The sequence below is a fragment of the Olea europaea genome, unplaced genomic scaffold (genome assembly GCF_002742605.1).
Source record: "Olea europaea var. sylvestris unplaced genomic scaffold, O_europaea_v1 scaffold312, whole genome shotgun sequence".
NCBI classification, from domain to species: Eukaryota; Viridiplantae; Streptophyta; class Magnoliopsida; order Lamiales; family Oleaceae; genus Olea; species Olea europaea.
The window spans coordinates 312,704-384,792 of NW_019249964.1; the positions used below are offsets into that span (position 1 = coordinate 312,704).

The 72,089-nt window shown below is 33.1% G+C and overlaps 2 protein-coding genes and 1 long non-coding RNA gene across 14 annotated transcripts; all 3 read right to left on the reverse strand.

Annotated features, from left to right (window-relative positions):
* Positions 1 to 818: 818 nt before the first annotated feature.
* Positions 819 to 3,933, reverse strand: LOC111385309 (probable E3 ubiquitin-protein ligase RNF144A-A). The gene is made up of 2 exons (XM_023009690.1): positions 2,972 to 3,933; positions 819 to 1,107 (listed from the first exon to the last, which is right to left on the reverse strand). Exons 1-2 carry the CDS (start codon positions 3,760 to 3,762, stop codon positions 1,038 to 1,040), a joined length of 861 nt encoding a protein of 286 aa, XP_022865458.1. The 5' UTR covers positions 3,763 to 3,933; the 3' UTR covers positions 819 to 1,037.
* A 1,131-nt stretch (positions 3,934 to 5,064) lies between these two features.
* LOC111385305 lies at positions 5,065 to 18,826 on the reverse strand. 10 transcript variants are annotated; one of them, XR_002701041.1, is made up of 7 exons: positions 18,700 to 18,826; positions 14,744 to 18,449; positions 14,572 to 14,649; positions 8,238 to 10,586; positions 7,602 to 7,682; positions 7,002 to 7,177; positions 5,065 to 5,317 (listed from the first exon to the last, which is right to left on the reverse strand). It is a non-coding gene; the product is annotated as an uncharacterized LOC111385305 (long non-coding RNA). The 10 variants fall into 10 exon arrangements; XR_002701044.1 differs by lacking the exon at positions 14,744 to 18,449 and having other exon boundaries at positions 8,238 to 9,158; positions 10,499 to 10,586; positions 18,639 to 18,826; XR_002701043.1 differs by lacking the exon at positions 14,744 to 18,449 and having other exon boundaries at positions 8,238 to 8,505; positions 8,708 to 10,586; positions 18,639 to 18,826.
* A 31,087-nt stretch (positions 18,827 to 49,913) lies between these two features.
* LOC111385307 (4-coumarate--CoA ligase 1-like) lies at positions 49,914 to 59,121 on the reverse strand. 3 transcript variants are annotated; one of them, XM_023009687.1, is made up of 6 exons: positions 58,570 to 59,121; positions 56,882 to 57,361; positions 54,908 to 55,106; positions 51,445 to 51,658; positions 50,377 to 50,479; positions 49,914 to 50,191 (listed from the first exon to the last, which is right to left on the reverse strand). In XM_023009687.1, the coding sequence occupies exons 1-6, from the start codon at positions 59,083 to 59,085 to the stop codon at positions 50,072 to 50,074; spliced, it is 1,632 nt and encodes a 543-aa protein (XP_022865455.1). In that variant the 5' UTR covers positions 59,086 to 59,121; the 3' UTR covers positions 49,914 to 50,071. The 3 variants fall into 3 exon arrangements, 1 of the variants encoding a protein (XP_022865455.1); XR_002701045.1 differs by having other exon boundaries at positions 50,101 to 50,191; positions 51,596 to 51,658; XR_002701046.1 differs by lacking the exon at positions 51,445 to 51,658 and having other exon boundaries at positions 50,101 to 50,191.
* Between the last annotated feature and the right edge of the window lie 12,968 nt (positions 59,122 to 72,089).

Below are 72,089 nucleotides of genomic sequence, written 5' to 3' on the forward strand. Positions count from 1 at the left end.
GTTCTAGCACCACTAGTGCTAAATAGTAGATAGCATTATTCTTACTTAAACTATTAGTATTATATGGAATATTTTAGTAATTGACATCTATAAATATTAAGTAAAAAAAATAAATAAATTAATGAATGTTGGGAAAATTAAAATACAGAGCAAAAGAAATAAAAAATAATATTTGAAGTGTATAAAATATTATACTCTTTAAATTTAAACATGCTATCCATTATGATCAAGATGCTCTTTCAAAATAATGCGTATTGAAGATGCTCTAAGGGACTTTTAATATTCCATCTTGGTCACTAATTACCTACTCCTTCATATCGAGAATTTGTTTGGAAAATATACTTCCTCCGTCCCATAAAAATATATTTTACCTTCTATTTTTATTTGATCTAAATTATAAGTTACCTTCCTTGTTGAGAACATAGTAAATTTCTTAATTTCTAATATTTATCAACAAATATGAATAATTAATATAGGGGCATATTAGAAAAAATATAAATAAAATATATAATTTCAACTATATTAATTAAGCTTTTTTAAATTTGTGTGAGAACGGAAGCAAATCCATTAGCGTGGGATGGAGAGAATAATTTATAAATGAATTATAAATTCAGTCAATGTGAAATATTAATTTTAACCGTTTATTTATAACCACAACTTATTATTCACACAATTCGTAGATCTCACTACCATTTTCATTATAAACCATTTATTAATTTACGAAACAGAGCCTTCTTTTTCTTCAGACTTGTAATCATTGGGAAAGGAAAAGAGAGCTACAAATTAAGTGAAATCACAAACAAAAGGAAACAACATTCTAAGTATATATATAAAAGCATAGTATTAATAAAGGAACGCCATAATATTTTTAGTTTTTTAGTTTGGACCCGATAAAACAAAAGATTTAGAATATACAGCAGTGTTCATCACTCAATGCTACTCAATATCAATTGTGAACTTGATATGGAATTGAAACTGGTAACTGAATGTGAACGCTATGATTATTCAAGTGCAACCATCTTGATTCTTGATTGTCATTATGGTCTGCAACCACTGTGATTAGAACTCCATGATGCTCCACATCCATAGCAGAATTCGAATTTACATCTGTGGCATCACCAAAAGAAATGCAGCAATTAATAAGGCTTTGTTTGTAATAAAGAATTCAAGAAACAGAGTCGATGAGAAAGGGTTCATGTAATTGATTCTTGGGACGTAGTCTACGCTTGGGCTGGGACTCGATTGCGCTAATCTCATTCATGACCTTAAGTGTAAGACTAAGACCTATATGCAAAAACTAGACTTGGGCTTCCAGACCGTCTAGGTAGCGTGGTTTTGGATCCCAAACCTTAAGAAGTGGAGGTTCTCGGTCCCAACTTATTTAAATTTATGAATATAGTTTTGACTTGCGTCTCACATTTGGCTTAGAAAAGTGTGCACAATGGTTGGAAACATTTTCATTTTGAAAAAATGTGCAGCAAACACAGGCTAAGTCTCATGACTCATCCGAATTGAGCGTCCACTTTTGACAGTTTTCATCACGTGCAAACTTGAATTCATAGACTCAAATCACTTAGGGGTTGAGAACCTTTCTTTTGAAGGTTGAAAATCCAAAACCGCACTATCTGAAAGCTTAGGGAGCCCAAACTCAATTTCCCAACCTAGAAAAACCTACATATCTCATCAGCCTGATTGTTACCCAACAGGATACACATAGGAGATTATGTTTCAAAATTTTAAGCACCAAACATCAATGCTATTAATCTATATTCAACACACCATGCCTGATCCCCTTGGAAAAATCAGTTATCAATAAAGAATATGGAGACATATTAGTCCGACTCCAGTCACTGCGACTCCCTTCATGCGGAGACACCCTGTATTCTATTACGTCTTACAACATTTTGTCATGAAATATCGCATGTTTCACGTTAACTAAAGCTGGATATAAAGTGGTTTGATGTTTAGCTTTCCAGGTTTAAGTCCCATGAAAGTCTCATCGATTTTAGCATCCACTTTTGACAGTTTTCATCATGTGCAAACTTGAATTCATAGACTTAAATCAATTAGGGGTTGAGAACCTTTCTTTTGAAGGTTGAAAATCCAAAGCTGCACTAACTGAAAGCTTAGGGAGCCCAAACTCAATTTCCCAACCTAGTAAAACCTACATACCTCATCAGTCTGATTGTTACCAAACAGGATAACATGGGATTCATGTTTCAAAATTTTAAGTACCAAACATCAATGCTATTAATCTATATTCAATACACCATACTTGATCCCCATGGAAAATCAGATATCAATAAAGAATATGGAGACCTATTGGTCCGACTGTAGTCACAGCGACTCCCTTCACGTGGTGACAACCTGTATTCTATTACGTCTTTTAACATTTTGTTATAAAAGATCGCATGTGATTTTCACGTTACCTAAAGCTGGATATAAAGTGGTTTGATGTTTAGCTTTCCAGGTTTAAGTCCCATGAAAGTTTCATCGATTTTAGCATCCACTTTTGACAGTTTTCATCATGTGCAAACTTGAATTCATAGACTTAAATCAATTAGGGTTGAGAACCTTTCTTTTGAAGGTTTAAAATCCAAAGCTGCACTAACTGAAAGCTTAGGGAGCCCAAACTCAATTTCCCAACCTAGTAAAACCTACATACCTCATCAGCCTGATTGTTACCAAACAGGATAACATAGGAGAATATGTTTTAAAATTTTAAGTACCAAACATCAATGCTATTAATCTATATTCAACACACCATACTTGATCCCCATGGAAAATCAGATATCAATAAAGAATATGGAGACCTATTGGTCCGACTCTAGTCACTGCGACTCCCTTCACGTGGAGACACCCTGTATTCTATTACGTCTTTTAACATTTTGTTATGAAATATCGACATCTAGACTAAAATTACCCGCAGATTCTGTAATCGATCTTAGATAGAAATATAAAATTTACTAACCTGCAACTGATATGCAAGCAGCCCTCATTTCTTTCGACGAAGAATTTACACTTAGGACATCTCTGCCAGTTTTTCTGCTTAGCAAGTTCATAGACCATCAAATCTTCCCTTCCTCTTTCATGCTCATTCATCCTCTGAAACTCTTCACATTCAACTCCCGAATGCCATGACACATTGCACTGTGCACAGAACAATCTCCAGCAAAAAGGACAAATTGATTCCCTTATAACCTCATCGGTATCCTTAACCAGCATAGCTGAACAATCTTTGTACGGACAATAAAATTTCTGCGAAGGAGGAATGAGTGACTCACAAAGGACATCCTCCCATGTTGTAATAGCATACTTAGATATGATCTCCCTAGAAGAATCTATGTTGAGAGTGGCTCTACAGTCCAATTCCGGGCACTTTACGACCGCGGTTTCTTGGACTTTTATTGCCACATGTTCGGAAATGCATTCGGCACAAAACTGATGATTGCAGCCCGGAATTGTGAACATCTCATCACTTTCTTTACTTCCTATGCATATTTTGCAGAATCGTCTCGATGATTCACCAACAACTGTTTCGGAAATCGGATCAGTTCTCGGGTTCTGAGAACTGATTATTGAGGCCATGATGGATTCTTGGAGCTGCAATTCTTCAGCATATAAAGAATCTGAAACTGGAAGAATCATTTCTTCGACTTCGCTTTCTAAGTTGAATAGCAAAGAGAAGTAAAAATCGTCGCAGGAAAGATCAAATGATTCATTAAAAACATCAGACACTAGTTCCTTTGATTCTTTTGCCATTTTGAAGAATCCTTACAACAGTAGAAATGAGAATTGTGATACAAATGAAGGGATTCCTTCGTTTTGGCTATTTTTTTCGATCTTTTTCTATGTTATAATATAAAAATCCGCCAAGAACTGTACTTCTTTCTTAGCTCAGAAGGAGACTTCTCTTATTGGAGTTTTGGTCTTCGGTCTTCTTGACTTTCCCTACTTTCACTAAGAAATAATGAGGACGAGGCTTAGTTCATTAATATTAATAAATTGCGTAATTATTAAAAATATACAATTACTGTCTCAGATTCGACTTTTTTAAACAAAAGTTGGTACATTTTTTCTTGAAAGTAATGATTGAATGGTAAAAGTTTACCACTTTTCTTGTTACTAGTCTTTGAAACTATTTTAAAGGTAATGTTAGAAACTATTTTAAAGGTAATGTTAGAGTATTAAATGCGTTGAATTTTTGTAGAATTCTCAACTGAAGGTTTGCTATAGCTACATTGAAATGAGATTTTTCTTATTGAGCATGCAGAGAGATTTATTAAATTATATGATTTAAAAACACAGAAAATCTTTTCCCATGTGGAGTAAGGACAATCAAATTACTTACATAGTTCAAGTTGAATTATTAGCATTATATTTAAGGTTAATTAGTTTGATCATAATCCTTTTAACTCAAGTTAGATCAAAAGCACTATCAATTAAGCTAATATATGGAGATCAATCCTAAATCAATTGAGAAACGTTAAAAAGATGAATTATTCATCAAAGTTATATAATAGGTTGATGAAATATTTCTTCAATCGGTATAAAATTGGAAGGATAATCATAATAGAAAAAGGATTACACTCTTCATCTCTCATTTCATGATGATATTCTTGCTAGAACTCCACATACTTGTTAAGGAGAAAATTCATTCATTTCCACGCACATATATAAATTTAAAAGTATATACCCATATACAAAACAAGAAACGAACTACAATAAAATAAAAGAGAAGAGAACAATGCGAAAACCTCTCATTCGAAAATATAATTTACTGGGACTTAATTTATAACAATCCAATAGCAGAAACTGATGATGGTTGGAGAAATTAATTTTATGAAAATAAGGGGAGTTCTCATACTCTTCTTGAAAATTACACTACATAATAAATAGCATTAAATCAACCAGTAAGCAATTTACCTCCCCATTTTACAAGGTCCAATTGGAAAGTTTCTGCAATGCACTTCTGACACAATGTTTTCACCCTATGAATGTACCTTAACTCGTATATTTCAACTTCAACAAGCTATAAGCAATAACCCCGAAAAATTCAATATATGAGCTGGTGAATTTTATTGGTAAATGGTAAGAAAAAAAAAGACCAATACACTGGTCAAGATCATATATTTATATATATGTTTGTGTAGAAAATAACTATCTTACACAACATTCAGCTAAATTTCAAATGACACAATGTAATAAAAGGGAATACTCATTTCTTGACTAATATCTTGCGCCTGGGGTACTCTTTACCACCGCCACTTAACTTCAAAGGCTTGGCACTATCTGCATTCTCAATATCAGCCTTTTCCTAAATATGTCAATTAAAAACACATAATGATCAGAATCATAAGAAAAGAAGTACAAAAATTGAGAAGACCGTGTCTCTCTATTTTTTCAATATGTAACTTGTAGAAATAAATTGGTGCACTCAAAAATTTTCTTAGTTGCAAATTACATTTTCCCCAGCCACACACATCAATTCAAAACAAAGTTCAAAACTAAGTTATGTGTGTAAATGCATAGTTTGACGACTTAGATTTAATAATTTAACTTCTCAAATCTATAATGCTGATAGAAAAAATTGAAGAGAAAGAACAGAAAGGCAAGTTACTAAGCACTCCTTATAACCACTCTCTTCTCATTGAAGCTAGTTTCTCTAAGGAATACCTCCAAAGTCAGCTGCCACACTCTCTATTCCTTTTTGTGTTCTTGTTCCTCTCCTATAGGAGATACTTCTTCTCATTTTCTCTAATCAACTTTTTCTTTTTATTAACCGTAAACCTTTGTGAAACAAGGTAAGTGTACACCTAAATTGATGAATTTCATTCGATATCTTCTTGACGAGCTTTACTGTGTACATAAATCCATCAATGACTACCTATCGTTACTTACCATTCCTTCTTCATGTCCACCAAAAGTCTAAAGACTTCAATTTCATTACAATTAAGATTCTTGATTTTGTGAAGCCATACAAAATCTAATAAGAAATCAAAAGGCCACGTGATCTATAAATCAAAAGAACTTTGCTTGAAGTTTTATCTCTGCTCATGTTCATTATCATTTGGTTATGAAATATAAGGACAAGGCCTACATCACCTTGGTAGTTGGAGATACTCATGTCATACATTTTTTCTCATTAGCAAACCACTTAACGGATCTAATACACTAACCTACATTAGATTCTACATTTACCCTTTCCTCATTTCCATTAGTTTCTTATTAAGTACTTAGAAGTTAAACTTTCTGTCCAAAATTTTTTAGCATTTTCGAAACCCCCTATATAAGAATTTAAACATCATATCACCTAAACTTCTAAGCCGAAAAACTATTAATGAATCTAATTCTACCTAAGATTTGTTCTTTAAAGGCATTTCGAAGAAGTGAAGGAGGACTTCAACCAAAATCCAAGAAAGAGATTTCACTGTTATGACTCTCTTTTCCATTCGTCCCTTATCCATCTGTGTACGAGTGTGTGCATTTGTATGACTATGTTAATATCCTTTTTGTAGTGGAGGCATCAATATCATTAATCATTTGATGGTAGAAGTGATCCTTTTTTCTGGATTTGATAGTATGTAAACCAAAAAGATAAGAAGACTGAAGTTTTACCGAGTTACTAACAGTCATATTGCCATTTTTAATCCCCTGGGAACACAAGACCATAGCTGGACAGAGTGTTGTGTTAAATATTAAATTCTAGCCAAAGTTTAAATAGGCAAGGCTTCGTTGAGTTTGTAAGACAGCATCTTCATATCCTGAAATATATTATATCATTACTAATTAATTGGAATCTACTCTATTAGACTTTTAAGAATAGAGGCAGAGAATAAGAAGAGATGATAAAAAAAATTCATCACTTCTTCTCAATCACTAAAAGCAAGAAATTGACTACAAAATTATTTTAAGCAACTGTGAGACCTACGGAAGCATTGCAAAATTCAATCAGACTAATATTTAGTGCATTTCAAACCAAGTTGTTTTGAAGATCAGACCTGCTCAAATGAAATATTTTGCAACAACAAAAGATCCAACTGCTTGAATCCCCAGTTTACGAGGTGATCATATTATTCCAATGTTACTATCCAACCATGTGTAGCAAGGTCAAAGAAAAGCAATACTGTCAAAGGTTCCATTAAAATAGAATAATGTCTTTCACTCCTCGTGAGACCTGCACAAATAATCTTATTTCTCTATAATCAGTTAAGGATAAATAAAAACAAGAATTAACCATACATGACAACAACACAAGAGTGGGACTCAATCCATTAATGCATAATGATTCATCTAAGTATCTGGCCCAAACTTTAGCATTCAAATAACCTTTATTAAGCCATTTTCCAATAATCTGAGCTTTTAGTGAAGATTCAAAGATAATATTTTCTTTATATTTCTTCTGAAAAAACACAAAAGAATAAAAAGAAAGGTCAGGAACAATTGTGGCTGTGTCTTAAATGCTTGCGAAACTACTTTTCCCTCTATATCAGAAGTAAAAATAAGAGTACTGCCAACAATGGGGAAAGATCAACAAGGAAAAAACTAATCATGCACTACAATAAGAGGTAAAAAAACTCTTATAATTTCAATGATCTCACCTTGAATTGCAAATTACTTATAATTGCATCAGTTATAAGCTCCGAATTGCGTCACAAATCAAGTACCAGAGCAATAAGTGCCTGAAGGTCAATATCAACAGTGATGTGATCACATCTCTAGAAGTAAAAAATAATTAAAAAAAAAACATATCTCAATTCTCAAGTGTCCATAGATTTATGTGTATGTGTGTATATCTACACCATGAATTTGTATATATGTAAACCAATCTGGTTCTCAAATACCTCGTAGACAGATGAGATTATGAAATACACAAATTTTTGTGTCAAATTTCTTTGCATTGAAACTTTTTTTGTGGAGTCAATCTCCTGAAAATTGGTAAGTTGAGGGAATCCTATGTAATATATATAAAATGAAAGTTCTTTCTACGAATGATAGTGATACACAGTATAGCAACAGATAAACCTAAAACCAAGCAATTTGATACATTACTTCCCCTTTGAATTGTAAAACAAAATTTCCAGTAAACACTAGTAGTAATCATAATTTTCAAATTACCAGACATCAGATATTACAAAAGAAACATGGTAAGTGTGAAGGAGAAATAAGATCATATATATACAAATAAACTAAATTAAAGAAACAAATTCTATAAAATAAAAAGGATTCTAACTCACCGTTGCAAGCTATAATCAAAAGGTAGAGGATGAATAAGAGGTAGAGTAGAGAGTACTCCATTAGTATTGCAGTTGTGATATTTTTGCATAACCCATCCATTATCACACCCTACAAGACCAATCGAGGCCAATGCCTCACTATCTCACAAAAAATTGAACAAATCTTCTTGTCTGATTTTGAATTCTCAATAGTGACTACATTTGTATATATGTTTATGATAGAGCGGATAACGTCATTGAAGTTTGAGTAGCACATATGGGTGTAGAGCTGCCCAAAACATGAATAAAAACACTGCTTAAAATTGTACCAAAAAATAGAAAGATAAAAATTAATAGCATACTATGGTTGGAACCTCTGAAGGCAAAGACATAAATATGATGATAAAAATTAATGTTAGAATTAGAAAAAAAAAGATATGAGAGACAAAGAAAGTATGGAAATGGAAAGTCGTAAAGAAGAGAATTCCAACCATTTCAATAGTTTTATTTGTCACTCTTGGAAATGATTTTTGCCTAAATAAAATGACAGAAATTAATGTCTGAATTAGAAAAATAAAGATATGACAGATGAAGAAAGTATGGAAATGAAAAGTTGTAAAGAATGGATTTACAACAATTTCAACAGCTTTATTCGTTACTCTTAGAAAGGATTTTCTTGAAGCTTGAGCTTGTTCATTAGTAGAGAAAAATGCTTGGGAAGATAAAGGTCATGGTAAGAGGAAGAGTTTTATTATATACAAATAAACCTACAAATATATAAAACCATGCTTGATACTTGCTCGTTTATTTGTATATAATAGGTGTTATATAGTTCATGAAGCAAAAACTATTCTTCATTACAAATTTACAGCTATAGATTAGAACCTCTATTTCCATGTCACCTGTAAAGCTAGGCAACAACCATTAACTTGTGGTTTTGACCTGAATTCATAATAAACATGGTTGAAACATTCAAAAAATTGAACAATCAAAAGAAAAAAAAATATCACTTTGAAGCTCATGCTTCTTACAAACAACTGAACAACCAAAAGCAAATAAATTTCGCCTTGAAGTTCACATCTCTTATAACATGCTTTTCTCCAAATAATTTCTAGATATCCCTACATTCAATAAGCACATCTAACTCATCCTGAAGTTCCTTTCCCACATTCAAGTTATCTTTTTCGCGTGAACCTTGGAGAAGAAATAGATAGATATATAGTTTCGTGAACTTACTGTGATAAATTTGAATAAAAGTACTATAAGATCAATTACACAGATATATAACTTCATGAACTCACTAAAATTATGTGAATAGAAGTAAGCTCATTCAAATTGAAGCTTTAATAATTGCCATCGAAACACGAGCCAATTCTGTAGATTACTCATTGAACTAGAAGATATGAAGAATCAAGTTTGAAAAATTTATATATTTACAAACATAATCAAGAACGATAGATAAGTGAAATAAACCATGAAAGATTTATCACCACAGGAAATCATCAAGAACAAACTCATAAATTCAAAAGAAATAAAAAAGAACCAATTGGATTTCCAACTATAACCATATCTAAAAATAAAACAACAATCCCCTTCAAAAACTACAAAGACAACAATTTATCATTTGATTTTGTAATCTCTTTTGATGAATAAATACAAATTTCAGGAATAATATAAATGAGTATGCAAGTACACAACCCAAAAAATAATCTAGAAGCAAATGAATTAACAAGAAACATATCATACAACAAATCATCATGTAAAGTCATGTTTTGTTCAAGCTCAACAAACCAAAAAAATAAGTCAATTAATAAGTCAAACAATTTTTAAGTTCAAAAATGAAAGTGGGTGTGAAATTCATTCTACATTCATCTTTGAGAAATATCAAAACAATCTACACAGTGTTTCTTATGTGTTATTAATCATGTCTGTAAATTTTTCAATGAAAGAAGTTGTACGCTTCTCTAGTTAGTAATTCATATTGAATGTCTAGGCATGAAATCTAGATCCGTGACATATTATTAAAAATCATCGGACCATGTGTGTTGAATTTGCTATTGGAGCCTTAGTATTTTCTACGTGACCATTTTTTCTTCACTGACCCTTTCTTTTGCTTGTATGAATCACATAAGAGAACAATATGCTCAAATATACATGAAATTTTACTAATAGTTTAGGCATCATGTTAATTTTGAACTTACATATCTGAGAACAAAGCATGGGAGTCTATAATACATCGATGACATTTACGAATTTAAACTACATGGAATGAGTGATTTCACCTTTTTCTTTATACTGTCTCTATCGTAGGAGCCAATTTCAATGCCACTAGTACATCTCATACTAAAGAGCAAGTTCAACCAGTTAATACTACAATGATGAAAAAGTATAAGATAAGTTATAATAGAATAATAAAAGAAGTAAATATTAATCATAGGGTTACATATGTAAAAAGAAAATGAGATGGGATGGAATAGAAATAAAAACTAAAACCTTTATTATAAGTATGGTGAATACAACAAGAAGAACATATTGAAGACAATTTTTCAAATTTTGGAAAAGCAAATTTTCATTTTATATTTGTATAGCATCAAGATTTATAGGTGAGTGCAGTGTATGAAAGAAATGCAAAAGTAATCTATGGAGTTATGAGATAGTCAGAGAAAATAGAGGTTTTTCTAGTGACCCAAAATATAGAACGATTAAATTATTAACGCAATACGATTTCCCGAAGCACAAAACATACAATTAATCTTAAATAAGCGATGAATACAAAATAAATGAACAACCATTTATTATTTGAAGAAATGGCACAAAGATCAGATATGGATCTATATTCTTATTCTTCTTAATCAATGCTCAATTCACAAGAAAAATTCTGCATAAGTGAAGAAAATAAAATAACAAGGTATAAAAGAACAAAGTAAGTAGTATATAGGATTACACATGCTTAAGAAGAAGTGGAATAACATTTTATGTCAAACTGTTGAAGAAATCTCCCTGTAGACTCCGTTGTGATCTATCTGATGCTTAATGAAAACTATAGTACGTAAAAATCTCATCTAAAATTTATTCAAGTAAAATTCTGGGCATATAGTCAACATATTCGTTTGTAGACGCAAGATTGGATCAATTTTCCATAGCAAGTAAATACATTTTCATAATATTCAATTTAATGTTATGAAAAAAGACTAAGATATGTCAAAAGAATAGTAGTAAGAAAAGGTGTATTCCTACGGATGTATAAAAGAAAAAAATTATTTATAGACAACATTTTTAGTATGTAGGGTGTAAATTTTTAGTGCTCGACGATTTAAGTAGAATTTTTAAAGATTTTCTTGTTTTAACTCTTGATAATGCTACATAAAGTTGTCCATGACAGAAAACTGGTTCAGGAAGATACAAACCAACAAAATCAAGTGTTTGACCTTGTGCTTTGTTTATCGTCATTGCAAAACATGGCCTAATTAGAAATCGCGTTCTTTTAAATGGAATTGAGGTTTGATCACTTCTCAAAGATATAAAAGGGATTCCGATAAGAAAACATATTTTCCACAGTATTCACTAGTTGTAATTTCTGCAAGAATTACATTCTTCTCAAATTTTCGACAACTAAGATATGTCTCATTCAGAAGAATTGATATTACGCAATAAGATTATAGGACAATTTAACTTAAGCTTCAATTTATGGGGTGGAATATCGTTTGGGGTCAAACTATTCAAGAAATATTCCTACAAGGTTTGTTCTTATTTGTCAATTGCTTCATCAAAACTATATTATGTGTAAATTTTACCTGGAATCTAGTCTAATAAAATTCTGTTAATATGATCGACACATTTATTTGGAGGCGTAAGAATAACTCGATTTGCCATCTTATGCAAATTATCATCATATGCTTCTATATTTGGGAAGACATGATTCATTAAAGTTTTTAAAGACGTAATTTCATCCTTGAATGGTATAATTATGCGGTTTGGAAATGTAATGCAGCTACAAGTATGTTCTTGCTCTATTTCGTTTCCAATTCTGAGCAAGCAGAGAATGTTGGATCTATCTTTGCCCTCATGTTTTCAACCAACGGTAGATGTGAATACAAAGGCCATAGGTCAGAGAAGACCAAGCTAGCCTTCATTATGTCTTTTTTTTCCCTCTTGGCACTACCGTTAGAGCTTGTCGAAAATCTCCTCCGAGAACTACTATTTTCCCACCAAAAGGTAAGTTACAATCAGTAATATCTCTGAGCATTCTATCTATAGCACAACGATTCACCATAGGTGCTTCATCCCAAAGTATTAATTTTGACATTTTCAACAAAGTTCCCAAAGCTGATTGCTTGCTAACAAAGCAGCTAACTTCGCCTACTATTTCCAAAGGAATTTTAAATCTTGAATGAGTTGTTTGACTCCAGGTAAAAGAGATGTAGATACTCCAGAAGATGCAGTTGCCAAAGCAATTAAATTTTGGGACCTCACACTAGTTAGGAGAGCTTTATATAAAAAAATCTTCCCTGTTCCTCCAGGACCATCTATGAAGAATACCCCCACTTGATTTTGAATTTACATTTCCCATAATTGAATCATATGCAAATTGTTGTTCATTATTCAAGCTTGTTGCACAAGTATGGCCTCCTTCAATATCCAAATTTGTTGTTTCCTCTGCAACCATTCTTCTCTACCTTTCATTCTCATCTATACCTATACTGAATGGCACCATTTCATAGTCATTTATGTCTTTACCAAATGATTCTAAAATAAAACTGATGTCTTCTAAAGCTTGTAGTTCAGCAAATTCTGGAGCTATATCTTTATGTACGTAATCATCAATCATATAATCATTGAATTTATCCCACAACAACTTTGGACGATCAGGGTTGCAAAGCATAAGAAGTGTAGTAAAGAGACGTCTTAAAGAAATATGCATTTCATAAACAATAGCTTCAGATAGACACTCTACAAACCATGTAAAATTATAGCTTCTCTGTATGTACTAACAGTATCCCCATTTAAAGTGCGTAAATCATGGAATGATATTGGATCTCGAATATGATTGAGAAGAATGCGGAGGAAATATCGCTCTCCTTCAGATGGATTTGCTGTGACAATTTGTCCGATAACAAATTGTTTCTTTCTAAGAGTCTAAATCTTAGTTGAATTCCAAACAAAATTTGTTGGAAAATCTCGATACAAAACTGTATGTGCAAATTCATTTGCTTCATTCATTCGAAAAAATTTTGTTAACATTGTCCTTCTCGTATTTTCATTCTCGTGACAGTAGATAAATCATCTTGATCATCATATCATACTTGATGATGATTTTCAATATAAAGCTGTAAAGAATAAACAGTTAAATAAATCTCTGCCAAATTGAACGAAAAAATCCTCCACATAGGTTCAGGTGGAGATATCCATCTAACAGATTGATAAGCTGAAATTTCATCAATTTCTTTCTCTTTCATTTGCATCAACCGAAAAATTAATACGATTATGCTCTTTGTACACATATTTGTACAAATTTTTTACAGTTTTAATAGAAGAACATACTTCAACATTAATGTGACAATCAAATTTTGCACTTAAATAAGGATTGTATGGTACAACCCATCGGTTGTCTAACATTTGACCTCTAACTTTTATAGAAATACCATTATCACGATGTTTATACAACGGATATGAGTTATCACCAAAGATAGTAGTATTACAATAATCTTTAGGGTATTTATTTTTGCAACATTTATTCGCTTCCATACATGCATTTTTTTGATTAAGGTCTCTACAAGAGCTATGCATATTATGTTTGAAAATAACATAATAAAGATAAGGGTATTTGTTTTCATCAGGAATTTCGCAAGATACTATCTTATCAACATGTGCAACAGAAGAAATTTTGTGCCCATAGTTAAAAATCAACATCAAATGTGCATGAAAGAGCGCTCTTTTTTTAAATTCAATCACATATATGTGTGAAACAACAAGACCTAAGATATTTTTCTTGAATAAATCATTTTTCAATTCTTCCAATTTTGCTCTAAATATACGTGCAATGGCCAATTTGGAATACATATCATAGTCAAGAATATATCCGGTTTTCCATAACGTTGTACAATTGACATTGCATCCATATATTTCCTTAGCATATCTCTAGGCCCACATGTAAAGGATTGTGGCAAAATAAATTTTCATCTAATTTTGTAACCCCTTGTTTCTCCATTTTCAATGCTATCTACAATACCTTAGTAAAGTTTAGCACGAATTTGCTTTTAGTTGTTACGAAAATAGTCTAACCGGGCAGTTTCAATCTACATATCTACAACGTATTGTTGAAACAATCTACCAGCGTAAAGCAAAATAGACTTACCGAAAGGCCTAATTTGCAATTTTTATGAATAATATTCTCGACAGGAAATGTGAGACCGTTTCTTTGTTCCGTTAAGCACTGCATGGCGAAAAGGAAAACGAAATTGAGCATTCATTTAAAACATCCAAATTGTAAAAGTTAGAAGAATGTATAAGAAGCTATATTTGCAAACTTTGATTTTCTTTTTCAATAAATTTAGCTGCAGAGGTAACTGTTCTTGGAAATTCAATGAATTCAAGCTCAAAGTACATGCTTCTACATTTCCAAATGCCTTCATGCCAACTAGACTCCCTATATGAAAAAAGTAAAGGCTACTGTAAAGGATCATAACAACCATAATAATAATGAACATGCGAATCACCAGAATGACCATATATGGCAATGTCACGAACATGAACATTGGCATTTTCGTCATTTTCGACCCATACAACAGCTATTTGAGATACTATAGGAGTGTTGAAGACTCTTTGATCAAGTCCAGGATCGCATCTTATGTGTATACGATGATTGTACAAGTTAGACATATCCCTTAAATACTTAAAGAATCTACTATATGAATTTACTTTCAGGATTTCAATTAATACAATCAAAGTAGATTCAACAAAGTTTTCTGAAATTCTCATACGATTTTGAAGTTCATTAGCTATGTCATAAAAGTATAATTGGATATAAGAAGGCGTATTGTTCTATGGCATAAGTTCATTGACATAATAATATACTTGCCCTTGAACCCTAAATGTATAAATACCTTTGTATGCTTTAAAATGGTCTTTGTCGTACTTTACACTAAATGAAGTGAAAGTAAAATGGTTATTATATCCTCTTGCGATTTTTTTGAATTCCATAGAGTTAAGTTCTTTGGAAGTAAATAAGTTGTATAATTCAGTTGGTGAATCAAGCATAAAAAGTTGAACTTTTCCATCGGAGTAGCAGAAGCCTTTACTTTCTTTGTAAACTTTTCATGCACCACAATATTTACAGTAGATGCAAGTTGGTAATATATATGCACTCATTGGTATGTTAGTAGAGTCAAACTATCTTGTAATCTAGAATTGGAAATATTAGGCATTTCTTGGTTTGAAGTAGAAGCCTCATCATCATGATGTATTATAGAATGTTGCACTAATGCAACACTGGTATCATTATTTCTAGATGACGGAGTATTAGTTATCCTCTTGCGAAGATCATTGCAGCCAATTCAAAGTTTATTTTGCCGATCCCTTTGCCTTTGATTTCGTTGTTGGCGATGAAAAATTGTTTCAAAGTTAAGAGAACCAGTCTCTTTATTAGCACAAGTTTTCAAAATGTCCATGAGAACAATAACTTATCGAATGGTTGGAGCTCGAGGTGAACAACAGGAACTAAAAGAATTTAAGAAAAGTATTAGCATATCTGTTAAATCATCTGAACATTCGAATTAAATTTTCCAATAAAAAAAGTTGGCTGTAAAAAATATTTGAAGACAAATTGACCTATTTATAATATGTAAAAACAATAATGAACATAACATAAATTGCAGTTTTGAACACATGGAGACTATAAATATCCTAATAGAAACAAGAAGACACTATTCAGACATTGATCAGAAGAACACATATGTGGAAATTTTTTGACAATTGGAGAAAGAGCAGAATGTAGAAGAATATTGAAGATAGTAGAAGAATTCAAGCGGACAAATGATAGAAGTAAAAGAAAGAAGCTAATGGAACATCCATATTTATGCCAATGTACAAAAATATCGAAGAACCATATTGTTTATGAATGTAGAAGTGTGTGCATGAGTTTCCTTTAGTCGTGGGCATAATTTCTCTTAGTTCTTTATATTCTCTTTGTGCTTTACGTGTTTGTCCATGTGAAAAGATATCATCATATCCAAATAAAAACTTGCATATTCGAAGGTATGAAATAAGGCTTTCTTATCGACTTCCAATCACCAGATACTTGAATTCATTATCATCAAGTCAGCGTGAAACTTAGAAAGAGGAATCCTAAGTGATTTACAGAATGAATTTGAAAATCCGAAGAAGAAAATGAACACCCATGTTCACCAAGGGATATTATTTGACACTTCTCCACAATTCTAATTAACAATGTGTATATGCACAAACTAAGTAAAGAGCATTCTGCATCTATGGACTAGGAGGTGACACTTTATACACGTATAAAAGGAAATCTGGCCAACATATAACCAGTTAAAAAAAAATTTATTTATCCATCTTTCATTAGCCTAAAATTCCACAATCTACTGCACATTACAACTTCTTAGTTCCCTAGTGTAGGACTGAATTCCAGATCCTATTGAACACGCCATCTATCAAAATAATGCACATTTATGTCCTGCATGCAATTTTAAATTAATGAAGTGAGTGTTTTTTTCCATATTTGATGGCTATTTCTAGCTTGAATACAAACATGCTTGAATAAGGACCATACATCTATTTCTCAGTACATTTTCATTCAACTAAGTTGATGAAATCTTTACAAATAATCTATGTTTGTGTTTACAGTGAATTTGTTGGTAGCTTGTTACTTACGAAATGATTTATTTGTTATCTCCCATTTGTATCAATAGAATTCATCATTTTTCTCAAAGGATTAGAACAATCCCTCAGTCGAAGATGATCCTCTGCCTACCTTTCTACATATTAGTTAAGCAATCTTCCTCATCTCTTTCTTATCTAAGTTCAAGCTGTAGATTAGCCTATGCATATTCTTCAAATATCATTCTTACTTCTCCATTTTGAATGAATCAAATCAAGCAAAAATTACTATTTTCTTGCATGCACATTCACCGAGTTAAACTAACATCCACTTGAATTTCCAAAGATAAAGATACATGAATTTATATTTGAGAAAACTTAAATTATAATTTAAATTAACCAAATATATTTTTTTATTCATACATTTTATTCTATAATTACTAACTGCTTATTATCCACCCATTAAAAATATATTCACAGCATTGGAACATTTGAATGAAGTTCACCACGTGCCATGTACTCAATTTGTGACCCTCTTTTCTTTATATTTCTTTCTTCAATTGAGATTATGTTTTATGTAGTTTGTCTTGATTCAATCCATCTTGAAGCAAGTCTACAAACAGGTCGGACTAATAACAAAGCTTCATGGTTCCACCTCTCATTATCGAGGCATAGCTTTACATACTATTAAATTAAAGCCGTGCCAAAATAAAATTATGATTAAAAGGGAATTCAAACTCGACTAAAAATAAACAAGTTATTGTACGTTATTAATAATTAAGAAAATGTACTCAAATCACATGAAATCAAAATAAATACTATTTTGGGAACCAGCTCACATGACAAGGGACCTCATGTTGTAAGATCGAAAAATAATTATTTGGTATATCAAAATGATTTATTTGATATATCTTTTTTTAGGGAAAAAATTCTTGTGAAATCTTTTATTAGATGCAGAGGTTGTTTTTATGTAAGTGAAGATTACATAGATGTTGGTTGTCCAAATTGGAAAAATTTTGTTCGCTCAAATTTTGAACAACAAAATCAACTACATAATCAATATCGCTACCTTTATTACTACAGGCCCATAAACTTTGAACCAGAAACTAAGGGTGACTTAAACGGACAACAACATGAATAGGAATAATCTTAAAAATCTGTCACCAAAACACCCTCATTTTTACCTAGACAAACAAAGCCTTCTAATTTGAAAACTATAAAATAGAAATCCATAGACTCTAGTAGAAGAAGAAGAATCACTACACCAAAAATATTAAATTCCACGACCTGAGAACCCGAATCATAAGAAACTCGACCCAGGAACAGTAATCTCGGCTGCTTTAGGAATGTTTGAAACGATGCAATAAAGTTGAAGGGGAAAAAAATGTCTTGAAATTCCTGCTTAATAAATCAAATAAAAAGCAATAAGGTTGAAGGAATTGGAAGAAAAAAGACACAAGAATGAAGTTTTTTGGATTATATCTCAAGATTCTCGGCTTTTCTGTACTAAAATTTTTTGAAAAGAAGAACCATAAGCTGAAGGAAAAGTTTAAATCGACATACTTCATGATTCGAGTGTATAAATACCAGAACATGTAGAAAAATGTACAAACGCCGTTGCAAATTAGCAAATGACAGCAACACGTACAAAAGCCACTGCAAAATTGCAACAGGATGAAGACACGGAGCTATAATCGTCGATTGAATTTGCCAAGGGTTTTGTTTCGCCTTTTTCTCTATAGTAGAGAGAGAAATATAAGTTCGTATGAAAGAAGTTTTTGCAACACAGTGATCACAGTAGATTCTGGAGATATTTTGTATCCAAAGATCATTATTGTTATCCATACATAAAGACCATTAAGCCCTTATTTTTGGAATTAATAAAATAGGATTGGAGGGTCAAACGGAAAATTCACCAAAACTTCTCAAATGAATAGTGCAGTATGTATTATCTCTTTTAAGAGAGTAAAGATAATCTCAATTTAAGACCTTGTTTGATTTCAATTTTGGATGAAATAATACATTTTGAATAGCAGATTGATGGAGAATGTGTGGTTAAAAATTAAAGAAAAGTTAAGAATTTGTGTGTAATATTATTTGGTTAAAAATGATTTTTGAAAAAATAATTTTTTAGAAGAATGAGAATCAAACATGGGCTAAATGTCCGAATAAATCCTTTAGAGAAATTATTTATTTTTTCTAAGAGCATCTCCAAAATACTTTTCAACATAAGATACTTTTTATTTTAAAGAGTTAACTTTTCAAATCATGTTCCAAGGAATTCTTTAAATTAACATTTTAATTTAGAGAGTAGGTCTCTATAATTAAGCCCTTGTTTGATTCTCATTCTTTGAAAAAAAAATACATTCTTAAATAGTATTTTGACAATATTTTAACTATACATTATTCAAATATAAAATATTACATGTAAATTTAAAACTTTTTATTAATTTTTTAACCACACATTTCCATCAATACACTATTCAAAAATTCATTCTTATCAAAAGAATGAGACTCAAATAAGGGCCAAATGTATTTAAAGTATTTCAATTTTCAATATAGAAAAATAATATAATAATTTAGAGAAAAGTTGGTTTAAATAAAAGATAAAGAAAATAATAAATATTTTTTGAAAATAGTAAAGTTAAGTGTTAAATATAAAGAGTTTATTAGAGTACTTCAAAATTTTTACTCTCTATATTTATAGATGCCCTCTAAAATATGGAATATGCTATTTAAAAATTGAGTCTTTTGAAGATACTCTAATACAATATTTTGATTGTTCTAAATTTTCAAGTTTAGTTACGACTCTTTATATTCCATTTTCAACTTTTCCTCTTAATATTGTCAAAATTTGCATGTCCATCCAATGGAAACTGTTAACCTCGAAAAATGCACCTCCAACATGGACAATAGATTTCAAGACCTCTTACGTCTAGATAAGCTGTATTCCTGCACACTAGGATAAATCGTTAGACATACGTGGCTTTCTTGGGTGGATGGAGCCAACCGCGTGCACTCTGATAGTCAAGTCAGTTTATGGAAAGAAATATATTGAGTGTGGGAAAGCTTTTAACGTGAACCTTCAATATAGAATAAAGGGGATCTGTATTGGGAGTCAAATAAAGAATCATAGAGAGCAAAGTTATAGTATTAAAGTCTAAACTTGCATTACCTTTGAAATGACACCAAGTGTGAGTTTTTATTGTAGAAGATGGTGAGTAAGAGCCATTGGATAAAGAGACACGTGGCCTTATCTTGGTGGCTAGGATCTCTTGTCATAGGCATTAATCAATCAGACTTAGGCTTAAGTGCATTTAATGTTATGACCATTTGCAATTCTAGGCCTGACATGTAAGACTAGACTTGACTTGCTGATTGAGTTGAGCCATCTATGCAATAAGTTGTCACATCACCCACTTGTTACAAGATCTTGTATGAAGATCTTTCCTAAGATGCCTTTACCTTCCTCGCCTCATTCATGGGGCTCGGCTCTCCACTGGTTCGACCAATAGGGGTCGGCCAGGAAGGTCAACCCATGGTGGCTCAGCCGTGGGGGCTCATCCACGGGGGCTTGGCCATGGGAGCTCTACAAATTGCTACATGTGTAGAATGATGTAGAGTGCGGGCCTAAGTTCTCTTGCTGTGCAGTTGTTATTTGATAATGTTTAGAGTCTCATTGGAAGAGATGTAACAATAGTCCCCCAAGTTTTTGTATGAATATTTATATAATACGTGAACTTGAAAGTTAGGAAAAAGAAAAATATCGTGGAATACCATATAGTCCCTGAAATCCAAGTATGGATATTAATATGATGTGTGGACTTGAAAATTAGGAGAAAGAAAAAGATTGTGGTATTAGGCTTGTTGTACTTAGTGGAAGCCGTGATGAGATTTCAAGAAAAAGAGGCGATGCCACATGGAGAGGGGAGCCTATTATACTTAGTGGAAGTCGTGATAAGGCTTCAAGGAAAAGAGGCGATACCACGTGGAGAGGCGAGCCTGTTATATTTAGTGGAAACTGTGATGAGGCTTCAAGAAGAAGAGGTGATGTCATGTGGAAAGGCAAGCCTGTTATACTCAGTGAAAGCCGTGATGAGGCTTCAAGAAGAAGAGATAATGCCATGTGGAAAGGCGAGCCTGAGGCGATTCCATGTGGAGAGGCAAGCCTTGTTATACTTAGTGGAAGCCATGACTTGGCTTCAAGAAGAAGAGACGATGCCATTTGGAAAGGCGAGCCTAAGGTGATGCCATGTGGAGAGGGAAGCCTGTTATATAAAGTAAAAGCTGTGATGAGGCTTCAAGAAGAAGAGGCAATGCCATGTGGAGAGACGAACTTATTATACTTAGTGAAAGTCGTGATGAGGCTTCAAGAAGAAGAAGAAGGTGCTCTGAATGTCAACAACTTGTGCTAAGGTGATGTAGAGGGGCGATGCTCTGCATGTTAGCATCTTGTGCTAAGTTGATGCAGAGGCGGTCGTTGATAAGGTTGAATTGAACTTGGAAAAGGCCCTTTGTATAAGGCATAACGTATCAGAAAGAGGCGACCATTGATAAGGCCAAATTAAACTTAGCCAAGGCCTCTTTTAGAAGGAAAAGGCCATCTGAAAGAGCGAGACCATCGATAAGGCCAAAATAAACTTGGCTGAGGCCCTTTGTATAAGGAAGAGCCTATCGAAAAGAGGTGGCAGTTGATAAGATCAAAATAAACTTGGCCAAGGCCTCTTGTAGAAGGAAGAGACGGTTGTTTGATAAGGCCAAAATGAACTTGGACAAGGCCTCTTGTAGAAGGAAGAAGTGGCCGTTGATAAGGCCAAATTGAACTTGGCCGAGGCCTCTGTATAAGGAAGAGCCTATCGAAAAGAGGCGATCGTTGATAAGGCCGAAATGAACTTGGTCGAGGCATCTTGTAGAAGAAAGATAGGCCATTTGATAAAGTCGAAATGAACTTGGCCGAGGCCTCTTGTAGAAGGAAGATGCCATTTGGGAAGATACGGTCGTTGATAAGGCCGAATTAAACTTGCCCGAGGCCCTTGTATAAGGAAGAGCCTATCAAAAAGAGGGGGTCATTGATAAAGTCGAATTGAACTTGGTTGAGGCCTCTTGTAGAAGGAAGAGGCCATCCAAAAGAGGCAGTCGTTGATAAGGTCGAAATGAACTTGTCCGAGGCCCTTTGTATAATGAAGAGCCTATCGAAAAAAGACGGTTGTTAATAAAGTCGAATTGAACTTGGCCGAGGCATCTTGTAGAGGAAAGAGGCCATTTGACTGTTGATAAGGTTGAAATGAACTTGGTCAAGGCCCTTGTATATAGAATAGTCTATCGAAAAGAGGTGGCCGTTGATAAGTTCGAAATGAACTTGGCCGAGGTCTTTTGTAGAAGGAAGAACTGATCGAAAAGAGGCGATCGTTGATAAGGCCAAAATGAACTTGACTTAGGCCTCTTATAAAAGGAAGAGGTAGCCGTTTGATAAGGTCGAAATGAACTTAGCCGAGGCCTCTTGTAGAAGGAAGAGGCTATCTGGGAAGAGGCGACTGTTGATAAGGTCGAATTGAACTTGGCCTAGACCCTTGCACAAGGAAGAGCCTATCAGAAAGAGACGACCGTTGATAAAGATGAATTGAACTTGGCCGAGGCCTCCTGTAGAAGAAAGATGCCATCCAGAAGAGGCAACCGTTGATAAGGCCGAAATGGACTTGGCCGAAGCCCTTTGTATAAGGAAGAGCCTATCGGAAAGAGATGACCATTGATAAGGCTGAAATAAACTTGGCCAAGGCCTCTTGTAGATGGAAGAGCCAATCAGAAAGTGGTGGCTATTGATAGGCTAAAATGAACTTGGCCGAGGCCCTTCGTATAAGAAAGAGCCTATAAAAAAGAGGCAGTCGTTGATAAAGCTGAAATGAACTTGACCGAGTCCTTTTGTAAAAGGAAGAGGTGGTCGTTTGATGAGGTAAAAATGAACTTGGCCGAGGCCTTTTGTAGAAGGAAAAGGCCATCCAGGAAGAGCGGCCGTTGATGAGGCTCAAATGAACTTGGTCGAGGCCTCTTGTAGAAGGAAGAGGCCATCTGGAAGGGACGGCCATTGATAAGGCCGAATTGAACTTGGCTGAGGCCTTTGTATAAGGAAGAGCCTATCTAAAAGAGGCGGCCATTGATAAGGCCAAAATGAACTTGGCTGAGGCCTCTTGTAGAAGGAAGAGACAGCCATTTGATAAAGCCGAATTGAACTTGGCTGAGGCCCTTGTATAAGAAAGAGCCTATCAAAAAGAGGTGACCTTGATAAGGTTGAATTGAACTTGGCTAAGGCCTCTTGTAGAAGGAAGAGGCAGTTGTTGATAAGGCCGAATTGAACTTGGCCAAGGCCCTTGTATAAGGAAGAGCCTATCTGAAAGAAGCGGCCTTTGATAAGGTCGATTGAACTTAACAGAGGCCTCTTGTAGAAGGAAGAGGCCATCCAAAAGAGGTGGCCGTTGATAAGGCCGAAATGAACTTGGCGAAGCCCTTTTTATAATGAAGAGCCTATAGAAAAGTAGTGGTCGTTGATAATGTCGAAATGAACTTGGCCAAGGCTTCTGGTAGAAAGAAGAGGCGACCGTTTGATAATGTCGAAATGAACTTGGCCAAGGCCTCTTGTAGAAGGAAGAGGCCATCCCGAAAAGGGTGGCCGTTGATAAGGCCGAATTGAACTTGGGCGAGGCCCTTGTATAAGGAAGAGCCTATCGGAAAGAGGCGGCTGTTGATAAGGCCGAGTTAAACTTGGTCGAGACCTCTTTGTATAAGGAAAAGGCACTGATACATAGTCAAGATCGTGGTGGAGGCACTGATGCGTAGCCGAGATGAGGCCTTGGATTATGGGGTCCAATATCATACAATTAAGGCCTATCAATTCATCAAGTATGACCCTTTTCTCAGGGATCCTCCCTTCATAACCTCTTCCTTGGGGGCCTTCCTTTTGCAGGGGGTTATTTTATTCATGACATCTTCAAAAGCCACCTCTTTTTGGGGTCTTAATTTTCTGAATGATGCTTTAACTCATAGGTGAAACTAAAAATTATCTTGAAGTCCCTCAATAATTTCATGACTAATTCTCATTTTTGTTCGCTTTTAGTCCCCCCATTTTTTTTGCATTGTTCCCCTTCTATTTGGGGACTTTTACTTATCACATGCGATAGGCACTTATGCATAGGATAGAAAGAGGCATTGCATGGCGGAAGCATGTTGAATAGGCCAATATGAAGCCTCTACACTTGAAGAAAGCATGGTTGTGGTGTTGGAGTATTACTACAAGGAGGAAGCTTTTGAAAATGGATGAAGCATTTTGTGTAGAGGTGAAGTTTCATGTTTCAGGGATGAGGCCTCTTAATTCTTCAAACTTATCCCCTTCTTCAGGGTTCTTCCCCTAGCCTCTTCTTTAGAGGCCTCCTATTTTTTTAGGGGATTATTCGATTAATTACTCCGCTTCAGGGGGCATGAGCTCTTCCACTTTTGGCTTTCTTTTTTGTAGGCTCCCTTTACAAAGGTCATGCGTATTCCATTACATTTGTAGGAGGAATTGCTGCATGTGACTTTTGTCCATGGGACTTCTTCTTCAGGGACCTCTTTTGATCTCATTGGATGTCTATCTTTATTATTAGCACTCATTATGGATGGATGTCTATTTTATTAATAGAAGGGGTCTTTTGAATAGATTTCGACCTCAGAATACTGATTTTTTAAGGGGTTTGAACACCCAAAATGTTGAGTTGAACTTTAAATCTTCTCTCTTTTGGGGCTTCCACTTGCCCTTTATTCAAGAAGAAAACCTTTTTCAAGAGGGAAGTTTAGGCACTCTTTGTATGCCTTTTCCATGGAATGTTCGTGGTTAGTGCCGGTCCCCACAGTCGTCACCAATATGTTGATCTCAAAAAATGTAACTCCAACATGGCCAACAGACCCCAATACCTCTCACATTCAAATAAGTCATATTTTCATACACTAGGAAAAATCGTTACACATACGTGGCCTTCTCTGACGGGGGTGGAACCAGCCGTGTGCACTCCGACGGTCAAGTCAGTTTTTGGGAAGAAATATATTGAGTGTGTGAGAGCTTTTAACATGAGCCTCTAGTATAGAATAAAGGGGTCGATATTGGGAGTCAAATAAAGAATCGTAGATAGCAAAGTTATAGTATCAAAGTCTAAACTTGCATTACCTTTAGAATGACACCAAGTATGAGCTTTTATAGTAGAAGAGGGTGAGTAAAAGCCATTGTATGAAGAGACATTTGGCCTCATCTTGGCGGCTAGGGTCTCTTGTCATAGGCATCAATCAGTCGGATTTAGGCTCAAGTGCATTTAATGTTATGACCATTTGCAGTCGTAGACCTGACATGTAAGACTAGACTTGCTGATTGAGTTGAGCTGCCTATAAAGTGAGTTGTCACATCATTCACTTGTTACAAGATCTTATATGAAGATCTTCCCTAAGATGTCTCTACCTTTCTTGCCTCATTCATGGGACTCGGCTCTCCATTAAGGTTCGGCCAATGGGGTTGACCATGGGGGTTTGGCCATGGTGGCTCAACCGTTGGGGTTCATCCACGGGGGCTCTGCCAAATTGCTACGTGTATAGAATGATGTGGAGTGTGGGCCTAAGTTCTCTTGCTGTGCAGTTGCCATTTGGCAAAGCTTAGAACCTCATTGGGAGAGATGTAATAGAAACATTGTAGAATTAGATAATATTAATTATTTTCCTCATATTCTTCAGCACTATCTAGAGGATGGAATTTCTATTTTACACGAGAGAAACACACTTGCCTAGCAAAGTACACCCAACAAACATAACAATCCTCACCACCCAACCAACAAATTTCCAAATTTCCCTAAGGAATTTTAATGGAATTTTTTTTTTTTAGAAAATTGTAGGAACAAAGTTGAGCAGGTCGCGAGAGCCGAAGTCAATCCACAGTGCAACCATTTAACGAGTAAACTAACACATCAGTCCAACCATTTAATGAGCAAACGACCCATCAAATTTAACATTACTAGAGTACCTGGTTTAACATGGATTGTGTCGGCCTACTTGCGACTTGCACCGATTTCGTGGCAAAATAATCGATTAAAATTAAAAAGTTAAAAAAGAATTTAAATTATAGAGTCTTCTGGAAAATGAACTGTGGCAGACCTCTCACTTTTATGCTCGAGATAATATAATAATGCTATTTATCTCTTTGTATGATGTGAATAAAATGTATGGACATAAGACTCACTTTATCGACCTTTATCTTGCATGAAAATTTTTTCAACAGCATGATTTTCATATTCTTTTGAATAATGCAAATGAGTCATGCACACTGATAGTATAATTAAGATCTTCTTCCACGAGTAGTTGATCTTCTTATTTGTCATATGTACATATTCTAACTTAATGTATGCATTACAAAAGGGCTAAGACACCTTGTTCTTGAAATAGCATATATGCCCAATTATAGCCTTTTGTCAGCAAGAAATTATGTGTAGGAAATAACCATCGTAAGCACACATTGTTTGCTTGTGTGCTCATATAGTATATTTTGCTGTTATAAAATAACATTTTATAATAAATAAATTTGTTTTTATTTATTGTATTTAATATTGAGAATGAGAATAAAGTGTTTATGATCACTTGTGATGATATAAGTTGCGTCCTTGTATGTAAAAACACAGTGTGACACAATTTATATTTTAATCATAAATGATTTGTTCAAGGATTGTCACCTTTGTACCGGGAAGTTTTAGTATTGATTGATTCCCTATTCGAATTTGTGATTTGTCCATATAACATAACATAAATGGTTAAAAGTGTTGGTAGTACCAACACTTGAAGTGTATTTAATAGATCATATGTTGAGTTTAATTTTGTAGGATGATTGAGCGAAGAATTAAATTTCACTTGATCGTTGGATATTTCATCAAATCCTTTAACATGATTTTGTATATATTTTCATGAGTTTATTGATTATTTGAACTTCCAATGAGCATGATCAATTTGATTGATCAAATATCTTGGTAAATTAGGTGCTCAAGAATGAGCACAATCTTAATAATGCTCTCATTTGAATGAAGTCCAATGGGATCCAAAGTGATAGTGTCTTTGTCCATAGTGTCAATTATCGGGTTGATTGAAAGTTCGATTGCTTATTTAGAGGATCTCATCAGATAATTATCCCTGATTGTTTATATCTGCAACATGACCGCACCTTTAGGGTAATGCGTCGGTGTCGCAGCTAACCGAATAGCGTTAGAGAAAACATAAATTTGTGTTGAGAACTATCACATTGAAAAATAGGAAAAGTGACTATTTATGCGATCAACTTCATGGGAGGCTAAAAAAGCTATCTTGTTGAATCAAATGGATAAAGAAATTGATTTTCTAGGCTCTAACGATTAGGAATTGCCCGAGGCTGTCATTGAAATGCTACTGCATCTTAAAGCCTCCGCTCATGTCACCATCTTCAATAAATTGTGTACTGATATGTTTTAGCAACCCGAATCTTGTTCCAGATCTTTATGTCATACGTACTATTCGATTAGGAATACATATGCCCTCTTAATCTCTTACTAATTTCTATCGTGTTCCCTATGATTCAAACCCCAGACTTCTACATTATCAGAGTTTTTAATTTGAATCTTGGTACATATGATTTAACGACTTTCTCCTCACGACTTTCTATTGCATCCACAAGGATTCGAAAATAGATCTCTCGACATTATGAGATACTTAAGTTATATCGTTGTATGAATTGGACATTCAATCACCCATGATTTGAACCCAAGATTTATGTTTTTGTCTTATAAGAGATTTATGTTGAATCCTGCTACCAATTGGATGTCCATTGGAACCATAATTCAAATTAATCTCAAATAAGATGAAGATCTTGGTTCAAATCTTGGGAGGTGCACTAGAAATCCATAAGGGCTTAAGAGAACACATGATCTTTCCAAGTGGACATTACGTATGATATAATGAATTGGACAAGATGTCTAAGTCGTTATACCATGATAATCCCTTTATAGTCATTAATTTTGAAATTAGTACATTAATGTGAGATGATGAAAGTTAGGAGATCGATCAATATCTTTTCGCAGTTTAGGTACTCAATATACAATCTTTGAAACGATTGTTTACGGTAAAGAAAAGATTATGGAAATTATTCTAATTCCTATCTAGTGCATAATTATAGGGGTATCATTATAACACTTTCCCTTTTTTGGGTACTCCTAAATGCATCTACCTAAACCTACCCCTTCGCACTTGAAATTACCATATTAAATCACATCTCTCTCGATCTTAGTACAAAAAAATAAAAATGAAGAATTAATGCTCTCTCTAAAATTTGTTAAAGAAACGTTTGGCAAATCCTTTTATTAAAGCAATTTATCAAGGTAAATACATGTTTTAGTATTCCATAGAATTCTAAATTCATGTTTTGAATAAAAGGTATATGTACATTGGTCCTAATATGTCATATGTTATATGGACTGCATTTTGTAGCATTACTCATGGTATCACTTTCATTATAAGCTCGGCTTCGATTCCATGTCCCCCTTATGATAAGTTATTTTATGAAATTTCTTATTCTTGCACATATTCATGATTTTTGCTGCATTTGTTTACTGAGATTTATGTCTTACACCTCTTTGTTGATATTTTATAGGTAACTAAAAGCTGGGTCAAGGAGATTGAAGGTGGATTGTGCTTGCATTAGTAAAAGAATAAGGAATAAACTAAGTAACTTAAGAATTTTATTAATATTAATGTTAGATTTTTCTTTAAACTAATTTTAAAATTTGTTTAAGAAAATATTATATTTTCCCAATATTAATGTTTTGATACGATTTGATGATTACAACGTTAAATTTTGGGTTGTTACAATATGGCATCAGAGAGGGTCTAGTTTCTGTAGGCTCCTATAAAAAAATATATTTTATGAACAATTTATTGTTCATGTCATTGTCCTTTGACGTGAACAGGGAAAATTTTAAAATATTGAAGTTTTTTTTTTTTTGAAAAAGAAAGTCAGCGTCATTGTTCACGTCGTGTCATTGCTCATAGATGTGAACTAACGTGAACAATGACGTAGGTCACTGTTTACTGCTTAAGGATGCTTTTAAAAAATAATAATAATTTTTTTTACGAATTACTAATATGTATTTTTCATATAAACAATATATCATTGTTGTGTGTGTTACTGTTCACATTAAATTTCAACTGTCGAATTTACCATTGCATTAAGATAAAAAAAAAAAAAGATTTAATGTTTGTTTGATCACCACCATGCGATGCTACTTTTCAAACTTCGATGCCACTTTTCAAACTTCGATGCCCCCGAATTAGGTAGAAAGATGTGTAGATACATAATTATTTAAATTAGGAAATGGTAATTAGAAAAATACCTAATTAGGAAAGTTTCTAAATTTAGAAACTTCTAAATATGGAAACTTCTAATTATGAGGATTTTCATTTTGAGAATCTACATCTAGGGAAAGCACAAATTATGGTAGACATTCAATTATCTAATAACATCCTTAACTTAGTATACATTACTTTAAATAAGAAAGTTAAGTAATTATAATTTTTTTTTAGATGGTTAATAAGCACCCACAATCGAATTAGAGACTAGACTTGGAAACGTGAGGTACTCCTGAGGTTGTATAGGACATATGTGAGGAACCAAATCCCAACATGTTAGAACATTTAGACGCGATAGAGATAATCATTTGAGAGGCGAGAAGTAATGGATACAATTTCCATAGAGATGAAATTTCTGTCATCTCTACAAGATGCTTTGCCCTTTTTCGAGGTAGTTTCTTGAGAGGCTTGAAGAAATGTTCGAGTGTCATACCTCCATTTCCATATTGATTTCATGTTTGAGGGGACAAGAGGATAATTAACACTTAGGATGCTAGGAGTATTGATATCTCCGTTGAATATAAGCCTGATCATCATCGTCCACGTTGCCCACATAACATTGGAAACTTCCCAAGTGTACCGAAAATTGACATTAGGGATGACATTATTGGGAAGTGGTAAAGGAAGATCCTGAATAAGACCCTGAGAAAAGTTCGGAGTACCACCATACATCGTATTTTGAAGAAAATATTAGCAAAACCCTCAGAAGAATCCAGAGATAGGTCTAGATGAAAGCACTAGGGGAAATTTTTAGATGATAGGAAAGTATGTAGGATTGTTATATTTGGAGTAATATTTATTTAACCGAGTGCATAAATAGGATACCATGAAGTCCATTTTATTTACACAAGTTATTAAGGTTGGATTGCTACTTTTCCTTTTTATCATTATTAATTTTATGTTTACATTTTACTTAAGGGTACTTGCTCCACAAATGCAAGCAATAGAAACCAATGATCACATGCCAAAGCAATCAAAATGAATAATAGCAACAACGAGTTCGTTCATTTCCTTGATGCAATATGCAATACGGTGCCATTCGTCGTACCACCAATTGCACCACCACCTGCAGAAAGAAGTATGGTTGCTATAATGGAACAATTTCATAAGCTGCAACCCTTCACTAGCGGTCTAGTAATGGTTAGGAAAAACAAGAATGAATTTTTTAAACTTATTGTTCGAAAAAGGAAGTAGAGTTTCTAGTGTTTAAGTAGGGAAATTTGAAACTGGTAGAACATGAAAGAAAGTTGAAGAATTATCTCGCTATGCTCCACTCTTAGTCAACATGAAGCAAAAGAAAACGAGGAGCTTTGAAGAAGGTTGCGTGATGAATTTTGATAGACAGTGGTCACGTGTGAGTTAAGTACATACCACAAAGTGCTAGCATAGGCTAACAAGCCAATTTCAGAGAAAACTCCAAAAACACCAACTGATAAGAATGTAAAATATAATATTTTCCCCGCTTAATTATTACATTAGTGTGATTATTTAATACCAAAATGCACTCATTATAGCTTTGATTCATGTTGCATTTTTGTAAAATGTGAAATTTAGAAGAAAAGAGCGAAAAAGGATCAAAATAGAAGAAAGTGAAAGTTTAGGGACCAAATTCCAAATAATCTAAAGATGAGACGGGCGATGGAATGATGATTCGAGAAATTTAGGAGTCCATTGAGTGCAATTAGAAGTCAAAAGAAGTTAAATATGACCATAACATATTCACAAATCAAATTTCAACTGCATAAAGATTTTCCAGATTTTCAGTCGGAGATTGAGATCAACTTTTGACCAAGTAAATGTCCGAATTTGGAAACAGCTATTTGTAGCCTTTGTGCTAACTTTCCAATGCACTTTGAATTTCCTTAATCGGATATTAGGAGAGAAAGTTATAGTCAAAATACTGAAAGTAGTCTCACAAAATATTCTAGCCGAAAGTTTAGTTTCCTTATTCGGTTCAACCTTTTTTGGAAACAATTTGGCACATGGTTTTAAGCCCTAGATTGGATAGAGAATGCCTTTCTTCATCCTCACATCAATTTTCTTTGGTTTTTGGTTCAAGAGTTCCATGAAGAACTAAAACCCTTGGTGAAGTTTGGAAGGAAATCATTAGATTTGGGGAAATCACATCAATTACTCATGTAGTTTGGTATTTTATGGTCAAACAATTCTAGATTTTAGACTTTCTCCTTATGAATTGATTTTGAAATTGGTTTAATTTTTATTAGATCTTTCATAGATTCAATCATGTTTTTCTATTATTTGATCAAAATATTTATTGAGTTGCAATTTCATTCATATTATTGGTGGGTTATTTATAATCTTATGCTTGAAGTATATGATTACTTTTAATCTTACTCTAATAACAATTGTGGGAATGTGTTAGAAAGTCTAAATCTTAGAATTACAATTGGAACTAAAGTGATCTTTACTATTAAATCTTCTGATTAGAGAGTTGGGATGAAAACCTCTAATTGAGTAATAATACATGAATTGTTGATGTTGATCGATCCAACCTATTTGAGGAAATTCCAATGCTTCACTAATTTCACATATTGATATTTAAATTTCATTCCAAATTGATAAACTAGTTTCACATAATTCCTGAAACCGCTAAGCTTCTGATCCTTTGAACATTTCCCATATCCCCATAGAATCGACACCCCAAGGCTATACTACAGTCGCCGCGCAATACTTTGAACGCAATCACCACCAAATAGCAGCAGCCTAGACAATCGGATAAGCATAAATGGGAGAACATCAAGGGGAAAAACAAAACTTTGTAAAAAAGGAAAATGGTCAAACTTTGAGCAATAATCAGGAACTTTCCATCCATAGCAAGTGCCAGAAACGCCATGTTAGAGCATGCCTTATGGGGACCAATGCATGCTACAACTACGGAGACATGCTATGTGGAAACGTTTATTACAATAAATGGAAACAAAAGCAACAAAAGCAAAAGTAACTAAGGAATCCACCTAAAGGGAAAGATAGAGTTTATGCCCTTACTGAACGTGAAGAAGAACATGACCAAATGTGTTGGTAGGTAAAATCCTATATCTGGTACACCTGCTCATATTTTGATAGATTTTGGCTGCATCACTCTATCATATCTCTAAATTTTATGCGTACACTAAATATAAGTGGTGAACTTCCGAATACATCCATAGAGCTTACCATCTTCTTAGGAGATGTACTTAGTGCAGATCACATAATAAGGATAGCTAAGATAGAAATTAATGGTAGGACCTTGGATATAATCTTATATGTTTTGAACATAATGAATTTATCGTAATTAGCTGGCTTTCCAAGAACCACACAAGAATTTTATGTTTGAAAGCAAAATACTTTTCATTTAGCTCGAAGTAGCCAAATTTTGCCTTTCAGTGACTAAGAAAATATCCTTATCCTAATTCATGTAGGGTTGATTTCCACCGCCACCACGTGCAAAATCGGGCTCAGTTTACCACAACATCGACACTAACATCATTAAGACAACTCCAACACCACCACTTGCCGCCGCCCACTCCGGTTGCTACTAATTGGAGAAGGAAAAACCCAATAATGTGCCCACAAAGGTTAACCACAAAGGTCACAGTGAGGGAGAGGGAGAGGCCGAGAGGGAGTCTCACAAAGAGAAAGCGAAAATCGCACACTATGGAGGCCGAGACAAAGAGAGGGATTATATGCCAAGTAAAATATCCAAATAGGTAAGTTAGGTTAGGGTTAAGTGGTGGACCAAAAAACGAGGCTCGACTCAATAAGTGGGCTTCAACAATAATAATATAGCCTTCCAAGGAATGGAGCGAGAACCGTGAACAACACTAAAAAAATAGGTTGTTTCGAACGGTCCATAATAAAGTGGATTGTGTTGTCTCGATAATTGTGTCAATGTACTAATCAATCATTTGGCCAAGGCCGATTGATAATAAACAACCGAGGTTACATCATCGCTCGGGGAGGTCGTTTGAAAACAAAATTGCCTAACAATTCATTTACGCCATGAAACCCCAAAAGATCTTATAATCAGAGTTATGTATGGGTTTCTTGAAGTCAGTGCTGGTAAAATAAGATAAAACACTGATAGTGGGAGATTTTAAGGTAGTGCTGGTGTTTTCAGAATTTTTTCTCAATTACTTGCCCAGGATGCCTCCAAAGTGCAGAGGCGGAGTTCACTATTGATTTGACTCCCAGCTCAACATCTATTTCTAAGGCTCTTTACAGAACACGCCAATTAGTTGTAGGAGTAATTATACCTAGTGTTTAACCAGGGGAGCACTCGTCAAGAAAAAAGATAGGTCAACGAGGATGTACATTAACTACCAAGAACTAAATAAATAACTATTGAGAATAAGTACCTCTTTCCAGGATTGAGGATTTGTTCGACCAATTACAGGTGCAAGGGTATTTTTAAAGATCGACTAAGGTTGAGATGCCACCAATTGATGATCAAATCTGGTGATACATCTAATGTAGTCTTTAGAACTCAATATGATCACTATTAGTTCTTAATTATGCCATTTGTCTTGACTAATGCTCTTGGAGTGTTTATGGAATGGATGAATTGTGTTTTCCATGAATACCTAGACCAATTTATCATCATGTTTAGTGATGATATTTTGACCTATCCAAAGACTGAAGAAAACCAAAATGAAAACTTAAAAGACAGTATTAGGAATTCTAAAATAGGAGAAAATCTATGTCAAATTCAAAAAGTGCGAATTTTGGCTAAAACAAGTTGTAATCCTTGGGTAATAGCCCAGACAATAGAAGAGGATCAAAGAAAAGTAAAAATGGTTTTGAGTTGATCAATAATAACAACGTAGGAAAGATTTGCAACTTTTTGGATTTAATAGGAAATTTATAGAAGGTTTCTCTATGATATCAGGACCTCTAATTCAAGATTTAGCAGGAGATTTATAGAAGGATTCTCTAAGATATCCATACTTCTAACTCAGTTGACTCGTAAGGGTGTGAAATTCAAATAGACAAAGAAATGTTAACACATTTTTGAAGATTTGAAGAAGAAGTTTGTTAATGCTCTAGAATGTTGACTATACCTGAAGGATTAGAAAGTTTTTCAATATAAAGAGATACATCCAAGTAGGGCATAGGTTGTATATTATTGCAACAAGGCAAGATATGCTCCTATGCATCTATATAGTTGGAACATTATGAATCGAATTAACCTAAACAACCTAAAACTTGCAACGGTAGTATACGTTTTGAAGATTTGGAGGCGCTACCTATATGGGAGTAAATGTGACATTTATACAGATCATAAGAGCTTTAAGTACATTTTTAGAAGGAGTTAAACATCAATTAGAGAAGATGGCTCAAATCGGTAAAGGATTACGACTATGAAATCCATTATTATCCAGGCAAGGTGAATGTAGTGGCAAATGCTTTATATAGGTAAACAATAGCTAAAGTGGCTATTAACAGCAAAAAAAATTATATGGAAGGAATTTGAGAGATTTAAGTTTCGAAGTAGTCACAACTCTATAAGACATATAGAAAAGTAGAAGGGGTTCGATATAGTCGTTGATAAAAAAATGTGTTATCAAGGATGTTTGTGTATACCAGATTTTGAAGAATTAAGAAAGAAGATCTGGAAGAATCCTATATCACTCCTTATTTAGTAGAGTCGGAGGTACAACGATGTACCGTGACCCAAAAGCACTATTTTGGTAGAAGAATATGAAACAACATATCTTAGTTGGTTAAAAGGCCTAAATGTTAATAGGTAGAAGCCCAGAATCAACAACCATTAGAGATTTCAAAATAAAAATGGGAGCATGTAATGATGGATTTTGTCATTGGTTTTTCGAAATTAGTAAGAGGTTATGAGGCTATTTGGGTATCATCGATATATTGAACAAATCCGATCACTTCTTGCATGTTCGGATGACATTTTCTATTGATCAATTCACAAAGCTGTATGTTAATGAAGTTGTGAGAATGCATGGTGTTTCCATTTCAATTGTATCACACAAAGACCAAGGGTTTATATCAGACTTTTGGAAAATTTTGCATCGGGCTATGGAAACTGAACTAAAATTTAGTACAACTTTCTACCCCAAATACATAGAAAATATGAGCGAGTAATTCAAATGCTAGAGGATATGTTTTGAACCTGTGTCTTAAAGTTCGGAGGACATTGGGAGAAGCATTTAGTACTGAACGATTTTGCTTACAATAATAGCTATCATATCTTTATCGATATGGCACTTCATGAAGCCACGTATGGATGGAAGGATAGATCACCTATTCACTAGGATGAAGCTAATTAATGCTGAATTTTATGATCTAAAAATCATAGAACATATAGTCAGGCTATTTAAAAGATTCAAGCCCATATGAAGATCGTACTTGACAAATAGAAAATTTATGTAGATAGAAGGCAAAATGAACTAGAATTTGCTGTTGATGGTCAAGTATTTTTGAAAGTCACGACAATGAAAGGTGTCTTTCGATTTGACAGAAAAGGAAAAATTTGATCGATGTACATCGGACCTTTTAAGTTACTCACACAGATTGAAAATGTAGCTTATCAATTGACTTTACAACCAGAGCTTTCTGTAGCGCAAGCTGTCTTACATGTATCAACACTAAAGACATATGTCTGTGATTTGAGACACGTAGTAAAACATCAACCTTTGAAAATTCAGCGAGACTTAACTTACGAAGAAATCTAACTTGGCATTGAACTTAGAAGGTTCAAAAGCTTCACGACAAAGGCATACTACTAATCAACCTGTTATGGAAACACCATACAGTCGAAGAGGAAACTTGAGAACAAGATGATGAGATGCAATCTAAGTATTCCCCACTGTTGCTAACGACAATTAAGTTAAGGTAATTTTCGAGGTCTAAAATGTATTTTAGAAGAAGTAGATTATAACTCTCCAAAAGTCATTATTTTTTAAATTAATATCTTAATGGAGGATAATGAAAGTTGATGGACTAAATCGATAACTTTCTATATGCAATTTTCAGAACAATTATTTTAGGTGAGGAAAAGATTATGAAAATTATCCTAATTTCTATCTTTAATTAAAAATGAATTTAAGTAAATTGGCATAAATTATATCACATTACCTTATTTAGTGCACATTTATATGGTTATTATTATGACACTTTCCCTTTTTTGGGTACCTCTAAATGTACTTACTTAAAACCTACCACTTCCTACCTTTAAAATGCCCCACGTAAATCACCCACAGACTCTTCATACAAATGACAAAAGGAAAGAAGAAATGATTCTCTCTATAGAATTTGTCAAGGAAGTGTTCGGCAACACTTCTTAAAGCACTTTTTTTTTTCCCAATGAGTGTTATCAACATAAATAAATATATATGCATATTGGTCCTAATGTGTTCAATTTTACAATGAGCCGGGTTTAGTAGCACTATGTATGGTATAGCATTCACCATAAGTTTGATCTCAATTCCATGTCCCACTTATGATAAGCTATTTTGTGAAATTTTTTATTCTTGCACGTATTCATTATTTATGTGGCATGTGTATACTGAGATTTATGTCTCACCCTTTTTTTGTTAAATTTTATAGGCAATTAAAAAGTTGGTTCAAGGCAATCGGTGGTGGATTGTGCTTGGATTGGTGAAAAAGGAGGAATAAAGTAACTTAAAATTTTCATTAATGTTAATGTTATTTTTTTTCCCTCTAAACCAATATTAAAGTTTTGTATTTTAAAAAGTTTTGATACAATTTATGGTGCGTTTGGTTTGCGTTTTCTATTTTTTGTTTTAAATTCATTTTTAAATTTCTATTTTGAGGGACTATTTTTGAATTACAGAATATATGTGTAGTTTGTCATTTTAAAAAACGGTTTCTCAAAACAGAAAACTAGAAAGTGTGTTTGGTTTAAAATTCTTAGGAATTATTTTATGACATTTATCAAATTAATTTGATTATTTAGTAAAACATAATAATTTTATGCTAATATATTACCAGATAATATATATTTTAAATTTGGTGAATTTACTATTTTTTCTTGCTACAAAAATAGAATAGTAAATAATAAATTATTAGAAATTGTTTTACAACATTTATTCAATTAATTTGATTATTTAGTAAAACATAATACTTTAATGCTAATATATTACCAGATAATATATATTTTAAACTCGATGAATTTACTATTTTTTCTTGCTACAAAAATAAAATAATAAATTACTAGAATTTTTTTATGACATTTATTCAATTAATTTGATTATTTAGTAAAACATAATATATATTTTAAACTTGGAGAATTTACTATATTTCTTGCTACAAAAATAAAATAAAAAATGAAAACTTTATTGACCAAAAATAAGAATCATCAAAAAGAAAATAACTAGTATGTCCTTCATCCTTCTGGATGCATTTTACTGTCACTTGGATAGGAAAAAAGGAAATAATAGTTCTTCCAAATTTTGGTCAGGGAAAAAAAAGCAATAATGGGAATTGAAAAATGTTATGAGTTTTAAAATTATTATGCTTCTTTAAATTGTATCATATTACAACATTTTATTTTAAAATACTGTTGAGCAGTCCCTGGGTTCCAAAAAAACACGAAAAACGGTGTGTTTTGAGCATTTTACACGTTTTGAGTTTTTTTAACTAAGAACACTCAAAACAGAAACAAATCGTTTTGAGTTTTCAATTATAAATTTCTCATTGTTTTCGAAAATACATTTTCGAAAATAACAGACTAAACATGTTTTGTGCATTTTCGAAAACTTAAAACAGAAAACGGCAAACCAAACGCACTTTTAATGACTCCAACGCGAAGTTTTGGGTCATTACATATGTGGTCTAACCATGTCTTCTCATGCAAAGCTAACTACCTCTTGGAGGCAATGGTCGGTATTTCTTGAGCTCTTGGGGTCAACATCGTTGCTCAAGATTTGCTAAGAGACATGTAGACACAGACTTGGGAGTTCATGGACAAGGCTACCTCAATTTAGAAGCTAGAGGATGAGCTAGAGCATAAGACTGCTAAAGAGGTAATAGAGATGGATAGGGTAGAAGCCTTTATCAAAGTTGCGAGGTGGAAATAAATAGGTTGAATTGTGATGTCTTCGAGAGCAACACTGAGATGGCCTAAGATAGCACCAATGAATGGCTACACAGGCCCTAGAAGTGACCAACAAAGAAAAGGCAGACTTTAGGGCTAGGGTCAAGACCTTGTAGAGCAAGTTAAAGTCATCAGACAAGAAGGTGCGAGTGATCACATAAAGAACTTCGACAAAATCGATAACTATGATAATTTTTCTAATTATTTCTCAATTTGGACCACTAGCTAGATGATGGATAAATTCTTACTCATCATCTAGAGTGGGACATCAATTTTTTAGAAAAAGAGTTTGGCGCTCCAGAAGATGTGGAGACCCCAATTATGAAAGTCAGCAATGCAGTGAAGGCCCTACAAATGAAGTGGAAGATGCTACCTCTTTGGCTTTTGTTCTTCGTTTTTTGTTAAACTTTTTGGATTTAGTCGCTTGTAATCTTTCAATTATATTACTAATCAAATACTTTAACTCAGAGTAACTAATCAACTTAGGAATTCAAGTACTTTGCTTTAAACAAATTAAGGAGCAACTTCATAATACAAATAATTTACTTTGGACTAATAAGAGATTACTTAGTAATCCATGTGATACGCTGGGATTAAAAAGGAGCAACTCAACTTAATAAACCTAGCACCTTAGTAGTTTTTTTGCAAAACATGGAAGTATACATGATCATTGACAAGTAATAGACGTGATGAGAAGAATTATCGTCTCATTATAAAAAATTTCAATCTAAGAAATATGAAAAAGTGTTGTTTTTGTATCAATTTATGGATGATTGCATGGGATTTAGAATCCGTCTATTGCTATCTATTTTCAATTCTCGATTTTGTAATTTAGTTCAATTCATGCGTTCTTTGTAAACCAAAGGTATATAGATTTCTTTTTCAAGATAAATTAATTCTATACTAACCAAGACTCGAATCTATTCTTAGTATAAATTCGAATGATTAGAACACATTAAATTTTAGATTATCTGTATGATTATACACGCAAGATTGTTATTCCTAACATCTATTGCCCGTGTGTTAATCATGCCGCATTCTAAACTTATTGTAAATTTTTCAACACTATAACAAACAATTAATTATCTAATTGATGATCAGACAATTAAATAATGTAATGAAAAATGCAAAAATTAATCAAGAAAATAATAATTACTAAACTACTAGTGTTGAATTAAAAAAAAAATAAGTAATAGGGTCTTCACTCAATACAAAAAATCTAGTTTAACATGTTTGTAAAGATACAATAACAAGAATAATGAAAAAAATCACCCGAAATTTATAAATACAAGAAAGAGATGTCATGGTCTAATTCTTGTTCTCGATCTTAAATTTCAAGTGTCGATTCTTTACCTTTTTTATGTATCTTGATTCGATCCACTTACTAGATTTGTTCTTCTCTCCAACTTATGATGAATTTACTTTTCGTTAATGAATGATTATATGATATATTAATTTGAAATGTGAGAGAATTCCTTCAATTATTGCCCATGTCTTATATTATATAAGGTGAAATTACGTCAAAAATACATCCAAGTTGTGTTTCAAAAGAATTACAACCAAATAATGAAAGTTGTCTTCGTACATGCATGGTTATGTCTCTGCATAGTCATCAATATTTTAATCATATCTTCCTCTTCAGATATCCGATTGAGGCAATTCAAAGTGCATAAAAATCGAACTTAAATGGATATATTATTAAAGAAATAGATTTTTTTTTTCAATTTGAACATTTACTAATCCAAAAATGAGTCTTAACCTCCGACTAAAAATATGGAATGTGTCTATGCCGTTGGAAATTGATTTGTGAAAATCCTTTGATTGTATTTTACTCATTGGTTAGAAGTTGAGCGTTTCTTCTGGATGGCTGACATGTGTTATTTCCTTGGCCGTTGGATGGTTATGGATCTAGAAAGATCCTTGGCTCTCTGTGATGATTCATTTTGGGAATCGGACTCTTGGATTCATCAATTTTTTGACTCATTTATTCACTGGCTCTAGGGCTTGAGAGAAGAAGTTAGAGAAAAAAAAAGAGAAAAGAGATGATTTTACCTTTTTATTTTTCTTCTTAAAATTTCTAATTTTAAGTTAGGAGTGATATGATAATCCTTTGCTTGTGTAACGTTCTGTGTGAATATTTGGAAATCTGTGTGATTCTGGTTATTATTGGTTCTTGGCTCTGATCAAAGGGTTTTGGTAGATTTCTTGTGGATCTTAACAGTCATCTCTGTAATTTTGAGAGATAAGTTCTTATTCTTCATCTTCTAAACTTTTGTAATCTTTGTTGCCATTTTAGGTTGTCCTTATTGCAACCAAGCATAATCCCTTTATTGGATGCTCAACGGGGGGATGTAGGTGTTAAAAATGTAGTTCACTGAAACTCCGGGTCTACGGTCGAAATAATTCCTTGTGTTCAACTTTAATTTTCTGTAGTTTAATTTTTGTTTGTCGTGTGATCCTGGCTTTTTAGTGGTATCAGAGTACTGGATTGAGGAACAAGATACCCTGATATTTGTGGAAAGAGGCAGATCTTGAGTTTGTTGGGGTCTGCTTTTGAGCAAAATTACAAAGTACGAGTTTATGTAAACTCGCTTGGTGAGATCTTTAACTTTTGAGAAACTTAGTGTTTAAAATTAGAGTGTCTTGACTTTTTCGTTGATTTATCATACATCTTTAAAACCCCCTTGAGACTAGTCTTTATCCAGTAGCTCCTGCGAGGCTGTTGGAATCTGAGATAAGTCTTGCTGGAGAAATCATTGAAACTTTGTTAATTGATCTTTGTGTTATTTATTTTTTTTTTTGAAAAGTAATTTTGCCAGTACACTTGATAAACTGCTTGAGCTAATTGAATCTTGTATTACTGTGATTCTCTTTTAAGTGACACCAATTTGAGTACTTATTTTTGTCCCTATACTTTGTTGGTATTTGTGTATCATTTGCTTGCTAATATGGCTACTACTAAATTTGAAGTGAGTCAATTTGATGATAAAATTGATTTTAATATGTGGAGCCAAAAAATGAAAGCCATTTTTAATGCAAATGAGATGTGTGAAAGCTTTTGATGATACTTGGCCTGCTTGCAGATATACAGATATGGAAGAAGAGCTCTACCTAGCGGGGTTGGCGTTCATCCCATAGTTGGAGTGGATCGATCACCTTTGAGTGGCTCCATTTTCTTTTAAAAATACAAATCCTTCTTGCAGATCAATTCAACTGGTGCCCAGAAAATAGAAAGTAGCTAACGCCCATGCCTACCCCATGGAGAAAGCTCACCTAGAAGATAGTTACATAGATCAGAGAATTTCTCCAATGCTAAGAGAGCTCTTGAAGAAGTTACCTGTAGTACCATATTTTTATACTTAACTGAAAATGTGATTAGAGAAATTGGAGAAACTAAAATTGCTGCTGATCTTTGGGTGAAATGTCAAGCCAAATATGTGACTAAGACTACTCCAAATAAGTGTTTTCTTTTGAAACAATTATTTTCTTTTAAAATGGACCCCTCTGTTGACTTGGATGAAAATTTGAACAGAGTTATTAAACTTACCCAAGACTTAGCCAACTATGATGAAAAACTTTCAAAAGATCAGTTGGCTATAGTTTTGTTAAACTCCATAAGTGATAGATATAAATACATTAGAGTTGCCCTAGAATATGGGAGAAATGACCTGACCACTGACATTATAATAAATGCCTTGATAAATAAGGCACAAGAGATTAAGGCTGAGTTAATTAATAGTCACATTGGATATTTATCACAAGAGATTAAGGCTGAGTTAATTAATAGTCACATTGGAGTAAACTTTCTGTCTAAGGGCAAAACTCATAGTAGGTCTAAACATTACTCTATGTTTTCTAAAGAAAATAAGAAATGGACAAAAGCAATAAAACCAAAAATAATGCAAAAGGCAAGAAGTGTTATTATTGTGGTAAAATTGGTCATTTTGCTAAAAATTATTTCAAAAAGAAAAATGATGCAAAAGGAAAAGGTCTTGAAAATGGCAATAATGCTTTGGTCCATGATAAAACCAAAATTGAAAATGGTCTAGTTTTAGTAAGTGTTGAAAAAAAGTTAAGTGATGAGTGGACACTTGGCTCATGCTGTTCTTTTCATGTATGTCCAAATAAATACTGTTTTATTGATTTTGAAAAAAACTAAAGGGGGGCAGGTTATAATGGGTAATAACTTTGCCTACAAATTCAGTGGAATAAGAACTGTTAAATTACTATTGGAGAATGGAAATGTTTTGGTTTTAAATGAAACTAGATATGTCCCAAATTTGACAAGGAACTTAGTATCCTTAGGCATGTTAGATGATATGGAGTTTAACATAAATCTGAGAAGGATTATTCTTTTTGTACATTGGGGTGCCATAAGGGTGTCCATAATGGACACACGGCACCCCACTATTGGAGGGGCGTCAGTGGGGCTCGGGTGCTTCTCCAATAGAAGGTGCTGGGTGTCCATTATGGACACCTTTATGACACCCTCAATGTACCTAGAGCACAACCCACTTGGGAAAAAGGACATATTAAAATTGGGTAATTAGCATAAAATGTCTTTACCTTCTAGTGTCATTGTGTAAAATGTTCATAGCTTTCATTTTTTGGTAATTTTTTCCCTTATTTCAACATTTCATTGCAGAAAACGTCATTTTCACGATTTTTAATGTAAAATGACCAAAAAACCATCCCATTTATATAAAAAAAATAATAAAGAATAAATTACAATCTTACTCCTAAATATTTTTAAAAGTGCAAGTAAGTCCAAATAATTATTAAAAAGCCTAATAGCACAAAACGTCCCTATGTTTGGCCTATAGTGTGCAAAACATCCCTATTCTCAAATTGATGAAAATGACATTTTCCACAATGAAACTTAAAAATAGGGATGAAAATGCAAAAAATAAAAAATAAAAAAAATTGAAACCTAAGGACGTTTTTCGCAAGAAGTGTCAAATATAGGAATGTTTTGTGCTACTAGGCCTTATTAAAATATTAAAATAAAAAAACTCTTTACGTTTGAATTTTTTTGCATTTTTCTCCATATTTCCACGTCTTTTTTGATCATTTTGAAACATATGGACGTTTTGCACACTATAGGCCAAACGTAAGGACGTTTTGTGCTATTAGGCCTTTTAATAATTATTTAGACTGACTTGCACTTTTTAAAACATTTAGGAGTAATATTGTAATTTATTCTTTGTTTTTCTTTTCTCTTTTTTTTTTGGTTTTATTTAAATATGAAGGTATTTTGATCATTTTACATTAAAAAGTGAAAAGGTCCTTTTTGCAATGAAACACAAAAATAAGGCCGAAAATGTCAAAAAATTAAAGTTAACATTTTGTGCTAATTACCGTTTAAAATTCTTAGGGAGATAAAGTGATCATCTTTGCCCCTAAAAGACATGGTTTGTATTGCTTAAATGCTTAACCTTTGTTGGGTCTAACTGCTTCTACCATATCTGAAAATTTTACTTTTGCAGAATTATGACATGAAAGACTTGGTCACTTGGTAAAAAGAGTTTAAATTCCTTGCAATCTAGAGGAGTGTTTGGGAAAATAAATTTTGGTGATTTTTGTTCTTGTGAACAATGTATTATAGGAAAACAAGTTAAACTTTCTTTTCCAACTGGAATCCATAAATCCAAACAAAAACTTGAATATTTCCATACTGATTTGTGGGGCCCTGCTACTCTGTCTACCCTATTTGATTTTAGATACTTTCTGTTGATAATTGATGACTTTTCAAGAAAAATTTGGGTGTTTGTGCTGAAGTCTAAAGATGAGACATTCTTTGTTTTCAAGGATTGGAAAACTCAGGTTGAAAATGAAACTGATATTAAAAAAAAAAGTGCTAAGAACTGATAATGCTTGGAATTTTGGAATCAAGAATTTAATAATTTCTTTAAAGAGCATGGCATTCTGAGGTATACAACTGTCACACACACACACCACAACAGAATTGAATAGCTAAAAGAATGAATAGGACCTTATTAAATAAAGTAAAATGTATGTTATTGAGTTTTGGTTTACCTAAAATGTTCTGTCATGAGGCAGTTAAGACCGTAGCCTATTTGATTAATAGAAGTCCTAATAGTGCTTTGAATTTTGCTATTCCAGAAGTTGTGTGGTCAAATAATCCTGTGAATTACTCTTATTTGAAAGTCTTTGGCTATGAAGCTTATGCTTATCAAAATATTGGAAAGTTAGAACCCATATCGTGTTTTCTTAGGGTGTGATGAATATTTTAATGGGTACAGACTATGGGTTAAGTTTGAAAAGGGTACAGGGTAATAATTAGAAAAGATGTAATTTTTAATTAATCCTTAATACCCTACCTTGAAGGAAAAGGGAATGCTTTAATTGAAAAGGATGTTCAAATTAAGGTGGAGGCCCCTAGTAATAACCAGGATAGTTCAACATGAAGAAAATATTATTTTGAATGAAACAAAAACTGAGCAAGAATTTGATCCTGCAACTCTTCTCCATGATGAGTATCAACTCATAAGAGATAGGGAAAGAAGGCAGATCAGACCATCCACCAGATTTGATAGTGATAACTTTGTTTCCTTATTCACTTATCAAGAACTTTCTGAAAATGAACCTAACTCTTTTGATGATGCCATAAATTGTAAAGATAGTGAAAAATTGGAAAGTTTCTATGCAAGAAGAAATGGCCTCACTTCTTAAAAACAAAACTTGGGAACTTGTAGAAAGGCCTAAAGAGTAGAAATTTATAGATTGTAAGTAGATCTATAAAATAAAATAGGGAGAATGTGGCAGCAATAATATAAGATACAAGGTTAGGCTTGTAGTAAAAGGCTTCACTTAGAAAGAAGGGATTGATTATAATGAACTCCCTCCCCCCCACCCCTCCGGTTGTGAAATATACAACCATTAGATATTTACTAGCCCTTGTTGCTCAATTTAAATGGGAGTTTGATCAGTTAGGTGTTCAAACTACCTTTTTGTATGGTGAACTTGATGAAGTTATTTACATGAAACAACATGTTGGCTTTGAAAAGGGTAATCCCGAAAAAACTTTGTGTTTATTAAAGAAATCTTTGTATGGGTTGAAACAAGTCTCTAGACAATGGTACAAAAGATTTGATGCTTTTATTTTGAAATTGGGCTTCAAAAGAAGTCAATATATTGCCTGTCTATATTGTAAAGGTAATGGGGGTAAAAATGCTTTATATTTGGTGCTATATGTGGATGATATGTTGTTGCTAGTTCAAATAAAATTGAAATTGATAATATCAAGCAAAAGTTGAAATCTAAGTTTGATATGAAAGATTTAGGGCCTGTTAAAAAGATTTTAGGCATACAAATTGTTAGAGATAAAGAAAAGAACCTGCTGTTTTTGAATCAACATGATTATGTTACTAAAATTTTGAAAAAATTCAATATGTATGACTGCAAATCTGTATTTTTACCCCTAGCAAATCATTTCAAGTTATCTTCTGAAAGTTGTCCTAAAATTGAATGCTATAGGCTCTATGATGTATTTAATGATTTGTACTAGACCTGACCTTGCATATGGTATCATTACTTTAAGTAGATTTATGAGTAATCCTGGAGAAGATCATTGGAATTCCTCAAAATGGTTGCTAAAATACTTAAAAGGAACTGCACATTTAGGTTTTAGTGTTTAAATCTAATAAAAAGGGTGTGAACTTAAGGGGATACACATATTCTGATTTTGTTAGTGATATAAATAATAGAAGATCTACCTCATCCTATTTTTACACCTTATGTGGCACTGGAAATCTCAATTACAGAAGATAGTTGCTATATCTTCAACCGAAGCTGAATACATTTCTGCTACTGATACTATGAAAAAAGGAATGTGGTTAAGTGGTTTGTTGTCTGGACTTGGTTTTGTTGATACTCAAATTGTTATGTTTTCAGATAATCAAAGTGTCATTCATCTTTCCAAAAATCCTATGTTTCATGATAGAACAAAACATATTAATGTTAAATATCATATTATTAGAGATTTAACTTCTAAGGGAATAATAAAAATTGGAAAGATTAATCCATTAGATATGGGCACAAAGGTTGATTCCTTTAATTAAATCCTAAGCTGCCTTAAATTCCAGTCTATCGATTTTTTGTGACTCTTATATAGGTACTTGGAGCAAATGAAAATGAAATGTGTGATTGCTCCTGGCTGTAGTAACGGTTCAAATTTTGGCAGCAAGGTGGAGAATGTTGGGATCGAACCTTGGTTCTCTCATTAGCTATCGGAATTTGCCTTTTCTGGAAAATCATGCTTAAATGTAAACAAGCTGCTATAAGTTGAGCGTTTCTTCTGGATGGCTGACATGTGTTATTTCCTTGGCCGTTGGGTGGTTATGGATCTAGAAGGATATTTGGCTCTTTGGGGATGATTCATTTTGGGGCTTGGACTCTTGGATTCATTCATTTTCGATTCATTCATTCACTGGCTCTAGGGTTTGAGAGAAAATGTTACAACCCAAATTTTTCTAGTCAAAATTCAAATGTTTACTACTCAAGGTCAAAGTCAATTAAGGACTAAGATGAAATTAAATATTTTATTGGGGTTTATTTTGTAATTGGCCATATATGAAGGTTAAATTGATTACAATTTAAAGTTGGGAATTTACTTATATATACTTTTTGGAAGTTTAGGATTTAAATGTTATATTCTATTAAAGAAGAGGGACCTTCCTTTACAATTTTGAACAAGTGGGCCTTTATATTCAACCTTTGACCATATTTTTTCTCTAAAATCACACACAAACACACACTAGAATTTGTTGAGCGAGAGAGAACGCAGAGAAGAGGGAAAAACCAACGAAAAAGGAAGAAAAGAAAAAGAAAGGAAGGAAAAAGAGAAAGAAAGGGAAGAAGAAAGAAGAAGTCTTGTGCCAACTACTTCAATCTTGTTTATTTAATTCTTAAAGAAGTAAGGTTAAGAATTTATGGTTTAGTTTTCTAAATTTTTGTTTAGGGTTTTAAATTTATAGCTTATACTTGAAAAATATGATAAGGAAGCTAACTATTTGAGTATTTTGAGCTAGTTATTCTAGTGGATTGAAAGAAATGAAATTTAGATATTAGGGTTTTGCTATATGTGGGTTAATCCGAAAATTTGGGGAAAACTTAGCATTCTTGTTATTTTTCCTTGTGATTGTTGTATGGTATTAAGTTAGATTGGTTGAAAATAACTTATCTCGTGGTTGAGCTCTCACTTAGGATAAATATGGAGAATATAAGAAAGGAGCTTTTGATAAGATTTATGTATTTAGTTAAAAGAGAATTTAAATAGTGAATGTGGATGATTATTATCATGAAAAGCTTGTTGAATCTTGACGAGGCAGCCGAGAAAGGTTAGTATTAACGAGTTAGGAATGTAGAGTGATTTGAAATTAAGTGAACGTATGTTTAAGTAACCAAATGAAATATAAATATTAAGTCTCAGCTTATTGCTTAGTGAAGGATATATATTTTATTTTGATGATAAGAAGGGGTTATTATTGAGAAATCCATTGTAAGTGTATATGGATGGAATTAAAGCGGCTTATATTTATAATTGTTTCAGGAGAGGATTTGGACGTGGGAATAGCAAACCAGCCCCGTTAGTCCAGCCTAAATTTGTGAGTGAAGAATCTATGTTTTCAAAAAGAAAATTTTCTTTTATTTTATAGAAGCATGTTAATTACATGAAATGCTTTATTTTCTAGAATTAGTAAATGATCATAATTGTTTTGAAATTATCATAAAATAAGTGATGTAATTATCTTACTCTAGTGTACTAAGGGGCTACGGCCGTGTACTAGAGTCATGTATTTAACTCTTTTTCACTGAAGGGCTATGGCCATGGGTAAAGATATCCAATATACATTGAGGTGCTATAGCCATATGTAAGGGTAACTCTTATCCACTAAGGGGCTACGGCCATGGGTAAAGGTATCCATTATAAACTGAAGGGCTACAACCGTGTATAAGGATGATTATGTTATTTCTATCTTGTACATTGAGGGACTACGGCCATGTACAGAGTATTGATCAGACGGGCTATACACATATGATTTATAGCTTTCAAATCATTAGTAGATGTTTACATGGGATATATTTTGATGTGAATTTTAATTATATAGTGGATTATTAGTCTTCAACTCACATTTCCCCATTTACAGTTCAGCTTATGGATTTCAGATTATGGTTTTAGATTATTGAATTGTCTAATATACTTATTTATCTTGTTGTATATAATTATACATATATACATAAAGGACAGTACAACCATCTTTTAAGCACTCCATTCACTGGGATTATTATCTCATATTTTTCTTAACTTTTCCTTATAGAAGGCTGTTGATTGAGCTGTGGTGGAGATTATTTTGATAGTTTTGCAGCTACTACTACCACAAATTGTAAGTTCTTATATTTGAAATTGTGTAATCATCAAGTGAAACATTTGCATCATATTGGAGGAATTTTTTTGGTATTTATATGTACCAATGAGCATGATGGAATATTGTAATCTAATATGCCTTCTATTATCCTTTTGAGAGGCAGTTATGATGATAACCTTTCGTTTGTGTAATATTCCGTGTGAATAGTTGGGAATTTGTGTGATCTGGTTATTGTTGGTTGTTGGCTCTGATCAAAGGGTTTTGGTAGATTTCTTGGTGAATCTTGAGAGTCATCTTTATAATTTTGAGAGATAAGTTCTTATTCTTCATCTCTCTAAACTATTGTAATCTTTGTTTCCAATCTTTTTATTGAATGCTCAACGGGGATGTAGGTGTTAGAAGTGGTCACCGAACCTTCGGGGTTATGGTCGAAATAATTCTTTGGTGTTCAACTTTAATTTTATGCAGTTTACTTTCTGTTTGATCGAGTTATTTTTGTTCCTTGATACTTATATCGCGTGATCTTGGCTTTTCAGTGTGTGTGTGTGTGTGTATATATATATATATATATATATATAGGTGAAAATTACATGACTTTAAATGATAGATTCATTTAAATGTAAAGTCACGTAACTTATTTAATGGAACTAAAGTGTAGTGACCTACACTAAACTCTAGCACCAATGGTGCAATATAGCATTATTCAAAGTCTAACGCCTCTTTTACGTATTTCTAGTTTTTACATTTAATACATGCTCTCTCTCCAAGATTTCTGACTTGCTATTGAAGGGGCAATGGGAAGATAATGTCTCTACTTTTGGCTTTTGAAAGTGTTGGAGCTGTCTACCACTGCCATTAGTTGACGGAAAACGAGACTGATATCTAGGCAGAACTCTAATTATCTCTCATCCTATATCACTAGTAGGTTACGATTCTTTATATTTTGCAGTAAAACTATAGAGAAAATGAGAAAAAAAAATGCTGAATTATATCCCTACAACGTAGGAAATAATTTTAATGATGTCTTTAAAATGTAAATCCTTATTTATGGAAGTTTAAAGCATTTGTCCAATTTCCCAAATTGGGTAATATACTAAAATAATAAAGCCCGCCTTCAATGCCAATTAATTTGGAACACCTACAGCTAATCTGGCTCTCAAGTCCTTTCTTAATATTTTGCCTGATGGAGACTTGGGAATGGCATCAATGAAGAATACCCTATTTATTCTCTTGTAGAAAATCACCTGTAAACCATAACTACGTGTTAAGATATATAGAAAATTTTAATATTGGAGATTAATACTTATTATTTTAGGTTGGTTATATTCTGGGAGGACCAAAAGAAATTACTTAGTTCAATGGTAAACTGAGAGTTGTCTTGATACAAAACTAAAATTTTTTACTTATTTTCAATTAGAAAATCAGTGACCTGTTTGGAGATAAATTGCTTGATTTCATCCTCAGTGATGCTGGAACCATTTGATATCACTACAAAAGCAATTGGAACTTCTCCTGCTTGTTCATCTTCCATTCTGAAATAGTCGAATAGAAAGAGATATAAAACTGAATAATGTGAATCCAAACAAGGAAGAAATTTTGTATAGTAAATTAAGCTAAGAAAAGTAGCTGGTGTTTTTTATGGATTAAACGCATAGTCACGCATTACTATGTGAAGAATAATATAACATGAAACAGAAACTAAAAGCAAGAGTGCAAGCCTGCAATACATGATTTATATGTGTCCACTTGCTGCTGTAGGGTTACACTAACAAAGAAGAAGATTGCATCGGATTTGGAACTCATGTCTCATTTTCTGTGTTTTTGGTAAACAGTCGCCCGAGCCTAATCATTGCGACCCCCTTCGAGAGGAGGCACCCCTTCTCCCCATTCCCTCCTTTGAGAAGAGTCTCTCCCTAGGGAGGAAATACCAGATTTGACATATTAAGTATGTGAACTACCCAATATTCTCCATGGTCGAAGGAACTAATAAATAGTTTAATTAGGTTCTGACAATGTCTGTTCAAAAAGCAAGTTCGTATTTGAGTCTCATTCTCTAAAAACTCATTTTCAATCATACATTTTTTCAATAAAATAATTCTACAAGTAAGTCCAAAACTTTTTATTACTTTTAACCAAACATTATTAGAAAATTATTATTACAAAATCTATTTTTCCAACAGACCGAGCTAGGGGAACATAATAGTTAACATAGGGGATGACCGAATACACATACCTCGAGGGTCGGGCATTATTTAATTCATGTGAGACCCGCACACTTTGTGAGGGACAATCACCCAGATGTCAAAACATTTTCCGGAAAAGACGCATTTTCCTTTTCCAGCCAAAGGCTCAAACAGAGCCTAATTATAGTCTTATTCTTTAAGAACGCGTATTATATAGAGTAATGAACACGAACATATTGTTATGAGATGGCAATGTTTTAATTTCTTTATGTCATAAAGTTTTATCAAACAAATTATAATATGTGTGGACTTACGGGACGACAGCAGCATCAGAGATATTGGGGTGGTTGTGGAGAAGGGCTTCAATTTCAGCAGGTGCCACTTGAAATCCTTTGTATTTTATTATCTCTTTCAACCTGTCAACTATGAAAAGCTCATCATCTGCATCAATGAAGCCTATATCACCTGTGTGTAACCAGCCTTCTTTGTCTATTGTTCTTTCTGAGGCCTCAGGATCATTCAGATAACCTGAAAAAAGTGAGCTCAAAGGAATTATAAGTTCATCAGTTTTCTCACATTTTTTGGTCGTGAATTCTATCTGACCCTTCTTCAGTACAACAATAAGTGACGTGCTCTTGGACCTTTGTCTTCATTATAAATAGATACGCCCGTAGTCAAGTTCAAGATTTACAAATATAGTTCAGACCAAAATCGTCATGTTGTAGTAAGTTGTCATCAATCTTATTCCCAACAACTCAATGCTTTTCGAATGATGCTACAACGACAGGCTTAATGACTGATTCAAAAACGTGGAGACACGCATCGACGCATGATTAGACAGTTTGGAAAAAAAAAAAAAACTCAATCAAGTACTATCACCCACCCTATCATCCCATTCATGTCAAACCCTGCTCAAGTAGCATTGTTCATGCTTTTGGTGGGTTGATTTCCTTTTCGGTAATTGGGTCACCCAACTTAATCTTGTCACAATCAAATCATTGAATTTCAATATATACTTTCAGTATTAGCCACTACATTAGTCACTAAACTTAACTTTGCAATACTCCATTAGTCCACTTTTCTGGGTAAGTATGCTATCAAATCATGTCTTAGCTAGTAATTTTGAAATCGAGACGAATGTTCTTAGTAAGCTCTATCAAATTAATTATAGTTTTCAAACACGATTAATTTCAAATTTTATAGCCACTGGATGATAAGGTGGCATATTGTGAAGATACGTTAGGCAGTGTCATTTTTTAACGTTCATATAGGATAGTGAGGTTAAGTTCAGAGCAAGGGCTAATGGAGTGACAAATATAGAAAATAAATTGATGTTCAAATACTTGATTCAAACAAATTAAAGTTGGTTGTGTTAAGGGAAACATTTCAATTGGTTATGTACTGGAATATAGACTAAAATATACGGGTTTGACTATTACACTTAACAAAATTGACGGTTTAAAATAGAACCTCAAATCATAATATCAAGGCTCGTTAAATTTAGACGAGCAATTCAATCTGTTTAAAACTCAAATGAATACATGAATTTCATGATTGGTGTTCTCAAATGAATTATCCTTCTATGGGACGTGTTAAGTGATAAATCACATTATTAGATATCGTAATATAAATTAATATATAAGGGTTAGAACCTAAAGAGTAGAAAAAAAAATATATGTTCAATAGTTACTACCTAGAAAGGTGACCTGTTTAATCCTTGTCTTTTCTTCTACACAGCCAAGCTCGTGTATGTGTGTGTGTTTACCAGCACTTTGTGCGTATAATGGTGCACTTTCTAAATTTGTTTTTGGATCATTCTTGCTTATATTTACTCTACACTTAGTAGGCTACCTAATTTGTAGTTAGGATTAAGTGACATTTTTTAACTTACAAGGTAAACATGCACCCATGTGTTTGTTAATGTTTGTTTACAAACAGACGTGGTTATAAGTTGGTGTAAATGTGTAACTAAATAGTAGGCAATACTTGTGAATTTTAGAAAATGTACGAATAAGAAATGATTTTATTGAAAGTGTTTTTTGACCAAAGTGTTCATAAAAATATGTTTGGCCCCCTATTTTTTCAAAATCTCATTTTTAACTGCTCATTCTCCAATAAAATAATTTGATATGTAAACTGAAAAATTTTCCTCATTTTCTAATCAGATATTCTCCAAGAATATTCCAAAACATATTTTCTTATAAAAATGAGGCTCAAACAAGGGCTAAATCTCTAGAAACAAATTTTAACCATAGGCTAAATATTTTGTGCGTTCTTATACAAGACAAAAGAAGAAATATATATCAATAGATTCCTCTAGTTCGTATATAGTCGTTTTCTGTTTCTACATCTCTTTTTTTATAAAGCAAATCATCGCACTTAAGTGCAACTAATTGAGAAAACAATCATGCTACATATACTTACTTTTTACATTGTACCACGTGGCAACACGTTATTGGATAGTTTAATTAATTTATTATTATTATTTTTTCCCAATCAAATCATGTCAATTTGAATTATTTCAAAAGTGATGTACACTTTTGATGTATAAATGGCTTTAACTCTTGAGAAAAATTCTATCAATGACATTTCAAGACGAAAAATATAGTCTTGATCAAGGTCAATGCATTGAATTAGGCTTTTATTACAACATGCTAGGGATGTAAATTCGGCTCGCCGCCTGTGGCTCGGCCCGAAAAAGTCTGAGCAGGCCCGTGTGGCTCACCGGTTCACGGGCCTTTAAAATTAAAAAAGGAAAGGCCCCACTGAGGCAGCACAATGCTACCTTAAACAACTGCTTGCAATGCTGCCTTTAGAGCAACCACAGCTGCCATCAGTTTACTTATTAAATAATAATAATAATAATAATAATAATAAGAAGGAAAAAAAAGGAAAAAAACAAGCCTGCTTGATTTGGCTCGAAAAGGCCTGAGCTGAAAGCTTGGATTGAGCCTAAATTTTTAGACGAGCAAAAGTTCTGCTTGGGTTGGGCTCGGAAAAAAGCTCATATTTTACTCGAGTCGAGCCTGTGCCTCGAGTTTTAGCTTGCGAGCCGGCTCGACTCGACACTTTGACGTCCCTACAACGTGCTATGTTTTCTCTTGGGTTATATAGTTGATAGAAATTACAATAAACTCTCTAATCTATAATTTTGTGGGGTTTTATGCGTTTATGCTAGATATGGCAAAGTGGTGGGTTTGGGGTGGGGAGTGAGTTCCGTCCATCGGGCATTTTCCCATACCGTTACCCATTTAAGGCGGGTCGAGGGCCGGGCCGGGCCTAGCCTTTACCCTTTTTTACAATTTATTATTAATATTATTATTATTATAGTTTTTGATAATTCTTTTTATTGTTTCCATTCATTATAGTGACACAATAATGTAGTTATTAAATTTTTAATTAATTATTTTATTTTTAAAAGTTAAATTCTTTGAATATATTTGGTAAACTAAGGTTTTTATTATTTATCATATTCATTATATAATCTTAGTTGCCATCTTCTATTAGAATTATTGAAATTTTGTGGAGTTTTCCATTAAAAGTATTAAATTCTTATATAAAAAAATGAATAAAAATTAATGGAACACCCGTACCCGCTCCTAATACCCGATTAAGTGGGTGAACCCGCCCCATTCGGGACAGGACCGAGGATATCGGGTTTGACGGGTTTTTTTTTGTTATCCTTAGTTTACAAATTTATTCTATTCTATTCTATTCATATTAGATTATTCGAGTTTTATTTTTCCAATACAACTTATAATAAATGAAGTAACATACCTTTCATGATTTGATCTCCTCTTATACAAATTTCTCCAGTTTGGTTTCTCCCTAGAGATGCACCAGTTTCTGTATCAACAATTTTCATTTTAGCATTTCTAACCACAGTGCCACATGCTCCCGACTTGATCACAAATGGTTCTTTAGCAAATGCCAAGCACATGGCAAGCACTGGTCCAGCTTCTGTCATCCCATAACCCTACATTACATTGCCAAATCCCGGTAAAACGATTTTTTGACTAGGTCAAGAGTCTATTTATTTATCACAATAAGGGTGCGTTTGATTGTTAATATTTTCTATTAAAAAAATGTGTTTTTTCATCCAAATTCTTACTTTTGTGCTATTTGATTGCTATTTTTTCCATGGAAAACATTTTCCTATTTTTGGTCACGTGACCATATTTTCCAATAAATTAAGAAAAATAATTTTCTTAGGAGAAGCAAGATTTTATTTTTTCAGGGAATTCACTCTCTCTCATCTATCTACTTTCTACATATAATCCGCCCACTAATAAAAAACGAACAAGTATAATATTTTTAAGATTGAAAATTAAGCAAATAAAACACATTTAATTGATAATTTCCATTCAAATAAGTTCTAGGCAATTGAATTATCTAGAATTTATTTTCTTTCCTTACAAATTTCATACTTACAATCAAACGCAATTTAAGTTTTATTTAATATTTAATTGGATTTGCATTTGACTTTTGGATATACTTCATTAAATGAGTTCAAGATATCATGAATTGGATAGAGTTCAAATGTTTGATACAATTAATTAAGGAAAAGAAGAATGTCAAATACTCTATATAATTATGTTGTCCTTAACTTTATCATATATGTCATTAACTTGTGCCAACATTATATTTTCTATACTTTTCAAATTAAAATTACAAATTCGAATCCTACAATTCATTATATGTAGTTGCGTGTCATGTGCAAGTATATCATATCTAATATACCAAACATTTCATCGATGTATAGGTATCAAAAGTTAGGTTCAACGCAGAAAAAAGCCTTTATCTACCCATCTTGGATTGAATTTTTGGGTTTCCTTGACATACTCGAATGAATACAGGATAGCTAAGAATCCTAACATTTATTTCATTAATTAGAATTTAATCATCTGCTTATCAATTAACTAACATTCACATTTCAATGTCAATAAATATACTTTACAAACGAGTAAGTTTGTTCAACACCCTTATCTACATTGTAACGCATTGACATTAAATGATATGTCAAATTAAATATGTCTCACATCCCTATATTTATTTGGACATCTGTCATTTAGTGTCACTGTAATGTCATATAGACTTTGTTGAACACCAATGGTATTACTTAATGTAAAGAGTAGTAAAATATTAGAATGTATATTATGGGGTACAATGTTTTAGAATAAATTGATAAGTTAAAATTGTTCGACTAATTTACATACATGTTTATATATATCATTCTAAGAAATTAAAAAATTAAGCTAAAGATCTGTTTAGGCACTGAACTTATAAGGATGCTATATTTCTGTCACCAAACTCAACACTGTGTTTAAAAACTAATGGAACTTTCACGTGATGGATTCTATGTAAAATAATTGCAGATGTTAACTTGGAAACAAGTTTGCAGTTAATGAATGAAACTTGGGTTTTGAGGTTTTTATTCTCTGAAATCGGATTATATATATATTTGGCCTTCATTTTTTAAAACTATTTTTTTTCCATATTAATGTATTAAAAAAAAACGAAAAGAAAAAAAACCCTAATTTAGTGCATGTTTGGTTATAATTTTTCACGTCTAAAAAATTAATTCTTTGACCGTTACTTCCCTAAATTAGCCGTTATTCTTGACTTTTTATCTCATAGTTGGGACCCACTTTTCTCTTTAACTTTCAAAAAATCAATTCTAATAATCAAAATCAAACAATCCCTTAGTTTAAGAAAGCAAACTTATTTGTGTAATGTTAGTTGAATTCACACCTGACCAAGTTTGGCATTTGGAAATTTCATTCTGACGGCATCTTCAAGCTCCTTCCCTAGCGGCGCCGCCCCTGACATCACTGTCCGTACAGAAGAAAGGTCATATTTACCCACCGCCGGACTTTTAGCAATGGCTAAAATAATCGGCGGCACAAAGGGACCAATCGTCACTTTATATTTCTGTATCAGCTCTAAAAATGGCAGAATTTCAAATTTCTGCATAATCAGAATTGCTGCACCAGCTCTTAATCCACAGAGCAGAACTGAATTGAGTGAATAAATGTGAAACAATGGAAGAACACACAGAATGACATCATCACTGTGTATATATAGATTTGGATTCTCTCCATCGACTTGTTGGGCTACACTTGTGACCAATCCTTTGTGTGTAAGCATCACACCTTTTGGCAACCCTGTCGTCCCGGAGGAGTACGGCAGCGCCACCACATCGTCCGGGTTAATTTTCACCGCCAGCATATCCTATACAAATCAATCTCACACATCTTAACACTAATTTAGGTGAACACACTTCATATGTTCAATTATAACATTATATTTAAATAAATATATTATTTAGTTATCGTGGAGACTAATACGACACAAATAGTGCTAAATACCACTACGAAAAAAAATAAATAAATAAAAAATAAATTAAGAACAACAAAGGCTGTATAGCAAGAATCACAACCCCCTCACATGAGGTCCCCCAAAGGAGGCTGTAATTGTACAATCCTACATGGAGTGTACAATCAGTTCAACCCAAAACTTAATGCTACACAACAGTAATTGGAAATATTATTTTATACAAAATGCTTTGGAATGTTACATTAAAAGAATATATATATATATATATATATATATATATATAGCCCCCGTTTATTTCTCATTCTTTCCACGTTAAAATGAAAAATATAACTGTTATCCATCATATCAAGTCACCAAATTTGAATTTCTATCTCTAATGTGGGACTCATAACGTCTACATTTTTCATTCTCATTCTTACAAAAATGAGAAACAAACGCCCCTTAATTTTTGTTGGTACCCAAATTCGATCAATTTTTCTACAATGATAGGCTCAATGACAGGTTTAGTAACAGAGAAGACATTTGTCAATACCTCATAGGACAATTTAAAAAAAAAAAAAAAAACACCCAATCACTGTTTGCTGCACCACCTTATCAACATCCATCATTGTCATCGAACCTGGCCAAGTATCATTATTCAAATTCGATTTTGGTCATAATAAAACATAGTAGCATTATTAGAAACACTTTCTCACTTTTTTGACAGTATCAAAGGCAAGCAGTGTCTCATATTTCAAAAATATAACTAACTTTTCATATGTCTAAGTTTGAGTATCGCATATATCTCGAGATAACTTTTTGAGCTATATATAGATAAAAAATAATTATATTTAGATAAAAATTATATTTTTAGTAAATTTTAATTAAAATTAACGAAATATATGGTGAAAATTTCATTAAATGTTTGGTTAAATTAAATATTAACTTTGATTTAAATTTTAATTTACATTTAAATATTAAAAAGAAAAAATACTAGTGTCCGAAAATTTCCACGTCACTTAAATATAAAATAATTTTGCTTTGTGTAAATCTAGGTGTCAACTCCGACAAACAGCAAAGCCTAATAAAAAAACAAGTTAAAGAAGAAACTGCTCAATCAATACCTTCTCATCAGCTTTAGTTAACTCCGAGAACAGCAAACAACCTTCCGGCGCCGGCGTGTCAATGCACATCACCTTGACCGCATTTTCCTCTGCATAATTCCTAACTTTATCCAAATAACATGCCTGCGTAATAATAAGTTTAGCTTTCGACGCCTTGGCTTGTTTCACCACCTCTGCCGCAGTGAAAAAAGGATTCGCCATTGTTGACACGGCGCCAGAAAACGACGAGCCGATGAACGCGAACACAAATTCAGGTGAATTGGGAAGTAAGAGCATGATCGTGTCGCCTTGTCGGATGCCAAGATTGTTGAGTCCCGACGCGACTTTGCGAGCGGTGAGTTCGACTTCTTCATAGGTGTAGACTTCGCCGGAGGTGCCATTGATGAGGCAGGGTTTGGTGCTATATTTAGAAATATTTTCGAAACAATAGGAGTGTAAAGGGAGATGTTTTGGAATGTATATATCGGGAAGTTTTGATCGAAACCTTATATCTTCCTGCTTTGTTTTAGTGTCCATTGGTATTGAGTTTTGAAAGAAATTTGTAGAGAGAGAGAGAGATGGATTATCAACTTTTTGGGATTTCTTAGACAAGAAAGTGAGTCATCAAATGGGGTATAAATAGGCAACCTTGAGGGTAGGGGTTGGTGAAGATAGGAGTTGATCGGGATTTTGGGTTGTTCAAGTGTTAAATTCGTAAATGGAATTTTTAAACACGTTTGCTATATTTAGAAAAGAATTTCTCCCTCAAATTGTTGGAGGTACATTGTCGAGACGTAATTACTTCCTGAAAAAGATCCCTCTCTAAACTGAGTGACGAGAATCATTCTTTTCAAGAAGAAATTCACACTCACGTTCCGTAAGAACTTCAATAAGATCAACTTTTGAGAGGATAAGGATGGTGAGGGAGTTTGGGGAAGAGGGTTGATAGTGATTTTGGGTTGCTCAAGACTAAATTCGTAACTTGAACTTGCATTCTGTTGATGCTTAGTACTAATTTAATTGTCCATTAAATGTCCTTAAATGATTGAATATCTTAAAGGAGGAGATATAAATCATATTCTCTCTGTTTAGTCCCCCATTTTTTGGAGATGAAAATGGGTGGAATAATGGTTTTTTTTTTTTTTTTTTTTGAAAATTAGTAGTTCAAAGAGAAGGAAATATTTTTCGATTTACGTGTAATATTATTTTATGAAAGATTGTGTGAGTAAAAATAGAAGAGAGAAAATAGAATGTAATTTAATGGGACCAATGTTCAATCAATTAATTGACATGGTAGCATTACTTCTTAAGATAAGAATCTTTCTAATTATGTATTGACGGTACAAAGTTTGGCCACATGTATTACTTCTCAAAAAAGTTCTCTGAATTGAGTTAGGATGGCAAAAGTTTTTGGCCCCACCCCTACGTATCTTATCTTAATTCATTTTTATAATTTTAAAAATAGAAATAATATTCCAAAAGAAAGTAAATAATTAAATGGGATGATAAACAAGAATTTTCGAATAACATTCATGCTTCCCACGAATCTCAATAAAGGCAAAAATGGTAATGACTAGTCCAACTCACTTTGCTGTAACATCAGTGATATCAAATAACATTATTTAAAACGAAGTGATAGGTGTAAACTTTTCCACATCGAGAATCAGATTCTTACATGTCTACTTTTACTAATAAATTTTTTATTACTATGTAAGATGATTCATCTTGGTTAAATTTTTTTTTTTTTTTTTTTTTTTTTTTTTTTTTTTTTTTTTTTTTTTTTTTTTTTTTTTTTTTTTTTTTTTTTTTTTTTTTTTTTTTTTTTTTTTTTTTTTAAGTTTTGGATATACACGGCATGAGAATATGAGATAGAGTTGGTGTGCAAGAGTGGGGTCCTTCCTGGGTTTGGTAATCATATGAAGATATATGTAAGAGCCACTGCATGTTGATTTAGCCAATTTGAAGTGTTTTTCAATTAGACTTCACCTACCAAGAAACCTACCAAAAGGGGCTGTTCATGACCAAAAAACGGTGACGTTTTCACCTACTACAGAGTCTGGACATCCTTGTACTTCATGAGAACATGCATGCAAGAAGTAGAGCTATGTAAAATTTGATGTAGTGTCCATTAAGTCCACCAAGATATACCGTTTGGATTAACTTTGGATAAATATGCACAAGATTCATATCAAAAGGTTGAACCTTAACTAACTGAAACCATTAAAGAAACACCCAATAATTTATTGGGCACTGTACGAAGTATTTGATATACAAGAAAGAAATACCATTTAGGAGCGGGATGCTATATTTCCAAAATTGAATTTCATAGTCGAATAAACCTCGTAATCGTAAGAAAGTGGGTTTTTTAGTTATGGGCCTAGCAAAAGAAAAATTGGGACGATCATATTTGGTCAAATACCTAGCGACAAACTCCTATGTTCCTTTCATTATGATATTTCTGAACAAGTTCCCACCTTTAGAAGAATAAATTCCTTCTATCGTTAGAATTTTCTGAAAGGTAACTATCTCGGAATTTAATATAAGTCCAAGACACATAAGGGCTCTAACCATATTTTGACTTGTGATCCATTTGGATTTTATTCTTCACGTCCAGGATTACAAGATTCATTTCAAAAGGTTGGATCTTAACTAGCTCGTAGCTTTTACCGTGGATATGGTTAGGTTAAGTGAGAGAGAGATTTAGGAATTTTACTCAATAACTAGGATAGTAAATTCTAACGCCTAGGAAAATTAAAAATTCACTTTCAATTCTTCAATTTAAGTAGCAGATAGCAAACCGTCAAAATATCCTATGACCAGATTAAGCAGTTTTGACTACAACCTGCGGTTTGAATCGATATTCTAATGGTTTTAATTAACACCAGATGAGCATGGTCATCAACAGCCCCCATGTTACGGGTCAAACAATCCACTACATCAAAGGATCAAAAATAAAATAATCTCGATTTTATAATTTCGCAAAATTAACAAAAAACAACCAAAAGAAATTTTGTATCATGTTCCCCTCCTTTCGCCAATTTCTAACGAGACGAAGTGGGGGGCATGGGGTGTGTTGGCATTAGATTCGCAAAAGTGGGGGCAAATAGCAAATGAAGTTGGAAAAAATTTGCATTGAACAATAAGATGGAGAAACTAGGGTTCAGGGCATGAATTTAGACAACCTTGAGATGATGTTTACCTACACTCAGAAGATGCACATGGGATAGCAAAATGCCACAAGGATACAATGGAATATGTTGTTTGCATCTTGAACTAACGAAAACAAAATTGAGTACAAAGGAAAGAAAAAGTCAATATAGAGATGCTCTTGTTCTGTATTTTCAAATTACAAAGAAACAAACTTTGAAAAAGATACAATATAAAATATTAATGAAAATAGTTTTTCAAGAGAGAAGGTGAAGGACAATTCTATCTCTTTCATATATTTCATATCTTTCACACTAGAAACCAACAATCTTATTTTGTTGAACAAGACTTCCCAAAGGTGACAACTATTTATTACAGTCACAATAATTCAATATGTTAGTTAAATAACTGAATTTTAGGTGAAAAGTACTCATTAAAATAAGTATAAGCACGAACACATGTGAATGGTCTAGAGGACGACCACCCCAAGCTATTTGGTATCTGCCTCAAGCAATTGGGCAGCCACCCAAGGCATGCATAAAATACCTGGCATTGTCGATCCTGACTATATACGGAGTAGGCAATTGTCTATGGTTCGATTTGATGAGGGCAAAAATAATTATTATATAGATTATGTTTATAAATAATAAAGAAATATCAAAAAAAAAAAATCTATAGATAGAGAGAGATCCGCTGCGTGAGCAACCCGACTGTGCCTTACATGTGCTCTATATATATATTCAAAGTGTAAAAGAAGTTTTTAATAAATTCGTGACTTTCAATTTTGTTGATTTTTCCTTTTTCTCATTTTTAGGGTAACTTTCATTTTCACTCTTTTTCTCTGTCATTTCTTTTATTTTTTAGTGAGCTTTCAATTTTTATTTTATTTTTTCTACTTGTTTAACCATTTTCAATTCCTCATCTCCAAAATCAACTCTATGCAATTCTATCCCTTACATTTACACTCATTGACAATAATACTGGTAGTATTATATGCATATTATGTATTATCTCTGTAATGTAAATAGCCAATACTTAAGTTACTATCAAAACACATTGAGAAAGTCAAGTTGGAAGTGTTAAAGCAATAAAATTTTAAGCTCCACACATAAGACCTGCTTTAAAACACTTGATGGAAACATTAATGACCTTGGTAAATAGAGATGCTAAAAGTTTATCTTATGAAATTTTGCATTTTAAGTTCTTGTGACGTGATTGTTTGCAACAATATATAGTCTGGTATTATTGAGTAAGAGAAATTTGCAAAGTGAAAACTTGTCAATTGATGTTGTTATTAGTCAATTGAAAGCATTCATTTCATTTTTGAAACATATAGAAAATTTTAATTTGAATTTGACAAGATTACTTCTCAAATGGAAGTTGAAATTACTTTTTATGAAAAAAAATTCATAATGGAAGTTGAAATTACTTTTTATGAAAAGCTTATTTCAAATAAAGAAGCACTTTGATGAAAATATCAATGATGGTATAATACATTCAATTGAGAAATTTTTTAGAGTTGATTATTTATTATATATAGTTGATCAAGCTCTTTCCTAATTAAAGTTAAGGTTTGAACAATTTAAAAAATAAGAGAATACTTTTGAGTTTGTAATTGATTTAAAAAGTTCGTAGACTGCAAATGATAATTATTTGAAGTAATGGTGTCATAAGCGTGAAGGATTTTTGAAGCACGAGAAGGATTCTGATATTGATGGGCAGAGTTATTTTTTAAGCCACAAATTGTTTGAAACTATTTGTTGGAAAAGATCTAAAAGGTGAATAGAGTGTTAAACTATACAAAAGTGATAGACATTTTTTTATTTTTTATTTTTTCAAATGTGTGGATTGGATTGCTTATGGAACATTATTAACTATATTAGTTATAGTTACATCCGTCAATATGAGTTTCTCAAAGTTGAAGTTAATAAAATCATACCTCTGATCAACAACCAAAAAAAAAAAGGTTAAATGGATTATCCATAGTGTCTATTTAGAAAAAGTTCTAAAACAGGTTGATTTAATTATATAATTGTTAATTTTCTGTCAAAAAATCAAGAAGAACAAATTTAATTTAGACATTTGAAAATTTTATATTTTTATTTTTATAACTTTGAATATTAATATTCAAAAAAAACATGGAAAGAGAACAGCTACCGTAGCAAGAAAGTTTCTTTTGATATTAGTAGGGGTACAAGAGGAAGTGATATGATTTCCTTGCTAATCTTTGAGATCAATTTGACAAAACTTAGCTCTTGTTTTTAATTATTATACATATTTTTAAATATTTATCGGCGGCTCTATATTTGAAGATTGCCTAAGACCTCTAAAATCTCAAGGTCGGCCCTAATACCTGCATACTGTAGCCAAGTTGTCCACAAACAAGCCCTTTAGGGTCTCGACTAACCCTCTATGTCCTCCACCACTTAACACTTTTCATACGTCATACCTTGACTCATGCTAGTTCTTTAATGCATATTACCATGTTGAAAATTGATATTATTTAAAAACTTTTCAACAATCTCCATTCTTTAAATAAATAAATTGAGTTCTAAAAAATCACTCCTTCACCAAACCTATGCATCAATGGTGATGTCTTTTGGACTTGAATATCCACCTAGTAAATGGTACCCAAGGTAGCATGATAGATAAGCTTTGAATCAACTACCCTACGTGGTTAGTTGAAAAAACTTCACACACGTTTGCACATCTTACGTATTCATAAATTGACAAGTGAATAGGTCATGTGTCATTTTTCGTCGATTTTCATGAAATGTTTAAATAGTTTGCCAAGCCACCCTAGAGATAACACCATGCTTAACTCTCATACAAGTGACATTCTCAAGAATACTAACATAACTAAAGTATACTATAGACATGATTATATAAGTCGATTAAAAGCTTAATAGCTAAACTTATGTGTACCAAGTACATTACCCTAGAGACAAATTTATAGCATTTGCAACAACTCATATAATTTACTTCGCTCATTAAACCAAGATCTTGATGTTTCAAAGTGCATGGATAAGGTTCCATCATTTGTGATTCAAAGTCCACTTCATCTATATTCTCCATTTGATTTTAATACTCTGTTAATCCCTTTGAAGGCCTATTTGTCAAATATAATACCGTCATAGATACTTGTTTAAAAAGTTACTGTCTACTAAAATAGATTTTTTAATCTATCACATTCCCAAACAAAGAGAATACGATAGAAACATTCTCATTTTAAATTTTTAACTAGCTAGCTTTATTAATCTGTTGAACTCTAAACGATGATGAACAAACTTTTCTTACCTAATTAGGATTTTTCCACCCGAACTCACTATTTTGCTGCTCAATAGGGAGACGGAAGAGAAATAACTATTTGAAAATTAGTTATTCCAAATTCAGCACGCCTTTCTTTATCCTAGGCTTGCATAGTTATAGATTTCCATCAAAGTATTGGGAGTTGACGGGCCTTTTTTTATTGATGACATGTCGCAACCTTAGATCAAATGACTTCTAACCAATTCTATTATATGTTTACGTTTCATTCACCATTTTAATCTTTCCAATTTTGTTCTCCTATGATATTTTTTTCTTGAGTGCTTTTTCGAGTTCATGTGTATTTTTTTTACCTCTTCAGATTGCTCGCTTGGATGAATATTTCATATATAACAAATAGTCCTCAAAGTCTGAGTCTAATTATTTATGTTAGGCTTTAGGACTTAATTTAAATTTTTGAGTGAACCTACAGATACTTGTACATTTTATATACATATATATGTGATATATATATATATATATATATATATATATACTCGTTAGAACACTAAAAAAAATGGTACAAAGCTATCTCCTTATGATCTCATCTACTACATTCCGGGCTAACTCAAGTTCTCCTCATGGCTAACTCAAATTACAAGAGATTGTGTGTGTGTGTGTGTGTGTGTGTGTGTGTGTGTGTGTGTGTGTATATATATATATATATATATATATTTATATATATATATATTAGCGTTTTACTCATGAGTCTGATTGCGAGTGAGATTTTGTGAGCGTTGAACGTTTTTGTTAGTGTTATTCTATAGAAATGTTGAGATGGTGAAAGAAATGAAAAAAATTCATCAAATAAAGCTACTGGCATGGATCGAAACGAAATTGCGGATGAAAGGGTAAAGGAGTCAAAACAGACGGAGAATAGACGAGTGGCGACAAGGCGCCACTGAGTAGATAGATGTGTGGCATTGCAAAGAATACAAAGTTGTGGCGCCCAGTGCTTGAACAAAATGGGTGTTGTGGTGCCATCCGTGTAGATTGACGCAGCACTGCATCCCAAGCGTTGCGGTGTCATCGGTAACCAAACCTAAGGTGAGATTTGGTCCATTTTGAAGTCCATAAAAACCTCACTTCTACACAAACGGGGACAACAACTATAAATAAAAATTTTCCACACTTTTGTGGGAGAATTGCACATATTGCGATGAAAGGAACACAATTTGAGAATCAAAGAAGCAATTCAAGGAAGAAAAATATCAAGAAATTAACCGCTTGAAACATTGATTGGAAGAGGAAGAAAATTTTGGTGCAAGTTTGACTCCTTTTTCTGTATCTATACTAAAAATCTGGTGATATATTAAATGACGATCTATTGTTTTTTCTCCTTCATTATGAGTAGCTAAAATTCTTGTTAGAGAGAATAATATAACCTACTTAGGTCCACTATATCTTTTATTTAAGATTCTTATTCTTTATTACTTCATGTGTTGATTTTACTATGAGTTTAATGCATTGAATTACTTTATCACTAATTTGATGATTTTGTGAATCTTTTACAAATAGAGAGGTAAGTTTAGGATTTAAATCATATAATAAAATTTGGTAAGTTGATATAATGTGTAGAGATACCTACACTAATTATTACGGACATAAGTGAATTCCTAGAACCAAAATTTCGTTTGACTAAAATTAATTCGCATAGAGATATGTAATTTAATTAGTTAAATAGGGTCAATGAAAACTTGAGAGGGATAAATTGAATACAATAAGAGAATTCGACCTAACACTACATCATATATGAATCTTGATTTAAGATGTAAATGCGATCAATATGTGAAATTATTCTACCCTAATAGATGTTTATTATTTAATTTTTGAATCAATCTCCGTGTGCATCCACGTATTCTTGTTTGCTTTGCTGAATCGTAGTTAGAAAGATGATTAAGTTCTAAAGTATAGTCCTCGTGGGAATAACAATCCGAAGTCAAAGGTCCATTATACTAATTGTTTGATATTGTACACTTGTGATAGTAAAGATGTAATAAGTTTTTCACATTGTTGTCGGGGACTATTACTTTTAGTTTTAATTTTTTTTTTATTTTTAGCTGTTATTTGATTTGTTTATTTTCTTTTGTTGATAGAAAAATGGTGTTAGTTGTATGCTCTCTACCCAAGGTAACGATCTTAAACCATTTTATTCGAAAATAGAACGTACCTTCAAAAGAAGATGCAAGGAACACAAATAAAAACAGTAATTTCAAATGGTTGACAATCAAAACAACCATATTCCTATACAGCCAATTGGACAAATGGCTGTGTGAGATTAGGAGCAAGAGTGAGGGAAAATAAATGAAGAAGATTTGCTTGTTTCAATGTTCTTGACGTCTATAGCATCATCGGGGCGGTCTAGTATAATGTATATAGATTTTGAGGCTAAACAATTTCCAGATAAAGGCAGATTGGTTCAATTTGATGAGCAATACTCTTCAATTCTACGGCTACGTCATGATAATTCGAACACACATATTTTATTTATTTATTTATCAAAAATTGTCAGAATTGTCATGCTCCAAGGGTTAATGAGGATACTATCAAGTTGCGATAATTTCCATATACACTAAGAGATACTGCATTGGAATAGCTAGATGCCGAACCTGATGGAAGCATTACCACTTGGGAAGAATTGGCCATGAATTTTTGCAACAAATTCTTTTCACCGGTTAAGGTTGAAAAAATCAAATTGGAAATTCAAACTTTCCAACAGAGAGATAGGGAGAGTTATCACGAGATATGGAATAGATTTAAGGAGCTTGTGAGAAAGTGTCCAAATCATGGGATCACCATCAAAAAATCAAGTGCAATATTTCTACACGGTACTTTCATCACTGTTAGAATCTCAGGTGGATTCCTCTACAGGTGGACCTATCAAAGAAAAATCAGTGCAAAAATGCATGAATTTGTCTTGAGTTGATTGCCACTACCCTTTCAAAAGAGTGGTGCCATCGAAAGCAGCTAGAATGTATGAATTAGATAGCAAAACATCTACCAACAACTAAATAGCAACATTAACAAAATGGGTAGAGTTATTTGTAAAATCACAAACAAAAGGAGTACGTGCAATGATAGTTGGTCCATCATATGAAAACTTTGGGGCCAATCATCTAAGAAAAAACTGCAAGTCCATGGACTTTCTAGAGAAACAAGTCAACTTCATTTAGAATGGCTTTCGAAATTTTAATCCATTTGCACAAACATATAACCCAAGATGGAGACAACACATAAACTTTAGATGACCAGATAATCAGTAAGGATACAATACAAATAATACCCAGCCAAAGAGAAAATCAAGTTTGGGAGAGATTCAACCAATATATGTAGAAGACGGACAAGGTGTTCTAGCAAATTGACACAAACCTTCAAAATCAGCAGTCATCCATCAAGAAATTGGATATACAAATTAGTCAGATAACTCAACAGCTTACAGAAAGCCCATAAGGGACATTTTTGGGGCAATATAATGTTTAATCCAATAGAGCAAGTGCAAGCTATTACAATCAGAATTGGAGTACAACTTCTAAAGTTACATGTGAAAAGACCTAAAAGAAAAAGACAAAGAGGTAATGGTGGAAGAGGCTGATAAAGAAGAAGACACTGCACCAATGACCAAAGATGAGGAAGAGAGGAAAAAAACATCCTCAGTGAAAGCACCAAGCCCCATAAAAGTATAAAAGAAGTTAGACAAATAGTTTGCCATGTTTTTGGAGATTTTCAAGAAACTACACACAAATATCCCTTTTACAGATACAATAGCCTAAATGCCTAGTCATGCAAAATTCTAGAAGGAGGGGAAGAACATGAGACTATCTGCCTAAACTAAGAGTGCAATGCAATTCTTATGAAAAAGCTACCTCTTAAGCTAAAGGACCCAGGGAATTTCACGATACCTTGCACAATTGGGTCTAATTATTTTGGGCATTTTTTAGTGATTTTAGGTGCTAGTGTCAACTTGATACAACTCTTTATTCATAGGTCTCTTGGATTGGAAGAAGTGAAACCTGTAATGATCTCCTTGCAACTGGTTAACAGATCCATCAAAAGACCAAAGGGAATCGCTGAAGATGTGCTAGTCAAGGTTGATAAGTTCATCTTCTTGACAAATTTCATAATTTTAGACATGGGAGATGATTCAAATATCCCTATGATCTTAGGAAAACCCTTATTGGCTATCGGGAGTGCGCTTATTGATGCTTATGATAGAAATATGATTTTTGGGTGGACAATGAGCAGGTCATGATCAATTTGTTCAAGGCAATGAAACATCCGTTAACTTTATAAACTTATTGTCAAGTAGATATTCTTGAGGAGCTTGTGGCTGATACGTTGGATGCAGAACATTAAGTAATTCTATATGAAGTAAAAATCGTACACTCAAAGGCAGCAGATACATTTGGCTGAACAACCAATTGGAAGGAGACATTGACAATATGAGTCTCTTGGTCAAAACCCTTCACCACTAGTACCTTTAGTGGAGAAGGCTCTTATTCTTGAACTAAAGCCTCTACTATCACATCTCTGTTATGCATATTTGGGAGACTCTACAACACTTCTAGTGTTCATAGCAAATGATATGACAAAGAAAGATGAGAATAAGTTGTTGGAGGTACTCAGAAAGCACAAAACTATGATTGGATGGATAATAGCCGCCATCAGAAGAATCAGTCTGAATCTATGTATGCACAAAATTTTAATGGAAGACGGGTCAAAGCTAGCAGTGAAAGGACAGCACAATTTAAACCCAACCTTGAAAGAAATAGTGCTTAAAGAAGTGCTGAAATTGATGTATGCATGAATTATATACCTAATATCAGATAGTTCATGGGTTAGCCCTGTACATGTTGTGCCTAAAAAGGATGAAATCACGGTGGAGAAGAACGAAAACAATTAGATGATACCAACACAGTTAGTAATAGGGTAGGGAGTTTGTATAGATTATAGGAAGTTGAACAGTGCTACCAGAAAGATCATTTCCCATTGCCCTTCATTGATTAGATGTTGGAAAGGTTGGTGGGTTATTCTAATTACTGCTTTTTGGATGGATATTTTGGGTACAATTAGATAGTCATTGCTCTAGAAGACCAAGAGAAAACAACTTTCACATGCCTCTATGGAACTTTTGCTTTTAAAAGAATGTTTTATGGTCTATGCAATGCACTTGCAACCTTTTAATGATGCATGATAACCATATTTTCTGACATGGTGGAAAAAACATCGAGGTATTCATAGATGATTTTTCAGTGTTTGGAGATTCCTTCAATGGTTGCTTGGATTGGTTATCTCTAATTTTGCAAAGGTGTGAAGAGAAGAATCTGGTATTGAATCGGGAAAAATATCACTTTATGGTAAAAGAGGGAATTGTACTGGATTATAGGATCTCTGCACAGGGTGTTGAGGTTGACAAAGCCAAGATACAAGTAATTGAAAAATTGCAGCCACCTAGTTCAATTAAGGGCATTAGAAGCTTTTTGGGACATGCAAGGTTTTACGGGAGATTCATTCAAGTATTTTCAAAGATTACAAAATTGCTTTGCAATCTACTAGAGAAGGATGTTCCACTTAATTTTTCTGGTGAGTGTTTAATAGCCGTTAACACTTTGAAAGAAAAGTTGAAATATGCACCTATCATAATGGCACCAGATTGGGAACTACCTTTCGAGCTTATGTGTGACGCCAATGATTTTGTAGTAGGGGTAGTGTCGCAAGGGAAAAGTATTGCATACTATCTACTATGCCAACAAAATGTTGTCAGATGCTTAGATCAACTATGCAACAACTAAAAGGAAATGCTAGCAGTGGTATTTGTCTTTGACAAATTTCATTCTTATTTGATTGGTTCAAAGGTGATAGTTTATATATATTGTGTAGCTTTGAAATACTTGTTTGAGAAGAATGACGCGAAACCTAGGCTGATTCGATTTACTGAAAGAGTTTGATATGGAGACTCGTAATAAAAAGAGAACAGAAAACTAGGTAACACATCACTTATCAATGTTGGATCAATCAAAAGAGTCAGGTGAGGTGGACATCAATGAGATATTTCTAGACAAACAGTTATTGCATGTGGATAAAGCATCGTGACATCGTCAATTACTTAGCTAGTGGCTATGTGGATCCAAACCTTACTTACCATCTGAAGAAAAAGCTGCTAAATGAAGCTAAATTTTAGTATTGTGATGATTGTGTGATGACCCAAATTTGTGCGGAAGAGGGGCATACCAAATTATCAAAAGATGTATGATAGAGAATGAGATGAAATCTATCCTTTCAAGAGTTCATGCTTCAGCTTATGGATGACACTTTGACCCCACTAAAATAGAAGCAAAAGTGCTTTAGTGCCGTTTCTTTTGGGCAACATTATTTAAGGATTGTCATAGTTTCTATAGATCATGTGATAAGGGTCAAAGAATAGGTGACATATCAACTCGTTATGAGATGCCTTTAAATAATATGCTAGACGTGGAACATTTGATGTATGGGGAGTTGATTTTATGGGATCTTTCCAGTCATCCTATAATATTCAATATATCCTGGTGGCCATGGATTACATCTCCAAATGGGTGGAAGCCAAGGCGTTGCCTATCAATGATGCAAGGGTAATAGTGGATTTTATAAAAAAATATATCTTCAACTGCTATGGATCCCAAGAGCCATTATAAGTAATGTTGGGACTTATTTTTGCAACAGTTTATTCCTGGCGATATTCTATAAGTATGGGGTACAACATCAGATTGCTATAACTTATCACTCTCAGACAAGTGGACAAGTCATAATTTCTAATAGACAATTGAAAAGAATTTTGGAACTTACTATGAATGCATCTCGGAAAGATTGGTCAAAGAAATTAAATGATGCTTTGTATGCCTATCATACAACTTACAAGACACAGATTGGAATGTTTCCATACAGACTAGTATTTAGGAAAGCGTGCCACCTACCAGATGAGTTGAACACAAGTTATAAAGGTCATTGAAGTAGTTGAAGATGGACCTAGAGAAGGCGAGAGAAACAAGAATTCTATAGTTGCATGATTTGGAAGAATTCAGGAAAGAAGCTTACGAAAATGTATCCATCTACAA

Bases quoted from the DNA above. Each gene is read 5' to 3' on its own strand.
- LOC111385309 (XM_023009690.1), bottom strand. From the start codon at position 3,762: ATGGCAAAAGAATCAAAGGAACTAGTGTCTGATGTTTTTAATGAATCA. The intron at 1,108-2,971 runs GTTAGTAAATTT...GTGATGCCACAG, and splicing joins TGCTTGCATATCAGTTGCAG to ATGTAAATTCGAATTCTGCT.
- LOC111385307 (XM_023009687.1), bottom strand. From the start codon at position 59,085: ATGGACACTAAAACAAAGCAGGAAGATATAAGGTTTCGATCAAAACTT. The intron at 51,659-54,907 runs GTATGTTACTTC...CACTTTTTTCAG, and splicing joins AGGAGATCAAATCATGAAAG to GTTATCTGAATGATCCTGAG. The intron at 50,192-50,376 runs GTCACTGATTTT...TATGGTTTACAG, and splicing joins AGCAATTTATCTCCAAACAG to GTGATTTTCTACAAGAGAAT.